Here is a 72,089-nt window from a genome sequence, read left to right as displayed (position 1 = left end):
GTGTGTGCGCATACACTTCGCCGGTACCTCGCTACAAGGTCTCATGCAAAGGAAAAAGAGGTATATGACGGAGATTTGTTTCCACATTTTTTGAAAGTATGCATTCCTGAAGAATTTCCCACGTTTCATTTTCTGCCTTTCCTCATGGTTTTTGCAATTCTCCACTTGTTTTGATTAGTGATTACATATTTGTTTTGTGCCCACAGCTGTCAATTAAATTGGTTTTAATTCATATAAAAAATATGTGAGTGTCCAGATTCCAACCCTTGCTGTGAGCCCTACAAAAAGTTTATCATAATTATCGGCGATGACTGGTGGCTTCTTCAGTATCGTGTGTGTGGTTTTGCAACAATTTCCTAGAAATGTCCACGAGGTGTTAAGCGGTCAAAACAAGCGTGCCGCTTTACCACAGATCATCTCCATTACAGAGTGTTCTGTTCAATTTCACAATTATTTTCTGTGACCTATTAGGTCTATTTTGGGGTCGTGATAAATGTCCCATAGTCACAGTTGTGTGAATTACTACTTAAGTAGTTTCTTTGGTTACCTGTACTTTTTATATTTTTGACTACTTTTACTTCACTACATTCCCCCCAAAAATAATGTACTTTTTACTCCATAGATTTTCCCTGATACCCAAAAGTACTTGTTACATTTTGAATGCTTAACAGGATAGGAAAACGGTCTAATTCACAAACAGTTATGAAGAGAACATCCCTGGTCTAATTCACACGCTTATCAAGAGAACATCCCTGGTCATCCCTTCTGCCTCTGATCTGGTGGACTCACTAAGGACATGCTTGTTGGACTGTCCCTGGCTATCTGTAAATAAAAAATTGAGTGTGGTCTGTTTTGTTTGTTTATTTATACATTTACTTTTGATACTTAAGTATATTTTAAAAGCAAATACGTTTAGACTTAAGTAGTGTTTTATTGTGATAGCACATCAACAATGGAAACGGTACCATAGACTAGTCAAACCGTTGCTTAACATAAACTGGCTGCTGCAACAGCCTAACTCTACAGTATTACATTTCTAGTGGGTTTACTACGCAGCTGGGTGTTGCCATGCTTATGCGATCACAGTCGGTGTTGTCCGTCTTGCATTTGATGCAATCGCAGCTCTTGGCTACGGGTATGAAGAAGGGGTCGACTCCGGATGGACAGCCTTCCAGGTAGACCTTCTCGTAGGACCACTCCTTGAAGTTACACGCCCCCTGGGAGTGCGGCAGCCATGTGCTCTGATAGTTCAGATCCTGCCAACAAAAGCATTCATACCGGTAAATTGAAATCATCTGAACACTGGCCTTGTCCCAGATCTGTTGTAATGTATAGTCAACTCATGGCATGACAATAACCATAGTGCTTGGCAAGACAACTCAAACCAATCTGGGATTCGGCTAATGGAAACCATATTTTTTAAATTATTGCATGATTCATAGTGTTACTCTTCTGCTGCCATTGTGATCTACACAGAAAAATATAAACGCAACATGTAAAGTGTTGGTCTCATGTTTCATGAGCTGAAATAAAAAATTCCCAGAAATGTTCCATATCCACAAAAAGCCTATTTCTCTGAAATGTTATGCACAAATTTGTTTACATCCCTTTTAGTAAGCATTTCTCCTTTGCCAAGATAATCCATCCACCTGAAAGGTGTGGCATGTCAAGAAACTGATTAAAATGAATGATCATTACCACCTTGTGCTGGGCACAATAAAAGGCCAATTTAAAATGTGCAGTTTTGTCACACAACACAATGCCACAGATGTTTTGAAGTAGCGTACAATTGTCATGCTGACTGGAGGAATGTTGCCAGAGAACTGAATGTTAATTTATCTACCATAAACTGCCTCCAAAGTCATTTTAGACTACGTCCAACCGGCCTCACAACCATAGACCATGTGTAACCAGGATCTCCACAACTGACTTCACCTGCGGGATCTTCTGGGGGGGCCCTTTTGTGGGGTAAAACAAATTCTGATTGGCTGGGCCTTGCTCCCCAGTGGGTGGGCCTAAGCCCTGCCCAGGCATGTGAAATCCATAGATTAGGTCCTATTGAATTTATTTCAATTGACTGATTCCCTTATATGAACTGTAACTCAGTAAAATCTTACAAATTGTTGCATGTTGTGTTTATAATTTTGTTCAGTAATATCAAAGGGCTGCTGATGCAACCTGGTGCAACGTCAAATAGTAGAATTAATGATTTAGGTCAATTAGCACATACTCCTAGTCAATTAAATTAAACAGCAGAAAATGTAGCATGGCTGCACTACAATATATTACACAACAGCTCACATGCAACAGAATATATATATTTTGTTATTTATTGAACTAGGCAAGTCAGTTAAGAACAAGTTCTTATTTACAATGACGGCCTACCCCTGCCAAACGACGCTGGGCCAATTGTGCGCCGCCCTATGGGACTCCCAATCACGGCCTGGATTCGAACCAGGGACTGTAGTGATGCCTCTTGCACTGAGATGCCTTAGACCACTGCACCACTTGAGAGCAAAAATATATATAACTCAATGTAATGAAAAACAATTGTACAGGGGTGTGTTCATTAGGGCACTCAACAGAACACTGTGCATCAGAAAATAAAAATGTGTGTTCTATTGGCCAAGTAGGCCCTCCCTGTTTCAATCAGTCTTGTCCAGTTTGGTACCTAATAAACACACAACCCTAAATAAGTACTGTCTATCCCTATTTAGCTACCGTCGTTTCGCACAGGCCGGCGCAGGTGGTGATGGTGATGCTTCCGTGACAGTCCTCTCTCTCCACGGTGATGGTCATGTTGTTTAGTCGGCAGCCATACATGCAGTCTGTCCCCGCTCTCACTGGTGTCACCCACAGCGTTGCCATGACGACCAGCTGCAGCGTCATTAAGTGGGTGCAGTACATAATGCTTCCACAAGGAGAACAGGTCCCTTCAGGAATCTGCTATACAGCAGGGAAACACATGCTGATCAGACCGCTCGTACGCGTGCGTCTTTGTTTGCCATCACGCGCATGTCGATTTTGTACACCAACACCAGACGCGTTCAGGACATGCAGGTTGAAATATCAAATCAAACTCTGAACCAACTATATTAATTTGGGGACTTGTTGAAAAGCATAAAAAATGTATGCCAATTTAGCTAGCTTGTTGTTGCTATCTAATTTGTCATGGGATATAAACATGGGATGTTATTTTACCTGAAATGCACAAGGTCCTCTACTCTAACAATTATTCCACAGATTAATTATCCTCCTTCAGGCTTCTTCTTCTTTGGACTTTATATGACGGTTGGCAACCAACTTTAAGGTACATTACTACCAACAACAAGACTGGAGTGTGGACCTCAGTTCATCTTTCAATCACCCACATGGGTATATGCTCCTAAAAACCAATGAGGAGATGGGAGAGGCGGGACTTGCAGCGTGTCAAGCAGAATAGAACCAATTTCTATTTTAGTACCTGGCTATGCAGACATGCACGAGCAGTGTGGGTGTAATGATTGAATATCATGTATGTGTACATTTGTTTTGCAACGCCCACAAATGCGACGCGAGCGGTGTGGTCAGCATGTTACCAATGAGTAGATGGGAGAGGCAGGACTTGCAGCACATCAATCATCACAAATGGAACAAAGTTCTATTTTAGCACCTGGCTACGCATGACATGCGCAAGCAGTGTGGGTGCAATGATTGAATAACATGTATGTGTATATTTATTTTGTAACGCGAGCTGTGTGGTCAGCATGTTACCAATGTGCCATCTCCTTGGTTTTTAGGAGCATATACCCACGTGGGTGATTGAAAGATGAACTGAGGTCCACACTCCAGTCCCAAGACAAATTAGCTAGCAAAGCACGCTAGCTAGCTACATTTCCATAAATACTTCATGCTTTTCGACATGTCCCCAAATTAATATAGTTGGTTCAGAGTTCGTTTTGATATTTCAACCTGCGTGTCCTGATCGCGTCTGGTGTGGGTGAACAAAATCAACATGCTTGTGATGGTGCATGCGCCAGCGCTCTGGTCAGCATGTTACATTTCGACCACACTGCTCTCAGCACGTGCGCGAGCATTACAAAACAAATTTACACCGATGTTATTCAATCATTGCACACACATACACTGCTCGGGCGCGTCTGCATAGCCAGGCGCTAAAATATAACTTGGTTCTATTTGTGACGCTTGATGCGCTGCAAGTCCCGCCTCTCCTATCTCCTCATTGGTTTTTAGGAGCAAATACCCATGTGGGTAATTGAAAGATGAACTGAGGTCCACACTCCAGTCCAGTTGGTGGTGGTAATGCACCTTAAAGTTGGTTGCTAACCGCCATATAAAGTCCAAAGAAGAAGAAGAAGAAGCCTGAAGGAGGAGTGATTACTAGAAACAAACTTTTACCCTTTTATCTGTGGACTAATTGTCGGAGTAGAGGATCTTGTGCATTTCTGGTAAAATAATAACCCAATGTTTATATTACAGGACAAATTAGCTAGCAACAGCAAGCCAGCTAGCTAAATAGACATACATGTTTAATGCTTTTCGACATGTCCCCAAATTAATATAGTTGGGTCAGAGTTCGTTTTGATATTTAAACCTGCATGTCCTGATTACGTCTGGTGTGGGTGGACAAAATCAACATGCGTGCGATGGAGCACGTAGACACGCGCGATCGATCTGGTCAGCATGTCAGGTCACACTTTAAACAAAGTATATCTTATAAGGCCGTCAGACTCCCTTTATAAGGCCACCCCAAATCATTAAGGAAATGTAATCCTATATGATGGGTGGCATATAGGGTTATGTGTGCCACATTTGCCAAAGCACCAGACAAAGTACCTCACCCGTTGTATCACTTCTATTATATGATACATTTTATTTATTCATTTACAACCTGAATATGATTATGGCCATAATGGATCTTTTCCTTACTGAGATTTTCTCAGACCACATAACGTTCCCTCTTGGTCTCCCAATGGACATTTTATCTACCATTTCAATCAGGGATTCACAACCACTCAGAGGACATTGCTCCCGAATGGCGCAGTGGTCTAAGGCACTGCATCTCAGTGCAAGACGCGTTACTACAGTCCCTGGTTCGTATCCAAGCTGTATCACATCCAGCCGGGATTTGGCCCAGTGTCGTCTGGGTTTAGCCAGAGTAGGCCACCATTGTAAATAAGAATTTGTTCTTAACTGACTTGCCTGGTTAAATAAAGGTTAAATGTATAAAATAAAAATATTTCAATTGCTGTGGATCTGTTAATTAAAGATGTTTGTCAGAGATAATGCTGTCAAAATCTGAGATATACTGAAATCACCTAAAGAATACAGACAAGGTCAGATGAGTCATTTTCTATTTGGTCACGAGCCAAAACCAATAGTAGATTTGGGAGGAAAAAGATAGTATGCCGTTGGAAGCTACTTCGCTCACTGAGAAAGAGAATATATGTTGTTCTACATCAACATAGCCATCTTAGACCTTTGTGGCCAGGATGAATGGAATGAGCTTAAGGCTATTATTGTTACTCTGCCATGGACAAGATAAGATTGTCTATAAAACGTAATTTGATGTAATTTAATGCGGGCATCCAGGGGAGGGAAGAAGGGACGACAAATGTATCACCAAAATGATGTTGAATTAGATTACATTAAATGTTCAGATTAAATCGTCAATTAGTTTATCAAATAATCTGTAACGCCCTAAAATAATGTGCATGACTGAGTCTTTTGAAATGAGGGAAAATGTATTGTTATTATTGTATTATTATGTTATTGCATTAGAAACAGCTACAGCCCAGGTACCAAAGTAAATCAGAAGGTGAAAAGGGGAGACAATTAAGAGATGACATTACATCAGAATCTTAGTTTAAATATCAAATCTCATGAAAGGCTTTCAACTTTTCAACAATAGTAACAATTTAATATTCGCGCAATTTAAAACCATTAGAATTAAAATTAGCATTACAATATCAATTTATCAATGGTAGTTTTCCCATATTTTTCTTCTATTCAGATTAGTCACGTTGAAAAGATCTCAGTAAGTGATGAAAATATTTTCGAACTATTCTAAGTGCATACTGTCTTTGAACCCTTCCAGATCGAGTTATTACTCTCTCCACAAGCTGTGTCATCTATTTTGAGCATGACAAATACAAACATTACAGTCAAACATAAAGATTCAGGGAAAACACGCACGCCATTCAGATATACACTAGGCTACACACACACACACTAAGGAATTACATTTACAGGCAGAGACAGTCAATGAAATCAGCAGTGTACACAAAAGTCTGCAAAGTCAACATGCTCACCTGTTGGGTTATCCCTTTTGATTTAGTGACGAAGAAGGGTTGCCCCAGCTCTTTTATCCTCTCTGCACCTATAAATATTATCATAAGGGTATTGCTCCATCTTTGATTGCTTTCATCTGACAAGGACCTTTCTTAAACCTTGCATGGGGGTGGACTCAAATCTCTTAAGCTCTGTTGCCTTGGAATAGTGAGGTTTTTCCTACCTGTCTGTCTAAGTGTAAATAGAGTGGTTTAGCTCCTTTGGTACGTGGATAGGCTCAGGTCTGTAACTCAAGGTCAATGCACCCACACAAGGGGAGCAAGCTCACGTATTTAGAATATCTGTATCAAAACACAAGGCAGAATGGCTTAAATGGATCAGCAATGTGTGCTCGCATCAGAACCAACATGTAACACTGCCAACGCATGGAAAACCCATATAACGCCTGCATGTTCCATACTGTCGGTGCTTGTCAGCCCCCTCTCAGAAAGGGGACAGCACTCCTAAGGTGTCATTTCAAAGACTCGGACAGTATTGTCTGCACTATAGATATTCCTTGGATACATTCGTATGTAACAGAGATGGTTGTGTGACTACACTTGTAGAAGTCCCGGGTTCTAACTCTGTCGGTCACAAATACAGTAATTGACCAATGCCTCCAATGGTTGACAATAACACTTCTGGTCTATTTGACTATCCCATTCTGTGGTGTATCATCATTATTGCGTTCCCCTCTGAACCATTGGCTCCCTTTATAAGTTCCCAATGCATAAGATGGGTAAATTCGAGGCATATCTCTAAAGAATCTTATTTGTCATAGGTTATTTTTCACGAGAAAATGCAATAATCTGACTAAGCCATTCCTCAGTTTATTATTAATCCTTTGCTAGGGGAATATGCTTAGTGAGTGACTCTAGTCTTTTATCATTTCTGACATCTTCACCAGCCATGCTCACACAAGATAAACCCAGTGGTGGGAAAAGTACCCAGTTGTCATACTTGAGTAAAAGTATGTAAAAGTAAAAGACACCTTAATATAAAATGACTCAAGTAAAAATGAAAGTCACCCAGCAAAATATTACTTGAGTAAAAGTCTAGAAGTATTTGGTTTGAAATATWCTTCAGTATCAAAAGTAAATGAAATTGCTAAAACATACTTAAGTATATTTTCACATCCCTTATATTAAGCAAAGCATTTTCTTATTTTTTTAATTTACGGAGAGCCAGGGCGAGGGGCACACTCCAACACTCAGACATAATTTACAAACAAAGCATTTGTGTTTAGTGAGTCCGCCAGATCAGAGGCAGTAGGGATGACCAGGGATGTTCTCCTTATAAGTCAGTGAGTTGGACCATCTTCCTGTCCTGCTAAGCATTCAAAATGTAATGAGTACTTTTGGGTGTCAGGGAAAATGTATGTAGTAAAACTTACATTATTTTATTTTGGAATGTAGTGAAGTAAAAGTTGTCAAAAATATAAATGAGTAAAGTACAGATACCAGAAATAACAACTTAAGTTGTACTTTTACTAAAGTGCTTTACACCGCTGGATGGGACAAACTAAGAAGGGTGGTGGCTAGTGTCCGTAGGTCTGCTGATGGACAATAACTAAACAATAAGTTAACCATATTGTTAACCAGATTGTCAAATAAATTGTTACAAAAATGTACACTTTGCACTGGTGCAAAGAGATATGGAGCTTATGTTGCCAATGAAGCAATGGTAGGGAAAGTTAGCCGTGTCCCTAGCTGGCCAAGCTGTGCTGCATTCAGTAAAGTCAGTCCTGGAGTAACTGTGTGGGCAGCAGCCATGGTTTGTACAGACAGTTCCTTGGACTTTGTGGTATAGTTTCTGCTCTGACATGCACTGTCAACTATGGGACCTTATATAGACAGGTGTGTTTCTTTCTAAATAATGTCCAAACAATTTAATTACCATAGGTGGAGTCCAATCAAGTTGTAGCGACTGTTATGGAAATTCTACACAGGGACACTCGAAGTCAATCTTAATTTATCCTTGTTTATTAACACTTAACTGGAGAAGTCACAGTCAAACTTAGATGCATAAAGTACTGGTCTGAAGTGACACACAGACAAGTTATATTTGCATGATTTAGCTGATCATAATTCATTCATCCTTAACGTTTGGTTAATTTATGTGACCAACCAATACTGGTTCATGCATGTGACAGACCAATACCTCACGAGGCTTCTTCTCTCCAAGCTGAGATCTTGAAACTGAGATATCCTTTCGTTCTCAAAACAAGATTCTGGGCATACTGCCAAATTGCTGATACCGATAGTGAGGATTCGTTCAATCAGTCACTTGCATGAACACAGAACTTGGTTATTAGAAAAGCACAAAAACGGAACACAGAAATTCGTTATTAGAAAAGCACAAACATAAAATGTTCCATCACATTACCTCCTCTTATCACTCAATCTGTGATAATTATCATTACATTTTAAGGTAAGCATTAGATCATAGCTTCTATCAAAACATTCTATACTTCTATTAAAGTAAGGGAAATCAACACATAAAACTAGACACTTTGTTACGGCAGATTTCCTCCTCTTCATCAGAAGAGGAGGTGTAGGGATCGGACCAAAACGCAGAGTGGAAAGTGTCCATGTTTTATTCACAATAAACTGAACACTACACGAAACAAAATAACAAAAGATAATCTAACYGAACAACAGTCCCGTGTGGCACGAACACTGACACGAAATACAAACACCCACAAACACACACGTGAACCCCGGCTGCCTAAGTATGATTCTCAATCAGGGACAACGATTGACAGCTGCCTCTGATTGAGAATCATACCAGGCCGAACGCACAAAACCCCAACATAGAAAACAACACATAGACAACCCACCCAACTCACGCCCTGATCATACTAAATAAATACAAAACAAGAGAAACCAGGTCAGGAACGTGACACACTTCATAATTCCAAACCCTTCATTCTGGGTTATACAATCTAATTAGTATGGTAATACTATCATCATAATAAAGGATATACTTCTATTAACGGGAGTGAATTCATCAAAAACACACACACATACACAGAATGTTAAATGTTGGCAATTTGGGATCCCCAACTTCCAAACAGGGATCCCAACCAAGTTGCAGGAGTCCACTCTGGTTGTGGGGAATTATTCTTAGCAACGGTGGCAATGTATTCGGCGAAATCAATGATATTAGAAGAGTGATCTGGGACAAAGTATGTTCAGCGCCAATGATTGAACAAGTGCCCCCTTGACCAAAATATAGTCAAGAGCCTCTCTGTTTTGCAGAGTAAAATCTTTTAGCATTACCAATTCTCTCTACGTCTCCAGAGATCTCCAGAATTTGGTCTAGGGCATTTTTGTTAAGTTCACCACTTAACCGGACCCAACTCAGGGCCCAGCAGGGCTCTCCTTCCACGATGACTATCTACTTCTGGGCCTCTACTCCGGGCCGGCATTGGTCCCTTTTGCTCAGGACTCCTTCTACTTTACCAAATACATTTGCCCATAAATGATTCCATCTAACCCATAACACATGAATTGCTCCACTTATATAGTTAGAAACATACAAAAAACTTGCTCAAGTCAATTAGCCAGTTACAAAAAATGTGTCAGTTTCCAACAATCCCTCATCTGGAACAATGATCACTCACATGTTCCACACGACCTAGAAACCATATTGACTTTCACAGGGAAGAGACAGAACATGAGAGAAGACTTTCACACCAACCTTGCTAAGAATGAGATTGGGGCAAGGTTAGCCCAAGCTACAATCTAGTGTCTCTCCTCACATTTGAGGGGCATCACTCTGTCTCTAGAAGCCTCGCCTTTCCAAATCATAATTAGAACTATTGATCAATGATCCAACCCAAATTTAGAATGACAGTCCTTCGTGCTTCATGTTGGTTCTCTCACTCAACTTTTAAGACCCTCAACTTAGCACACACCGATACTGGCAGAATGTACATTTACATTGATGTACAGTATATTCACCTTATATTCATCGTTAACTTTTCGAATCACGGCCCCCATTTGTGGTAATGACAGATCGGTATCTCAATGCGTTCTTAGTCTAAATTACTACACATTTATCAGTGTGCAGACCTCCTTAATCAACCTGATAACCCAAATAAATAATTTTGGACAAGCTTAAATCAATTATGGGCACGGTTGACCACCGCCTTCCTTCACGGCACTCATTCTTCTGCCGTTTCTTCATTTTCTTCTTCAGATAGTGTTTTAGTTCGTCCTCCCAATTGCACATTGTTCAAAGTGGATGGCCCTTGACAATGTCCCGATTTCAAAGCAGACGAATCTCTCACCTGAGCCGCCACCCTCCTTAACAGTCCATTATGTCTTGTCCATTTTCCTACCAGTACACCAGCAGCATGAGAGACGTTTGGACGGGATCTCTCTCCATGCTCACTCCACGTGGACTCATGTCGTACTCCTGAGAGAAAAGACAAGAGAGAAAAGGCAGTTGATAGCTTCTTCCTAAGTATTAGTGTTTACACAGCCCATTTAAAAGTCACCCAATGTCTCTAGTCTTTCTATTTAAAGATACTTCAAACATTCCAAAGATTTTGTGTACCAGGTTTATATTGGGTTTTTCAGTACATTTCAAATCAAGAGAATGTGTGCAACCAAAAACTCATCCATTAGATACTTCAGAACATTTCATTTGTGTGCCCCTTAAGGTGCATCCTTTCTAACCCGTGAAAAACCCACTAAAACCAAAATAAAAAGACCCCACACAATAAATCAGAATTAACACCACTAACAAATACTAATAACAGGTAAAAGCAAAGAAAATGGCCAGGCCTTACTTAATTTGGGAGCTCCCTTAACAACCCGATCCAGGTACTTTTATACTAACTCCCAAGGCACCTGCCTCAGAAAGCATTTTCAAAGGGAAGAGATACAGAATCACTGATAAACATGTAAAAAAATATATATTGGTAGCGGACATTCCATCAGTCCTGGAAGAAAGAAAATAAACATGCATTTACAGTACCAGTCAAAAGTTTGGACACACCAACTAATTTCAGGGTTTTTCTTTATTTTTCTTATTATCTACTTATTTTCTAATAATAGTGAAGACATCAAAACTATGAAATAACACATATGGAATCATGTAGTAACAAAAAAGTGTTCAACAAATCAAAATATATTTTAGATTTTAGATTCTTCAAAGTAGCCACCCTTTGCCTTGATGACAGCTTTGCGCACTCTTGGCATTCTCTCAACCAGCTTCATGAGGTAGTCACCTGGAATGCATTTCAATTAACTGGTGTGCCTTCTTAAAAGTTAATTTGTGGAATTTATTTCCTCAATGAGTTTGAGCCAATCAGTTGTGTTGTGACAAGGTAGGGTTGGCATACAGAAGATAGCCCTATTTGGTAAAAGACCAAGTCCCTATTATGGCAAGAACAGCTCAAATAAGCAAAGAAAAATGACAGTCCCTCATTACTTTAAGACATGAAGGTCAGTCAATCCGGGAAATGTCAAGAACTTTGAACGTGTCTTCAAGTGCAGTCGCAAAGACCATCAAGCGCTATGATGAAACTGGCTCCCATGAGGACCGCCACAGGAAAGGAAGAGCCAGAGTTACCTCTGCTGCAGAGGATAAGTTCATTAGAGTTACAAGATTCAGAAATTGCATCCCAAATAAATGCTTCACAGAGTTCAAGTAACAGACACATCTCAACATCAACTGTTCAGAGGAGACTGTGTGAATCAGGCCTTCATGGTCGAATTGCTGCAAAGAAACCACTACTAAAGGACACCAATAATAAGAAGAGACTTGCTTGGGCCAAGAAACATGAGCAATGGACATTAGACCGGTGGAAATCTGTCTTTTGGTCTGATGAGTCCAAATGTGAGATTTTTGGTTCCAACCGCCGTGTCTTTGTGAGATACAGAGTAGGTGAACGGATGATCTCTGCATGTGTGGTTCTCTTCCGTGAAGCATGGAGGAGGAGGTGTGATTGTGGTCCCGTTGTGTGATTGTGGTCCCTCCCGAGGAGGAAGACTCAACAACGGGGCCATGCAAGCACCGGGGAACATATTGAATAAGTCAACCGGTCAAGAGGATTTATCAACAACTCCAAGGAGTTTTGAGGAACATTTGATCTAATTACTTGTGATCATTATGAACTTCAACAACGGAGCACCAGCATGCTAGCTAGCAAGTGAACTAGCTTTCCAGGTAGTTGATTGGGACAGAAACGTTACAGCTAATAGCGTTAGCAGCTAGCTAAGTAAGTCATCATCACAACTGTTAGCTAGCTAGCTGATTATCTATTTAGTGTTCAGTGTAACCTACATGTTGTTGAATGTTTACCTAGCTTCTATAAACTAAAATCGTATTTTACAACTAAGTTACGTTTACAACGTTCGTGTGATAACTTTGTCTAGTGGTAGCTGGCTAGCTAACTTGTCTCATGTTGCTATGACAACAACTATGTAGCTAGAGAAGTCAACTATCGTCGCTGAATTATTTTGCAAGTTAGTTCTCCATGTTTTTGTTACGTTAAGGCTTAATCATTCAGTCAATTGAGCATTTCTTGCCGTTCTTATATCTCCATTGTGTCAGTTAATGCAAGATATTTAGGCAATGGAGTGAGACATTCAGGGGTATTGGGAGGGTTTTAGTGATAGACACCGCTGCGTTCAGTCACGGTTCTAACATTGAGTGGAGAGGGCAGACTGTTGTGTCCTAACTTGTCATGGAGGGGAGGGACTCTTTGTTTAAATGGTTTTGATACATTTTGCAGGGTTATTGGGGTGGAATGACAATCTGATGGGTTTTGTGATTTTATATATACAGTTGAAGTCGGAGGTTTATATACACCTTAGCCAAATACATTTAAACTCAGTTTTTCACAATTCCTGACATTTAATCCTCGTAAAAATTCCCTGTCTTAGGTCAGTTAGGATCACCACTTTATTTTAAGAATGTGAAATGTTAGAATAATAGTAGAGAATGATTTATTTCAGCTTTTATTTCTTTCATCACATTCCCAGTGGGTCAGAAGTTTACATACACTCAATTAGTATTTGGTAGCATTGCCATTAAATTGTTTAACTTGGGTCAAACATTTCGGGTAGCCTTCCACAAGCTTCCCACAATAAGTTGGGTGAATTTTGGTCCATTCCGCCTGACAGAGCTGGTGTAACTGAGTCCGGTTTGTAGGCCTCCTTGCTCRCACACGCTTTTTCAGTTCTGCCCACACATTTTCTATAGGATTGAGGTCAGGGCTTTGTGATGGCCACTCCAATACCTTGACTTTGTTGTCCTTAAGTCATTTTGCTACAACTTTGGAAGTATGCTTGGGGTCATTGTCTATTTGGAAGACCCATTTGCGACCAACCTTGATCTTCCTGACAGACGTCTTGAGATGTTGCTTCAATATATTCACATAATTTTCATCCCTCATGATGCCATCTATTTTGTGAAGTGCACCAGTCCCTCCTGCAGCAAAGCACCCCCACAACATGATGCTGCCACCCCTGTGCTTCACGGTTGGGATGGTGTTCTTCGGCTTGCAAGCGTCCCCCTTTTTCCTCCAAACATAACGATGGTCATTATGGCCAAACAGTTATATTGTTGTTTCATCAGAGCAGAGGACATTTCTCCAAAAAGTACAATCTTTGTCCCCATGTGCAGTTGCAAACCGTAGTCTGGCTTTTTATGGCGGTTTTGGAGCAGTGGCTTCTCCTTGCTGAGCGGCCTTTCAGGTTTGGTCGATACTGTGGATATAGATATTTTTGTACCTGTTTCCTCCAGCATCTTCACAAGGTCCTTTGCTGTTGTTCTGGGATTGATTTGCACTTTTCGAACCAAAGTACGTTCATCTCTAGGAGACAGAATGCGTCTCCTTCCTGAGCGGTATGACGGCTGCGTGGTCCCATGGTGTTGATACTTGAAGTACTATTGTTTGTACAGATGAACGTGGTACCTTCAGGCGTTTGGAAATTGCTCCCAAGGACGAACCAGACTTGTGGAGGTCAAAACTTTTTTCTCTGAGGTCTTGGCTGGTTTCTTTTGATTTTCCCATGATGTCAAGCAAAGAGGCATTGAGTTTGAAGGTAAGCCTTGAAATACACCCACAGGTACACCTCCAATTAACTCAAATGATGTCAATTAGCCTATCAGAAGCTTCTAAAGCCATTACATAATTTTCAGGAATTTTCAAGCTGTTTAAAGGCACAGTCAACTTAGTGTATGTAAACTTCTGACCCACTGAATTGTGACACAGGGAATTATAAGTGAAATAATCTGTCTGTAAACAATTGTTGGAAAAAATACATGTGTCATGCACAAAGTAGATGTCCTAACCGTCTTGCGAAAACTATAGTTTGTTAACAAGAAATTTGTGGAGTGGTTGAAAAATGAGTTTTAATGACTCCAACCTAAGTGTATGTAAACCTCCGACTTCAACTGTATATTTTGATTTGTTTAACACTTTATTACACTACATGATTCTGTATGTGTTATTTCATACCATTGATATCTTCACTATTATTCTACAATGTAGAAAATAGAAAAAAATAAAGAAAAACCCTGGAATGAGTAGGTGTGTTCAAACTTTTGACTGGTACTGTATATATATAGTGTATTCGGAAAGTATTTAGACCTCTTGACTTTTTCCACATTATGTTAAGTCACAGGTTTATTCTAAAATGGATTAAACCCTTTTTCTTCTCATCAACCTACACACAATAACCCATAATGACAAAGCAAAAACAGGTTTTTAGAAATGTTTGTGAATAAAATAAATAAATAAAATGAAATATCACATTTACATAATTATTCAGACACTTTACTCAGTACTTTGTTGAAGCACCTTTGGCAGCGATTACTGCATTGAGTCTTCTTGGGACTTTCTCCCATTCTTCTCTGCAGATTCTCTCAAGCTCTGTCACGTTGGATGGGGAGCGAGTTCGATCGGGTTCAAGTCCGGGCTCTGGCTAAGCCACTCAAGGACATTCAGAGACTTGCCCCGAAGCCACTCCTGCATTGTCTTGGCTGTGTGCTTAGGGTCGTTGTCCTAAGGTGAACCTTCGGCCCAGTCTGAGTACCTAGGCGCTCTGTAGCAGGTTTTCATCAAGGATCTCTTTGTACTTTGCTCCGTTCATCTTTGCCTTGATCCTGACTAGTCTCCTAATCCCTGCCGCTGAAAAACATCCCCACAGCATGATGCTGTCACCACCATACTTCAATGTAGGGATGTCGCCAGGTTTCCTCCAGACATGACGCTTGGCATTCAGGCCTAATCGTTCAATCTTGGTTTCATCAGACAAGAGAATCTTATTTCTCATGGTCTGAGAGTCTTTAAGTGCCTTTTGGCAAACTCCAAGTGTGCTGTCATGTGCATTTTACTGAGGAGTGGCTTCTGTCTGGACACTCTACCATAAAGGCCTGATTGGTGGAGTTCTGCAGAGATGGTTGTCCTTCTGGAAGTTTCTCTCATTTTCACAGCGGAACTTGAGCTCTGTCAGAGTGCCCATCGGGTTCTTGCTCACCTCCCTGACCAAGGCCCTTCTCCCCTGATTGCTCAGTTTGGCCGGGCAGCCAGATCTAGGAAGAGTCTTGGTGGTTCCAAAATTCTTCCATTTAAGAATGATGGAGGCCACTGTGTTGTTGGGGACCTTCAATGCTGCAGACATTTTTTGGTACCCTTCCCCAGATCTGTGCCTCGACACAATCCTGTCTCGGAACACTACAGACAATTCCTTCGACCTCATGGCTTGGTTTTTGCTCTGACATACACTGTCAACTGTGGGACCTTATATCGACAGATCTGTGCCTTTCCATGTCCAATCAATTGAATTTACCACAGGTGGACTCCAATCAAGTTGTAGAAACATCTCAAGGATGATCAATGGAAACAGGATGCACCTGAGCTCAATTTCGAGTCTCATAGCAAAGGTTCTGAATACTTATGTAAATAAGGTATTTTTGTTTTTAATTTTTTAGAAATATGCAAACATTTCTAAAAACCTGTTTTCGCTTTGTCATTATGGGGTATTGTGTGTAGATTTCTGAGGATTTGCATTATTTAATCAATTTTAGAATAAGGCTATAACGTAACAAAATGTGGAAAAAGTCAATGGGTCTGAATACTTTCCGAAGGCACTGTATATATATAAATAATAGCCATTAGAATATCCGTATACAGTTACCATAACATCAGGTTAACTTTGGCCTCTATACTATTCTATTCGATAATAGAATTCTCTAAATGTAGGCATAAGTTAATTGCAAGTAGTCCGTTAAGTCAATACTTTGAAGACAGGTGAAAATCTGCCTCTTCTTCTATCTGAAGCTGAATAGAGACAGATTTGCTTTCCATTTTATATAATTTGTTATGCCTGTTTTATTAGTTTTTTGCTTTGCATTCGCTTTGAGATGTTATTAGGTGAGGTGCTCATCAGGTGCAGGATGCATGTGCCCCATGTGTCTTTCGATCTGGTTGCATAGTAGACGGTCAAATGATATCAATGGCATTTTGGAGGGTTACCTTTGATAGATGGCAACAGTTGCATTTGATCATCCCAGTGTTAGAAGTGGTGGTGGCTGAGGTGCGTAGTGACCCGCTCTATCCACTGGGGGATGATCGAGCTCTGCCTGCGCTGCGGCACATGCTCGACTTGGACGAGGCACAACTCCTCAATAACACGCACAATGGGAAATTGGGGAGGTAGAGGCAACSGACAGATGTGTGATGCGCTTACTTAACCGTGGGCGATTTCACATATCAACATAAACTTTTATTTGCCCTCTCTCCGACGCAGCTTCTTTGACCAGGCTGAGGTATTGATACTCGCTAGACCTGCGTTTTATATATATTTTTTGCTGCCAGCACCGATGCAGCGGTGGATCTTTTTTTCGGGAATGGGGGTGATACTCAATAGACAGATCCTGTTGAATTGAGACAAGACAACGCCGAGACGCGTCCAAAAAGTGTCATCCCTCGAGTGCAATCGAACACAGATGTATAGGTGACATGTTCGCCGGTTGGATACGTCGAGGGATTTTAATATTCCCAAAACAAGATGCGAAATTGGGCAAACCAAGGAATTGCATCCTCACCTACAGCACATTTTGTAAGGTGCTGAAACGATTTCGTTCGGCCTTTATCAAATGTAAGTAGAATGTCTAAATGAATGAAGGTGGGGTATTTTTTTAACAGGGTGAACACAATTTCGTGCGTAATTGAAGGAATGTTTATGATTAACTACACAGACTAATGTTGCAGTTATCATGCGTTGTCTCCTGTTGCCATGCTAGTTATTATTATTATTACGATTAATGATTCATTCGTGTTATAAATATTGTCATTATAATTATTAGTATTATTAGACTTGTCGTGTTTGCTGGTCTTAAGTTGGTGATGCGTAGGCTTTAGTGCATGCATCGCCCAAACACGGGACATGCATTTGAATACATACATTTGTAGGTTGTCTAATCGAACTGCTCTTTCTCCCTTGCAGCTGCTGAAGACGTCAGCAGAATAAAGTCATTCAGAATAACTGAAGGTGTACAGGATAAAAGGGCCGGTTTTCTCATCACCTAAGATGGCACCCAGGAGGGACCACGAAAATGCAAAAATGCCGTATTTCTGCAAGTACTCACACTGGAGTTAACCACCTGAGGGACACATGAGGTGGTTTTGTGAATATATTGTCCAATATCTGGTGATTTAATAGGCGATACATTCGAAAAGCATTTAAGGCCTACACAATCACAGCCTATATTCACTTGGCTGTAATAATGATGTCATAAAATATGAGTTCGTTTACAAAAATATAGTAATGTGTTTCATGTCAACGACAACGTGAACTGTGTTAAAAAATGGACCTTTAATTACGCATTCTTAACTCACCTACGCCTCACTGAATAACAGGTGCCTGCTATCTGTCAAAGCAGGATCAGCCAACCTGTGCGCCCTTTGCTACAACTTGTTACTTTCCATTGGCCTACACGAGTCGTCGCTCAAGGGATCATATCATTCACCGGGAACTGAATTTACCCCCTCCTCAAAATGGAGTTTGCCATGATAGGTTCAGATAATGGGTGCAAAACTCGACTGCCTTATGGGTATGCTCGCGCACGGGAAAGGGAGCACGAAAGGGAGAGACAGGTACAGCAGGCAACAGCCGCTGCTGAAGGTGCAGCAACTGGAGAGGGAGGGGAGTCCTCTGGCCACCTCCTTAACAACCACCAGCAGCATCAGTCTCGCACCGCCTCCTCATCAAATGCCAACAACAGTAGCGGCAGTACCGCCTCGCGCCCCTCCTCCTCGCAACAGCCACAGCAGCACCACCATGAGTCTGAGCAGCAGGTTCTCAGAGAAAGGAAAAAGCAACGCGGCGTAGGACGTTGGAGAAGGAGTCGCCAGACTCTCGGTGGGGACTTGCGCCACTCGGAGTTGGCGCTACTTGGATCMGAGGAGGATATGATAGAGGAGGACGAGGCGGAAGGMGGAGAAGAGGAGGACRGGGGAAGCAAGAGTTCCAGTTTTCTCTGTAATATGGATGATGAAGAKACTGTCTCACTCACAGAYAGACRTCCCCAATCAGSATACGMAAATGTTTACAGYGAGTATGKGTGCTGCGAAAGAGTTGTTATTAATGTGTCCGGACTAAAGTTTGAAACTCWACTTAAGACTCTCACACAGTTTCCTGACACTCTTTTGGGAGACCCGGACAAACGAATCAGGTACTTCGACCCTCTAAGRAACGAATATTTTTTTGACAGGAACCGACCAAGCTTCGAYGCMATTCTTTATTATTACCAGTCRGGGGGGCGATTGAAGAGACCSCAAAATGTACCKTTTGACATCTTCTCTGAGGAGGTGAAATTCTATGAACTYGGRGAGGAGGCAATRCTGAAGTTTCGGGAGGATGAGGGTTTTGTCAAAGAGGAAGAGAAACCCTTACCAGAGGACGAGTTCAAACGCCAAGTTTGGCTTCTTTTTGAATACCCAGAGAGCTCACAACCTGCGAGRGGGATTGCAGTCGTGTCSGTTTTAGTCATCGTWATATCAATAGTCATTTTCTGTATGGAAACGTTGCCAGAGTTCAGGGACGAAAAAGAATACCTTAAACCACGAGAYAATTCGACAGAACCYCATGGACAGACCCCTTTTAACGACCCWTTTTTCATTGTGGAGACGGTRTGCATTATTTGGTTTTCATTTGAGATTATAGTGCGCTTCTTTGCAAGTCCAAGTAAAACGGATTTCTTTAAAAACATYATGAATACTATAGACATTGTATCSATTTTGCCTTATTTCATCACGCTCGGCACAGATCTTGCTCAACAGCAAGGCAARGGGGACCAGGCAATGAGTTTTGCAATCTTGAGAATAATCCGCCTTGTCAGAGTCTTTCGCATATTTAAACTCTCCAGGCACTCCAAAGGACTGCAGATCCTCGGACATACCCTCCGCGCCAGTATGAGGGAACTAGCGCTTCTGATTTTCTTCCTCGTTATTGGTGTTATTTTGTTCTCAAGTGCAGTGTACTTCGCGGAGGCAGACGAACCCGCGTCTCAATTCACAAGTATTCCCGACGCTTTTTGGTGGGCTGTCGTCACTATGACCACGGTCGGATATGGAGACATGAAACCAATAACTGTCGGTGGGAAGATAGTTGGCTCGCTCTGTGCCATAGCGGGTGTGTTAACCATAGCTCTTCCAGTGCCCGTCATTGTATCCAACTTCAATTACTTCTACCACAGGGAGACTGATAATGAAGCAGACTCGCCACCGGTTGTTGAAACCCCACCACCTGCCTGCCCATATTTCCCCAACTTTCTCAAAAAATTTAAAGGTTCCCCCTCAGGCTCTTCGCTGGGTGATAAAGCGGAGTACATGGAGATGGAAGAGGGGGTAACGGAGTCGCTGTGTGGGGTGGATACAAGCCTGAGTAAAGGAAACGGGACAGACATTGGCAGGAAAAACAGTACAAGTTCAAAGTCACAACAGACTGACGTGTGATGACAAAAAAAAATCTTATTCTCGTGAAGAAAGATATGCTGTCAAATCACACACACATAGGTGGTCAGACTCACACAAGTGCGYACTTGCGCGCACACACACACACACACGCACACACAGACAGACAGACGCACACAGACAGACGCACACATACTTTATATTTAGCTATATTTTGGGAAGCTCAAATATGGGGTTTTATTTTGCCATGTGGCTGCTTAGGGGAATATAGGCCTACGGGAAAATATACGCCCAAATCAAAAGCTTTATAACTATTATGACCAATGTAATCCGATGATATCAGATATAGGCTACCTATCTGGGCCTCGTAAACCTACAAATGAAATCGAAAATATTTAAGGGACAGGCTATGCATATGCACTTTATGAGTTTCATTTGTCAATAATGGAAGGGGAGACATAGTTATTGTTTTGCTGTTATGCGATAAAGTCAAAGTTTATAGTAGGCCTAGTTTGCACTATTGTAAAAGCTTGTTTGAGACGCTGACTTTCAAGAATGATAGACTAGGAAGTAATATTGAGAGACAGAAACTGTAGGACATATGGCAACCTAGACACCCTTCGTCTGGCATAATGAGTATTGAGATGTTTTTATTCTGAACAAGAATCAATTCTTATTGCGTTTCAGTGTAGGTCTAACCCCTCTGTGTACACAATAAAATAATCATTCAATATCGATCGGAAACATTGAAATAGCTAAATCATTTGTGAGATTCTTGAGTAAATGAGCATGATGCCTATTTTGGCAGCACACTGAGGTCAACAAGTGAGACGCTTGGCAAGCAACATTCTTTGCAACGATTAGGGCAAAATAAAGCCTTGTATTGACCGACCACCGAGGCGAAGCACAGGAATTACCACACCGGCTATCATGAGAGGTCCTGCACGGATATCTTGCGCGACTACAACTCCGTCCCTTTAAAACCACCTCAAACTAACTGACAATATCCCTTTACACGGACGTTGACTGAAACTTATTTGGGGGAAAAAATTACTGTCATCATGGAAACTTTGGGTTTGTGAACTTAATCTCTTGTTCGCTGGACCTAGGGCACATTTCTCTAAAATGAGAAAGGAAGGTCTGTTGGTCATCCCAGAAAGCACCAAGATCTCCAGCAGGCGGTTGTTTTCCAAGGTATGTTCACCTTTTAAATACAATCACCATGTGATGTGGTTTTATGTATATGAGCTTGGCACACACACACACTGATGTCACCGTACACATGTGACGCACTCTGGAACCATTTGGAGACATTCCAAATGAATTGATGAAAGACTTAGTTGCTTGCTGCATGTTTTTGAATCAGGTCAGGTACTGCCATACTACACCCACATTTTTAGAAGGATATACATACATTTCGAACTATATTCAATGATGCAACAATCCAAAAAGTAAGATATGCGCGTGCGTAAAGGGAGTTGACGCACTTTTTTCATTGACGGTAGTGATGCCATTAAATATGAATAGACTAGGCCAACTGTATCAAAACAAAGGATAGTGTGCTGCACAGGCCACTACTAGCCTGCTGATAGCATTAATTTAATTTGTCACCCGAAACTACTTGGTTGTACAGCCCCAATACACACACTCTTGATGTTGACAGCATTTATACTTTTGGGGCCCTGACATTCTGCCTAATATAATAATAAAATATTTAAAACCGAGTTGTACAAAGCAATATTTGTATATTCTCTGCACTCAGAGCTCTGTGTCTTTATCCAGAAAACCTGTCATCGCCTGTCAGACGAATACATTCACTGGTATTCATTGTTCTTTTGAAACGGTACATCCAGACACACAAAACCGGCTGGCTTAATGTGTTTTGTTACTGCGCCAATACACTGTAATTAGTTATGTTAAAAAGTTGCTGTGTAGCAAATCCTCATCAAAAAGGTTACTCAGCATCTGCTTGCCATTTCCCCAGCATGGCATCAATGCCTTCGATTTAAATTTGTTTTACTTGACACATGGAGTCATAATGGTTACGCTACCCGACTTATGACAACGAAATGGTAAGCCTGTGTCGGCTACGGATACTGCTTGCCATCAAGCTTGGTTAAAAAGAGTTTGGGACATCACATGGCAATGTTAAGTCAGATGTCAAACGTTTACATTATTATGAGTTTGTTTGACCTCTGATGTCATGTGCAAGACAGTCTTTGCAGTGTCAATTGTTACCATACACTAACCACATATGATGAGTAGGATACATGAGTGTAAGATTTTCCGATTTTCATGGGGTTTCCTCATCTCCAGGCATCAATTCAAAGGATTCAGTGTTCATTTGGATGGCTGTTGCCATATGCGATCTTTGGGGACCCTGGCAAGTCCCCAAAGGTCGCATTCGCGTTTATCGTTTATTTGGTTTAGTGAATTTCCCCAYTGAGGCTGTATGTACAACCAGTTTGACTGAATCTACGTACTGTTTGTGTGGAATACTCTGTGAACCTACAGAGTGGGTCAGATCTGATCAACAAGATAAATACACTTCACTTAGCACAAAGTTATCTCTCCCTTTTATGTTTTATTCCATTGGGAATAATAGGTACAAACTTTGCTCTGATTCAAAAACATAGTAAATGTATGTTTGGGCCTTCTCTAGTACAGTTTATGTTATACAGTATAATACAATATAAACTCAGCAAAAAAAGAAATGTCCTCTCACTGTCAACTGTGTTTATTTTCAGCAAACTTAACATGTGTAAATATTTGTATGAACATTACAAGATTCAACAACTGAGATATAAACTGAACAAGTTCCACAGAGATGTGACTAACAGAAATGGAATAATGTGTCCCTGAACAAAGGTGGGGGGGGNGAGATGTGACTAACAGAAATGGAATAATGTGTCCCTGAACAAAGGTGGGGGGGGGGGTCAAAATCAAAAGTAACAGTCAGTATCTGGTGTGGCCACCAGCTGCATTAAGTACTGCAGTGCACTGTAACGCACAGCGTTGAGATTGCCTGCAATGAGAACAAGCTCAGTCCGATGATGCTATGACACACTGCCCCAGACCATGATGGACCCTCCACCTCCAAATTGATCCCGCTCCAGAGTACAGGCCTCGGTGTAGCGCTCATTCCTTCGACGATAAACGCGAATCCGACCATCACCCCTGGTGAGACAAAACCGCGACAAAAGCACTTTTTGCCAGTCCTGACTGGTCCAGCGACGGTGGGTTTGTGCCCATTGTTTCCTGGTGATGTCTGGTGAGGAACTGCCTTACAACAGGCCTACAAGCTCTCAGTCCAGCCTCTCAGCCTATTGCGGACAGTCTGAGCACTGATGGAGGGATTGTGCGTTCCTGGTGTAACTCGGGCAGTTGTTGTTGCCATCCTGTACCTGTCCCACAGGTGTGATGTTCGGATGTACCGATCCTGTGCAGCTGTTGTTACACGTGGTCTGCCACTGCGAGGATGATCAGCTGTCCGCCCTGTCTCCCTATGCGCTGTCTTAGGCGTCTCACAGTATGGACATTGCAATTTATTGCCCTGGCCACATCTGCAGTCCCTATGCCTCCTTGCAGCATGTCTAAGGCACGTTCACGCAGATGAGCAGGGATCYTGGGCATCTTTCTTTTGGTGTTTTTCAGAGTCAGTAGAAAAGCCTCTTTAGTGTCCTAAGTTTTCATAACTGTGACCTTAATTGCCTACCGTTTGTAAGCTGTTAGTGTCTTAACGACCATTCCACAGGTGCATGTTCATTAATTGTTTATGGTTCATTGAACAAGCATGGGAAACAGTGTTTAAACCCTTTACAATGAAGATCTATGAAGTTATTTGGATTTTTACGAATGATCTTTGAAAGACAAGGTCCTGAAAAAGGGAAGTTTATTTTCTTGCTGAGTTTAATATATGCCATTTAGCAGATGCTTTTATCCAAAGCAACGTACAATGCCTTGCAAAAGTATTCAGACCCCTTGGATTTCATTGTGTTACAAAGTGGGATTAAAATGGACTTAATAAAAAATTATTGTTTACAATCTACACAAAATACTCTGGAATGTCAAAGTGGAAGAACAATCATAACTTTATTTAAGATGAATGAAAAATGTATAAATACAATATAGTCATTGCATAAGTATTCAGCTCCCTGAGTCCATACTGTACATGTTAGAAACACCTTTGGTAGCAATTACAACTGTAAGTCTTCTTGGGTAAGTCTTTAAGAGTTTTACACACCTAGATTGTGCAATATTGGCCTATTATTCTTTWAAAAATTCTCCAAGCACTGTCAAATTGTTGGGGATTGTTACGTCCGTCGTTAGATGAATGAGACCAAAGCGCAGCGTGGAAAGTGTTCATGATTTTTAATACTGAACTCCGACAAAACAACAAAATACAAAACCGAACTTAACGTTCTGCAGGGCTAAACAGCAACTATGCAAAAACAAGATCCCACAAACTAAGGTGGAAAACAGGCTGCCTAAGTATGATCCCCCATCAAAGACAACGATAGACAGCTGCATCTGATTGGGAACCATACCCGGCCAACAAAGAAATAGAACACATAGATTGCCCACCCAAATCACACCCCGACCTAACCAAATAGAGAAATAAAAAGGCTCTCTAAGGTCAGGGCGTGACAGGGATCATGGCTAGACAGCCATTTTCAAGTCTTGCCATAGTATTTCAAGCAGATTTAGGTCAAAATTGTAACTTGGCCACTGAGGAACATTCACTGTCTTCTTGGTAAGCAACTTCAGTTTAGATTTGGCCTTGTGTTGTGGGTTGCTCCCCAGCATTTGCCGATGTCAAGCATAACCATACCATGATCCAACCACCACCATGCTTGAAAATAAGGAAGCAGTTACTCAGTGATGTGTTGGATTTGCCCCAAACATAGGGCTTTTCATTTAACCTTTATTTAACTAGGCAAGTCAGTTAAGAACAAATTCTTAGTTACAATGACGGCCTACCCCAGCCAAACCCTAAAGACGCTGGGCCAATTGTGCGCCGCCCTATGGGACTCCCAATCACGGCCGGTTGTGATACAGACCAGGATCAAACCAGGGTCTGTAGTGACATCTCTAGCACTGAGATGCAGTGCCTTAGGCCGCTGCGCCACTCGGGAGCCCAGTGTTTTCCTTTGACTTTTTCAGTATTGTTTATGGCCTTGTTGCAAAGATACATGTTTTGGAATTTTTATTTGGTATTTTTGTGTTCTTCTTTTCACTCTGTTGATCCATCCTCAGTTTTCTCCCATCGCAGCCATTGAACTCTGTAGCTGTTTTAAAATCACAAATGGCCTCATGATAACATCCCTGACAAGTTTCATTCCTGTCCTGCAGCTCAGTTGGTGTTGCCTGGTGTTGCAAGCATGGTGTTGCAAGCATCATGCTCAACCAGTTGAGCTACAGAGAACTCTTTGGACATGTGCAGTATGTCTGGGCCTCCGTCTGACATATTTATAGACTATGCTATGCCGTATTGCATTGCAATTCCAAGTTACACAAATATTGCGTGCGCATGGAAAATGAAAGGCTAATCTGTATGGAAACAATCCTACTGTTGTTCTCAATTGCGGAAGAGATTGACTAATGTACACGTGGGAGCTTTAGGAGACTAACCTCTGTGTAAATGGAACCCACCCTTGGGGTTTCAATGTTGAAGTCACATAATATGCCTCCATTGAAAGATAGCAACCTGAGTCTTTGTTAACAACACAAAATCTCACAGCGGATCTTTCCAATGAGCTCAATTAATCTGACAGTGCGCGCAGGAGTCGATTATGTTACCTCATTCTAGACGTGTAGATAATTGTGCTAGTTACACATATGCTTTAGTGTAGGGTTTCACGGTTTCCTGACTCACACGTATGGAGATAACGGTTGTCGCCGTGGTTACACTCTTATTACAGAGTGACGTAAAATGCTACCAAGTCTTTGTAGACTACGAGTCTTTGTCTTTATGAGTCTTTGTAGTCTTCATGAGCGGAGCTAGGAAGTGTGTATATAGTCCACAGAATTGACTCAAGTTTGGAGTCACACATGTAACTGGGGCAGGAGGAAATTAAATCCTGGCACACCGCTGGACAGGTAAGCACTTCCCAGAGATGTCACATGGAGTCTTACTCGGACTTGGTTGTCCCTCGGGGTGCAAGCGAAGGGCCTGCAGAGATGCAGTGGTAGTGTATTAACAAGCTCGAGATTTAATGCAACGCAACAGCTGCTCAACCGTGGGACTTTTTCTTCCTGACAGACGCGGGCTGGTGACTGGAAGGATAGAGGCCTGCTGGTAAACTTTAGTGGCTCCAGATGTGTCATCAGCTGTGGGAGTCTTGAACGGAGCGTTGAGATAAGTCATGAATGAGTAAGCAGGGTCTCGCTGGTTGTCGTAAACACCTAACGAACGACGTCATATGAGCTGTACAGTGTAAACTATTCATGTAGTGTTCAAATGCAAGCTTGATTGCGCAGGGTCGAACAATCTGGTAAAGTAACAAGGCAAAAAGGTCAAGTAGATGGAGTTTTGAATAGTAGTTGATATAATGAAGGCCTATAGATAATGCAACAAGTTTTTTTTGTGTAATCCAACCACGAAATGACAAAATATGTGAAGAAGGTAAACCACTTAATTAATTTGGTTTTTTCCATGATCCGATCCTAAGTAAAATCATGGTTTACAATTCGATTAAAAGCACACGTTGTGCATTGGATACCATATGTAATGAAATGTAATGAGCAACGTGATCATGTTCCTAGTCAGGGATATATGTAAATCAAGCACACAAATTTTTCACTCATGACTAATCAAGGCCACCCCCAGTGGACGTTGAAACCCTCAATCCTGGATGAGCCGGGATACGTGATCAGAGCCTCCCTCTGTATTGATCAGCTTATGTAAACGTAAGACTGCATTCCCAAAATCAAAGCAGTGGCATCTTTAGTCCAGGTGGAGCCAAAATGGCTGCCATAAATGAAGACCCCGTAGACCTAGTCTCCCACTCCCCCTCTGTGCTCTCCTGCTTTGGAGTGACTGGAAGCTTTTATGTGGAGTGATTAATGCTAGCTCTCCAGGGCCCTGGGTGTATCGGTGCATGTGTGCGTGCGTGTGTGAGTGCATGCGAGTGTGCTGTACACAAGGAGCCAGCCTACAGGGGCCTCCACTCACTGTTGGTGACTCAGAAGGCAGCCCGGAGGACTACAAAGACCAAGATCCCCCGCATAAAGTGCATGGGAGTTGCTGTTCAGTAAAAAATGATGAACATTCTGATGAATGAAGGAGTACCCTTATTTTTATAGTGCTTGACATGCCACGTGGTTTTGTTCAAATATATGGTTAGGTCAAGGGAAGCAAGCAGAATCATATTTTCTCAAAGTCAAATGATTCAAACCAGGTAACACTTTACATCATCAAGGTATGCCTTGTAAAGGGTTTGGAAGTGGTTTATAGACTATGTATTATAGGTGGTTTAAAATAAATAGCTATACTCATTCATTGAAATTGTGATTGACAAATTGTGAGACGAATATTAGTTATAACTGCTTATTATTATCTATAGATTAATAATGAACAGTCCATAAGATACTTATAATCCCTTTATAAACCCTTTATTAAGTATGCTTAAATGTAGTGTTCCCCAAAATCGATTGGCCGTTTTAAAGAAGAAGTTGAAACTCATGGTTGTAATTGGTCTAGTACAGAGTCAAAGGGAGCTATTTTTAAACCAACCGAGGTACGTATTTACAGAAATACTGCTGAGGGGTGGAGAACGCTGTTGTTTACTTTCTATTGCTGACGTCATAACATCTATAATTGAATGATTTATTTACTTCTTGAGTCTCTCATGGCTTCGTCTGATAACATAGACATGTTGTTACCCCAACCATAAATGTTTGGGATATATTTCCCTAAGGAGCCGTTGTGGAACGTTTGCTTTACTATTATCCTTGTCTTTGATTTTATAAAAACTAATGTTACAAAAATGTACCAGTAAGCCCTTGAATGGTCAAATATCATTGGTTTTGGATTCCTCACAGAGGTTTTGATGGTGACTTGCAGATATGCCCCCTGGCAAAAACATGCTACTTCTCTTTAAAAGTAACAGTCAGTGCTCAAGGGCTTTGTACGTCTTTTAATTTTATTTGGACCAGATCCACAGAATTCTTTTGGGAAGGCTTTCACTTTTTTTGGTGGATTACGCAGGAAACAACAAAGTTCTCTTTTAGGATTTTGTTTTACTTCTCAAACAGTAAGTCCTTTCTCCCTCAAGCCACGTCTTGGTTTTTATACAGTCATGGTTTTCTGCTCTTTCGTCAGCTGGCACGTTAAAACACTGCTCGGCAGTGATGGAAAATTCCCTCTCCATTTTTATAAATAACAAATGGTTTATTTATTTTCTTCTGTAATCCTTTTTACCCATACTTGAGAAACAACTCTGCTGCACCTGCAGGTGGTAAGATAATGATTAAAGATAGATCTCTAGTGTAAATGATTATACAGCAATTACATTTATCTAGCAATGATGCGAGACAAAGCATTATTTGTTTCTTCTTTATTGTTGCTTTATAAAGGGATCTTCAATCCTTAATTCCAGATAACGTAGCAGTTTTTTTTATTGTATACTTGGTAGCTGGTTGTACTGTAGTTAGTTGAAGTGTATTGATGTTAAGGGTTTTATCAATACGTTCAAACCATTTGACATCGATTAACTGATCACATAGCCAGTCCACTGTACTTTTCACTGCATGTCAAGAAATACTGAAGATGCACAGAGTACTCTTTGGGTTGGTTTCCTGGACACAGATTTTTAGTCCAGAACTAAGCTTAATCTGTGTTAGGGAAACTGTCCCTCTATGTCCTATGTAGAATTAGGCTCTTTCAATGTTCCAAAAGTTACAAAACAACTGCAATTAACAGCATTACTGAGCTGTAAAGAAATGATCAAATGTGCAATATCCTGAACAACGTGGCTTAAGTGCTGTTCATTAACAATTATCCCACTCTAGGTCACCAAAGGATTCTCCATTCTCCACTTAAAAACGGTCAAATTTCCTCCCCGCAGCCTATTACGCTTAGTCTACTAAACAACGATAATGTGTTGTCTACTGCTATTGTCTAGGAGATTAAAAATAGTATGGCCAAATACCTTTGTTGTACGGCACATCTGCAAGGCGGTGATATTGGCAGCCTTCTGAGATAAAATAAAATATTCTAGCATCTGCCTTATCATTAGTAATCTCACTGTTTGCCTTGGTAGGTTTCCGGTGAGTTAATTGGGGTTTTGTGCCCTCCCTTGAGTGCCGGCTCAAAAACTGCACGTTTGAGGCTATAAATAGCTGATAGCATTTCCTGCTGTACTGGGGAGAGATTTTGTATTTTGAAAATAACCTGTATTGATGCCATTTGTTGTTGCATTGCCTATCTTTATTCTGTATAGACACACCAAGAGGTGTCATGACAGAGAACAGAGAGAACCTTGTGGCACGAGATAACCTTTGTCTTAATGTAAGTTCAAAAGAGGAGGATAAAGATCTTTAATACACTGTAAGAGCTCCTATTCAATTCAATGAGAGTTCTGGTTTTCTCTCAGTATATATGCCAACAAAATTACCTTTTCATGCTTTCATCATTGAGTATTACGTCGTTTTCCAAATTTCTTATTGAAATAATTGGGAATATTAACATCTGGAAGGTTTAACTGTATACCAGGCTCTCCGGTGTAGCTTTGGAACCCAGATTGGGAAATCAGAGTTGATCAATCAGTTGAGGCTTATGCGTTTTCCACTGTTGCTTTCCCAGGCATGAAGTTAAAAACACTTTTCCCAAGGGTGCCGGGGGCCACGATAAGCTGCAGATGAGAATGTTTGTGGTAAATGAAAGCATTGTCATAGCAACCGTGCCTGAAATTTTCTGATGTATAGTGTGTCGGAGTAAAGTGTGTGTGTTTGTGTGTGTGTAYGCTCATCTGTATATGTGTATTTTTAAGTGTTTGAGAGACTGTTTTTCCAACTCTCACCCTCTGTTTGGAAAATATGTGTCAGGGAAGTACACAGTGCAGTTTTCCCCTAAACAAACCACTGGCAGACTACAACGCTTAAAATACGAGAGATTTATTTTGCGACTCCATCTGGCATTTACAGCACCTGTGGGTTGGAGGCTGAAATCCAACTGCAAGTCAGCAATAGCGGGGAAACTCGTCATATCACTTCTCTGGTCCTTTTTGATGTGCTACATGCTGTGCCCTTAAGTGGTTTCTGTCCTCTGACTGGGGAGCGTGGTTTAACTCTCAGTGTGARGTTGCATTATTCATCACACTTTCCCAGTTGCAACGCCACGTGTTAAAATGTGACACTGTGCTCTCATTTCAATGTGGCGCAACAGCATTTCACACAGTTATGGACGCAAAGGAAGTGTGTGTTTGTTCTTGTTTGGGTGTGCACCTGCATTTCTTTGTGTTTGTTTTTCATTTTGACATGCATGACAACTTTTGTGAATTGGAAGGTTAGAGTAACGGTGTAATAACAGTGGAATAATAACCATATTCCCGAGGCCGAGGGACACAGTATATCAGTGTAGTGGGTTTTGCACTCTGGGTGATGGAACTATCCTATTCAAAACTATCCTAAAAGCTCCTGAACATGGCACTGTCAACACCTCCTTACACATCGCTGTCTGTATTTCTGAGCTCCTAATTGGAATATCATGAATACTATTATCGCCCACATTGACATTTGTATTGGTTTTCAAAACGTCTTCGTTCACTCCTTTATCGACTTTCCTTACTGCCCATCAATCAAGTAATGCTGCTCAGATTGGTTCCTTGGAAATAGGATAGCCACTGGAGACCTGTGGTTCTGACAAAACAGGATCACTTCGAGGAAGTTCTAGAGTATTACAGCAAAAGCTGTAATACTTACAAAGGGCTACTATTGAGGGAAGGGTACTTATTCTGCAGCGGATTCACTTTACATTTTAGTCCTTTGGCAGACGCCCTAAGCGACTTACAATTAGTGCATTCATCTGCCGAGAGTTAGGTGAGACCACATCATTCACACAGAAAATTCAAGAAAGTTCCTGTGTGAACAGTCATCGTGTAATCAATCACACTGGCTAGTCACGCTCACCCGCTCCCAGTCCGTTTGCATTTATCCCAAACTAGCTAATCAATGGAATAAGACAAGAAACAGATTAAATCAACTGTTTATGTGTTTTTCTCAGCTGCTCGCATTCTCAGCACCCCCTTTTTCACCCCCCTACCACATCCACCTTCTCCCTCTCATTAATGAAGTCCAAATGTTTCAGTCAGATCCAGAAGCCTGGGCAGCGTTCCCTGGCTTTCTGGATTCCTTGGCCCAAGATAATTATGTGATGCGATTTTTCACTATTCGTGCCAAATGGAGTGTACAAAGCACTTTTCATTTCCATTTGACTTTATTTATGTGTGTCATGTCCTATGAGTTTCTTGCTTGACCCAAACTATTTACTTAATGTGTGTAGGTGGGTCATCCATACATTTTTTGAAGAGACATCCATGCTTTATTTACTGTAAGTTATGCTTAATGTACAGTGTGGCCAACTGGGATCACTAACTCAAATGGTTGTTAATTGCATTGGCCTTCTGTGGTAGGCGATTGTGGTAAGGAAAGAGGACTAAGTTGTTCTCGGGTGTTATGGTAAGATTAGGCAAAGGAGCTTCAGCAGTGCCGTGCAGTCAGGAAAGGCACTTGTGGCCAATGGCGTTACAAAGAAAGCTGTGTCTAGTGACCCCAGCGTAATATGATCCAATAGGCAGACAGAGTTGTGGTAATGAAGAGGAATGGAAAAGCAATAACGATCATGCCACTCGTGTGAGCCAAGATTCAGTCTTGCGACTTCAGTAAGGACATGGCCTAATTGGTTATCTAACATTCACGTAAAATACCACAGCCATCCATCCCACTTCTGACACCAGTCTAGCATATTTGGGGGGTTTGCTACCTAACTGTAACTGGGATAAAACCAGGAACCTACTGCATGCTAACTCAATACTTTACTGACACAACACTTTCACAACACTTTCACCCAGTTGTCCTCTGAATCATTCAGATGTTCATTGGCAAACTTCAGACGGGCATGTATATGTGCTTTCTTGAGCAGGGGGACCTTGCGGGCGCTGCAGGATTTCAGTCCTTCACGGCGTAGTGTGTTACCAATTGTTTTCTTGGTGACTATGGTCCCAGCTGCCTTGAGATCATTGACAAGATCCTCCCGTGTAGTTCTGGGCTGATTCCTCACCGTTCTCATGATCATTGCAACTCCACGAGGTGAGATCTTGCATGGAGCCCCAGGCCGAGGGAGATTGACAGTTCTCTTGTGTTTCTTCCATTTGCGAATAATCGCACCAACTGTTGTCACCTACTCACCAAACTGCTTGGCGATGGTCTTGTAGCCCATTCCAGCCTTGTGTAGGTCTACAATCTTGTCCCTGACATTCTTGGAGAGCTCTTTGGTCTTGGCCATGGTGGAGAGTTTGGAATCTGATTGATTGATTGCTTCTGTGGACAGGTGTCTTTTATACAGGTAACAAACTGAGATTAGGAGCACTCCCTTTAAGAGTGTGCTCCTAAYCTCAGCTCGTTACCTGTATAAAAGACACCTGGGAGCCAGAAATCTTTCTGATTGAGAGGGGGTCAAATACTTATTTCCCTCATTAAAATGCWAATCAATTTATAACATTTTTGACATGCGTTTTTCTGGATWTTTTTGTTGTTATTCTGTCTCTCACTGTTCAAATAARCCTACCATTAAAATTATAGACTGATCATTTCTTTGTCAGTGGGCAAACGTACAAAATCAGCAGGGGATCAAATACTTTTTTCCCTCACTGTATACACACACACATAAACAACGGCATTCACGGACAGATCATTTGCATGAGCTGCAATCCATTGGAAACAAATGGCTTTATCGTTCTCGTATGGATGAAGGTCATTGACAGTATGAATTCCTTCGGAGAGGAGGGATGGAAGTCTGGGTAGAGATGACAGCTGATATCACTTTTTGTTTCAGAAGCATCTGTGTGATTTATTATGTGGGAAGTGAGGCTATAAATCAACCGCTCTGGCATTTCTCCTCTGCTAGGGAGTCACAGAAACGTTACCGTTCCTGCTTTTGGCTGTAGAGGCTTGAAAATCAGACATGCTAGCTGGACTTTCCCATTTCGGCTGTGGTTTCACACGATGCAGGGTTGTCCTGCTAGTGCATTCGCAATCTTCTACCCTCACATTTTGATGTTTTGTTTCTAGTTTTTAGGGAGGTGTTTTAACCCCAACTGAGAAAATCGGTGTAAACTTTGTACTTGGTTGTCAACACTTTATAAATATGTCCCTTTATAGTAGTATATCCTTCCTAAGCTTACAAGTTAGACATGCAAAGTAATTCTACTCTTTGCCCTTGCGAGTTGGTGCACAAATAATGATTAGTTATTCATGGTTGAACCTCTCACTCTGTGGCAGTAATGATGCCCTGGTCCTTTAAAAAGTTGTCTGTGGACTTGTGGCAAAATCCCACATGTATAACTGTGTATACCTGTCATTATTTGTGATTATTTCAATATCTTCTGCATATATTTGCTATGGACTTCTATTATACCAGCGATGATCTCCCTACATCCCATGAACACGGTGCATTTGAAGGCGTTTCTCACTGCCTAGCAACCTGTCACAACTGTAGCCAGGCTTGCTTTCCACTTGTAAGCCAGTAGGATAGGGTCTAAACATAGGTTCTTCAACCTCACAGCAATGTCCCAAGAAAAAAAGCTTTTGCGGGACCGAAGTGATTTGAGTTGCGGATGTATCAGCTCCCTCAGTCGGCTTGTAGTGAATTCACTCGTACACACTGTATTTCGTAGATCTGCTCTTGCCAGTCCTGCCATCCATGTGCACAGAGCTCGTATAGAGGGGACGAGGRCGTCTTTGCATTAATGATGTTTTCTGACCACCGCCAACCCTGCCAGCGCCATGCCTTTAATTTGCTGTGATGTTCTGTCATGGTGTAATATGACTCACAGTGCATTGCACATGTGCTTTCTGAGTGGAGCCCCCCTTTGTCGCTTTGAATCAACTTGAGGCCCACAACCGTCACATACGCCACGCTTGCTTGCATGGGCTGCCTTGGCCAGCCCAGCTGACCAGCACAGCACAGCCAATGAGAAAAAGAAACAACAGTGTCTGTGTGGGCACTCAACCGTGCCAGCAAAAAGTACATTGCTGATAAATCTACATAGATGAATCGTAGAAAAACGACGTATGAATATTTCCAGCTGACAATTGGTGGCTGTGGGCTTAAGATGAGCTTGAGAATGGTGAACCGAATGTTGATTATTTGTGTGTGCGTGTGTGGCCTGCATATTTATAGTCTGCTTTGTGTGACTGTGAATGTCAGGACTGATCTGAGAGCAGTGCCTGCAGGGGAATGAGGCAAGAATCCCCCAGCCTTTGGATTAGTGTCAGTGTGCAGGAAGCGAAGGCTGCACTTCCCCCCCCCTGAGCTACGTGTGTCTGTTGGGTCTCTAAAGCTGTCTGTTTGAATTCTCTCCATACTACAGTACACAGCGTTCCATTATAGTCTCTCGATTGTCTTGAAGCCCTTCATGACAGCCAGTATCCTCTCCATTAGTTCAGGTTTTCAAACCTSTCCATATCGGTCTGTAGCTACTTGAAATGCATGCCATTTGAACATCAATAGAGATCTAATTCAAAGAATCTTAGTGCGGCTGTTGAGAATTATTATTCACATTTTTTTTAAAGGTGTAGATCAGCTTTAATATCGCAGATAAATTGTAACTTCCATCAATGTACGTGTCTGCATAATTTCCAATCCCCATATATTTTTGGGCAAATATATATATGTCACTTCCGGCCATGATTGGGAGTCCCATAGGGCGGCGCACAATTGGCCCAGCATTGGCCGGGTTTGGCCGGGGTAAGCCATCACTGTAAGGAAGAATTTGTTCTTAAGAGAATTGCCATTTTTTTAATAACAATAATATATATATATATATATATATATTTGGACACACCTACTCATTCAAGGGTTTTCTTTATTTTGTTTTATTTTATTTTGACATTGTAGAATAATAGTGAAGACATCAAAACTATGAAATAACACATTTGGAATTTTACATTTAAGTCATTTAGCAGACGCTCTTATCCAGAGCGACTTACAAATTGGAAAGTTCATACATATTGATCCTGGTCCCCCCGTGGGGAATGAACCCACAACCCTGGCGTTGCAAGCGCCATGCTCTACCAACTGAGCCACACGGGAATCATGTAGTAACCAAAAAAGTGTTAAACAAATTAAAATATATTTTATATTTGAGATTCTTCAAAGTAGCCACCCTTTGCCTTGATGACAGCTTTGCACACGCTTGGCATTCTCTCAACCAGCTTCACCTGGGATGCTTTTCCAACAGTCTTGAAGGAGTTCCCACATATGCTGAGCACTTGTTGGCTGCTTTTCCTTCACTCTGCGGTCCAACTCATCCCACTCATCCCATGCTCAGTCCCGTCCTGTACTCCCTGTTCACTCATGACTGCATGGCCAGGCCCGACTCCAACACCATCATTAAGTTTTCAGATGACACATCAGTGGTAGGCCTGATCACCAACAACGATGAGACAGCCTATAGGGAGGAGGTCAGAGACCTRRCCGTGTGRTGCMAGGACAACAACCTCTCMCTCAACGTGAACAAGACAAAAGGAGATGATTGTAGACTACAGGAAAAGGAAGACCGAGCACTCCCCCATTCTCATCTATGGGGCTGTAGTGGAGCAGGTTAGGAGCTTCAAGTTCCTTGGCGTCCACATCACCAACAAACTAACATGGTCCAAGCACACCAAGACAGTCGTGAAGAGGACACGACAAAACCTATTCCCCTTCAGGAGACTGAAAAGATTTGGCATGGGTCCTCAGATCCTGAAAAGGTTCTACAGCTGCACCATCGAGAGCATCCTGACGGGTTGCATCACTGCCTGGTATGGCAATTGCGGCCCAGTATATCACTGGGGTCAAGCTTCCTGCCATCCAGGACCTCTATGTWTTTTTCTTAAAACTGCATTGTTAGTTAAGGGCTTGTAAGTAAGCATTTCATTGTATGTTCTACGACCTGTTGTAGTCGGTGCATGTGACAAATACAATTTGATTTGATTTGATAATTTGGTTGGAATCCAGAGAGGTTAGGAAAATGATCTAGATCCTCTATGAGGCTGTAGAGGGATCCAAATTGTGGATCTAAAAGAAAACATGAATCATCAGCGTACAATGACACTTTTGTTTTTAAGCCCTGGATTTCTAATCCCTTAATATTATTGTTGGATCTGATTTTAAAAGCTAACATTTCAATGACAATAATAAATAGATATGCCGATAGTGGACACCTTGTTTTACTCCTCTTGACAGTTTAAAACATTCTGARAAGTAGCCATTATTTACTATTTTACACCTAAGGTTACTATACATGATTTTAACCCATTTTATAAGAGATTCTCCAAAAGTGAAATATTCCAGTTGATAATTCTACATTTCATCATTCAGTCTATGTGTCACTGGCTCAAGGGATTTGGTCCCTACGTTTGTCTATCAAAATATATCTGGGAAAGATGTGCCTTGGTGTTGGTCATTCTTAAATTTCGCCTATGAGGTAGTTGTATCTATGAGTATTGGTACCAAAAAATCTGAATTTTTAAGGCAGGGTAGGCAGTTTCTTCACAGGTAATTTAGATCAGTAAGGTTATGGTGAAACACACTGTATAGGCCCACCTTTTGTTCGCTGCTTGGATATGCCTGTACTTGRCAAGGCTAAGGCCTAGATTCAATCAGATCAAGCGTTAACCGGCGATAGCAGACACCTGCATAGCTGATGTTCAAGTTCAAGTTTTTACTGATATCCACATGGCAGTCAAAAATACTGAAATACATGGTTATTACAATACACACCCAATAACACATTCAAGTTGAAATCACAATTAMAATTCATGACAATATGTACATTAAGGAGACTCACAGGGTCCATATTTGCGAACGTTAGAAAAAGTTTAAGCTCAACCTGGACCTCAAAATGCGCTTCAGCCAATTCAAATCGTTGAAGTAGTTGCACATGATCAAATGCTACATGTTAGCTGTTCCAATTACACAACCTAGCACATTTAGCCCTATGCTAACCTGAGCAGGTGGCAGTGATTATTTCCTGTGATAAATTCTGCATCAGCCTATCAAATATCTTAGACTTTATATCCACCAACCAATAGCATTTCTTAAAATAGGTCAACTTGGCCACCAGAGGGATATGTTACACCTCCAAATTCAAGGTTTAGTTTTGTTCCACTTGGTCAGTCTCAAGTGCAGAGTGACAATATTGCATGATGCATCCTTGACTAGGYTTCTAGCTACTAACTTTAGACAAAATTTGCTATTGCACATTTGCTATTTAAYGCAACAGTTTTTGTGACAAAACTAACGGTAGAGTTGAAAATGCAACATAAATACATTGAAGTTTTATTCGGTACATTAAAACTTAAGAGAAAAAGTACATTTTGTGTGCACCACGTCATCACACACAGTTTTTTTTATCCGCAACAAGTCAGTTTGGTGCAAACACCACTGGTGGGAAAATGTGCATATTTCCTTTATGCGGATTTTAGAATATTCACATGAAAATATTTCGCCAATTAGATGGAAACGTACAGTTTATGACAAATAATACCCAATTTTTGCTAATCCATTTCACACACATCCAYGTGCTTTAATGGAAAAAAGATAGAAGTCTATTACAACATTGAAGTTTATCATACATCCTAAAAACTTTTTTGAAGAGCATTATGGACTTGTCAAATAGCTGTAATTTACCGACTTCATCACTGCATTCTGGTAGCACACACTGCTAAAGTGGTTCCCTCGCATCAAGCATTTTTGTTGAGGAAAACACGGTCCACTGCTGGTCCTCGATGCTTGATTCAAATAACGCATATGGGACAAAGTGGATGATTATAAAATATAAAGTAATATAGCCTATAGTAGCAACGATTATCTATGGAGCTGTCACGTTCCTGACCTTATTTCCTTTGTTTAGTATGTGTTTAGTTGGTCAGGACGTGAGCTGGGTGGGCATTCTATGTTTTGTGTTTCTATGTTGGGTTTATTGTTTGGCCTAATATGGTTCTCAATCAGAGGCAGGTGTTTGTCATTGTCTCTGATTGGGAACCATATTAAGGTAGCCTGTGTTCACTGTTTGTTTGGGGGTGATTGTTCCTGTACGTGTGTTCGTCTGTTCTGTGTTCCCATGTTCAGGACTGTAGCGTCTTCGGTTCCTTCTGTCAGTTTGTTGTTTTTGTTCGTCGTTTAAATATCCTATTAAATTATGGATTATCACCAAGCTGCATCTTGGTCCTCCTCTCTTTCACCCGAAGACAGCTGTTACAGTAGCAGTGCCAGTAGCCTATGTGACGTCTGCAAGAGGTATTCCACCTAGAAGCTCCTCCTTAAACGTATTCGTATTCTTCATTTATAAGGTTTTACTGCCCTTTTCTTCTCAACACTAACACAATAAATGTAATTCTATATTTTCAAAGGGGGAAAAAACGAATGTGAAATCAAACCCTTGGCACAATCTGCGACAATTACATGGTGTTAGGTACTCCACAGAGAGAGCTATTTGACCAGTCAGTCAAACACATGATATATTGTAGTTGCTTTGATTATCAGAATGTGCTGTTGAACTTCTTTTAAGGACGCTTCATAAACAGGTGTTGGATCACATCCAACTAGGTCAACGATTTTAATTGGCTGATACGGAATTTGAACCGGATATAATCACAGCCATCTGTCTGCCAGGTTATCTGATGGTAATAGCTAACATATAGCATGTGATCACACATGCAACTACGTCAAGGACTTTAATTGGCTGATACGCATTTTGAGATGGATAAAAGGTTTAAACTTAAACTATTTCTAATGTTCGCAAATATGGCCCCAAAGAGTATTGTTGATTAATTTGATGCAATGGCGGTGTTGAAGGTGTAACTACATTGGAACTGTTAAATCGGTGAGCAGCTGCTCTTGTGATCATTATCACAAAGCCACACCCGTCCCACTCGCATTAGAAGTTCAGAACGAGAAAGTGTAGGTTATATAGAAATAATGATGCTCAAATTGGGTTGGTTCCCACCGTTCAGAGTTAGCTAGCTGAACTGTTGAGTGTCCTATCTAGATAGATAGCGAACGGCACCACACGTGACAAAGCTAGCAACCTTTCGTGCTTTGTTTGGCTAACAAGAGCGGGGCTGTTTCTTCAAAGTTGTTACCCCACCATTGAATCACCATCCCCCTTTTGAATCCCTTGTAAAAGATAAGCCTAGCAGTGCATTTTACCTCAAGTTACTTGGTTTAAGCACAGTCTGCACAATGGTATTAACACGCACTGGCTTGGCTAGCTAACTATGGTGGTGGTTATAGCCAGCTAATGAGGTAGCATCACTYTTAGAGCTACTTTCACTAACCTGAAAGTATATAGAATGACTTTATTTCCCACTCCCCTGGTGAATAAAGCTCTCTTTTTCTCCTTACCTGACTTCCAGCTAATGTTACCTCGTCCAACTTACCTGTTGAATAGCAGCTTGTGGTGCGGGTATCCATCGCTCCCCCCGGTCGAAACGATGATGGCGACAGGTTTAACGACCAAGTCATCAGGGAAGGGAGAGAAAGTAACGCAGGCTTGTCCTGGTAATTGCAGCAATTACATGGCCCATTCTGATTCCCCATCAGTTATGAGCTGCGCTGCCTCGGTGTGAACCACGCTAGATGTGCACATTGCGCCCAGCTGGGCCCAGGTGTCCTTAAACGTAGAGCAAGGTACATGGAAAGGGAAACCTTCTACTTGGGAAGTGCCGACTTCATCCTGAAGTTGTCGAGGAGGTGTGGGGACATTACGGCAGATCTGTAGGCATGGCAGGACAATGCACATGCGCTTGTTCTTCGCGATGAGAGATCACTGCGCTCCTCTACAGTGCTTCTGTGCACCGTTTTTAAAAATGTATTTTATTTAACCTTTATTTAACTAGGCAAGTCAGTTTAAGAACAAATTCTTATTTACAATGACGGCCTACCCCGGCCAAACCCAACCCGGGACTCCAATCACAGCCGGTTGTGATAACACCCAGGATCGAACCAGGGTCTGGAGTGATGCCGTCTAGCACTGAGATGCAGTGCCTTAGACCGCTGCGCCAATAGCCTTTCCTCCCGTGGCCTGACTCCCCCCCAGGATACACCCCTGGTTCGTTGTTTTATTTAAAGGTATCCGTCCGGTCTCCAAGCCATTTGCCGCTGGTTTTGAACCCCTCAAGACAATTTTTCACATTTTCAATTTTCGCTTAAAGTGATATACCCAACTTTAGCTGCCTGTAGTCCAGGCCCTGAAGCAAGGATATGCATATTCTTGATACCATTTATAAGGAAACACTTTGGAGTTTGTGGAAATGTGAAATGAATGTAGGAGAATATAACACAATAGACCTGGTAAAAGATAATAAAATAAAAAACACAACCGTTCAAAAATAAAAGATTCGTATTTTTTTTGTACCATCATCTTTGAAATGCAAGAGAAAGGCCATAATGTATTATTCCAGCACAGGTGCAATTTAGATTCTGGCCACTAGATGGCAGCAGTGTATGTGCAAAGTTTTAGACTGATCCAATGAACCATTGTATTTCTGTAAAAAAAAAAAGTCAAGACTGCCAAATTGCCTAATTTGTAATTATTGTGCACTCTCCTCAAACAATAGCATGCTATTCTTTCACTGTAATAGCTACTGTAAATTGGACAGTGCAGTTAGATTAACAAGAATTTAAGCTTTCTGCCAATCAGATATGTCTATGTCCTGGGAAATGCTCTTGTTGCTTACAACCTCGTGCTAATCGCACTAGCCTACATTAGCTCAACCGTATTGTGTAAGGGACACTGATCCCGAAGAAGTTTTAAGACTCTATCTTATAAGATGGCACTGTTGTTCACCGTGGCCACTGAGCACGTTAGGACCTTAATGTCTCAGTTCATCTTACGCTATCTTATAAGATGGCACTGTTGTTCACCGTGGCCTGAGCCGTTAGCGACCTTCATGTGCTCAGTTCATCCTTCACGCGCTCAGTTTGCCCCCAACTACTCCAAGATTACAATATGCCTAAATGACATATAGTAGTCAAGCCATTAATCTATTTTCCTTCCATCCGCCGCCATTCTCTTCCCCAGAGCAGCGGCGCCTGTACACATTGTGTCCACTGTAAGCCTGCACATCTACATGGACAGGACGAGGCCATTCTGGGTTGTGACCAACGGTTAGTTTGCTTTACCAAACTTGCTTGGGATAAGGCTTTGTCCAAACAACGCCTTTCCCACTGGGTAGTGGAGGCTATCACCAAGGCCTACAGTTGTCGGGGACTGCAGTCTCCTCTGGGTGTCAAGGCGCTTTCCACTAGAGAAATTGCTACGTCATGGCCACTGTTCAGGGGTATCTCCGTCTCTGAGAATTTGTTTGGCGGCTAGTTGGGCTTCCCATCACACCTTTGGGAGGTTCTATCATTGGATGCACTGCGCCCTTCCTGGCACACACAGACTCGGCGCTGGACTGAGTAGGATGGATCAGGTACATTACTACAGTTGAAGTCAGAGGTTGGAGTCTTAAAACTAGTTTTTCAACCACTCCTCAAATTTCTTGTTAACAAACTATAGTTTTGGCAAGTCGGTTAGGACATCTACTTTGTGCATGAAACAAGTAATTTTTCCAACAATTGCTTACAGACAGATTATTTAACTTATAATTCACTGTATCACAATTCCAGTGGGTCAGAAGTTTACATATACTAAGTTGGCTGTGCCTTTAAACAGCTTGGAAAATTCCAGAAAATTATGTCATGGCTTTAGAAGCTTCTGATAGGCTAATTGACATCATTTGAGTCAATTGGAAGTGTACCTGTGGATGTATTTCACGGCCTACCTTTAAACTCAGTGCCTCTTTGCTTGACATCATGGGAAATCAAAATAAATCAGCCAAGACCTCAGAAAATTTTTTAAGACATCCACAAGTCTGGTTCGTCCTTGGGAGCAATTTCCAAACGCCTGAAGGTACCACGTTCATCTGTACAAACAATATTACGCAAGTATAAACACCATGGGACCACACAGCCATCATACCGCTCAGGAAGGAGACGCGTTCTGTCTCCTAGAGATGAACGTACTTGGTGCGAAAAGTGCAAATCAATCCCAGAACAACAGCAAAGGACCTTTGTGAAGATGCTGGAGGAAACAGGTACAAAAGTATCTATATCCACAGTAAAACGAGTCTATGTCGACATAACCTGAAAGGCCGCTCAGCAAGGAAGAAGCAACTGCTCCAAAACCGCCATTAAGAAAGCCAGACTATAGTTGCACATGGGGACAAAGATCATACTTTTTGGAGAAATGTCCTCTGGTCTGATGAAACAAAAATAGAACAGTTTGGCCATAATGACCATGTTTATGTTTGGAGGAAAAAGGGGAGGCTTGCAAGCTGAACAACACCATCCCAACCGTGAAGCACAGGGTGGGGCAGCATCATGTTGTGTGGGGTGCTTGCTGCAGGAGGGACTGGTGCACTTTACAAAATAGATGGCATCATGAGGGAGGAAAGTATGTGGATATATTGAAGCAACATATCAAGACATCAGTCAGGAAGTTAAAGCTTGGTCGCAAATGGGTCTTCCAAATGGACAATGACCCAAGCATACTTCCAAAGTTGTGGCAAAGGCTTAAGGACAACAAAGTCAAGGTATTGGAGTGGCCATCACAAAGCCCTAACCTCAACCGTTATAGAGAATTTGGGTACGAACTGAAGGCGTGTGTGAGCAAGGATGCCTACAAACCTGACTTAAGGAATCAAAATTAGTTACACCAGCTCTGTCAGGAGGAATGGGCCAAAATTCACCCAACTTATTGTGGGAAGCTTGTGGAAGGCTACCCGAAACGTTTGACTCAGGATCAACAATTTAAAGGCAATRCTACCAAATACTAATTGAGTGTATGAAAACTTCTGACCCACTGACCTAAGACAGGGAATATTTACTAGGATTAAATGTCAGGAATTGTGAAAAASTGAGTTTAAATATATTTGGCCAAGGTGTATGTAAACTTCCGACTTTAACTGTATGTACCACCACACAGGCGTCTAAGGAAATGKGCTATTGGCAATCGGGGYGTTTTTCAAGTGTGTCATAGTGAGATGTCGAACCAAGTCGATTGAAAGCACTTAKGGTTACGGTTTTACCTCTGGTTCTCGGAAGGAGATGAGGGAGACATTTAACCAGATTGCCCCTCTTGCACATCTCGTGTAAGAGGTAGTTCTTAGAAGGAGGAAACCAGAGCAGTTATATAGGCAAAGCTCTGATTAGCCTGTTAGGTGTGATGGAATAGGCTTCAGCGAGTGACACACATGAGTGCGTGTCCCATACTGAGGGGTCTCACTCATTTCTYTCAGGGAACTGGGGTTACAACCGTAATCCAATGATTTCACAGCTCTAATGCAGTTCCACACCCCCAAACAACCGATATGCGGGTGTTGGCTATCACCGATCTGATAGAATCTAGCCCTAACTCACAATGCTTGGGCAGAACTTGGTTCACCAAAGGTCTGCTTTTCTTACATTCTCCATTCATGCACTTTACAAGCTTTTTTCTTTGTTTGTTAGTAAAAAGATGGCGAGCGTTTCATTAATTCATTAACTTACCTTTGGAGCCAGAATTGTTATTGGGCCACTGTAGACTACATTTAGCATTCTAAAATGTTTCACAGTCCACTGGAAAGCACATGAGAGTTTTGTCTAAGTTGTGATGTGTCATGCGGGGCCTCTCCAATCTATTAACCCCCCCAAACCCCTCCTTACTTCCTGATTCACATTCCATTTCTATGACAACTAGCCTACTTCAAGCCCATTCCATAAAATCTAACAAACAATCAGCATTCATCACACTTTCGACTCAGGTGAAACATCCGAGAAGAATGCTGTCGGTAATTGCAGATTCCCGAAAGTAGGAAGTAATGTTGTGATAAAATGTCACAGGGAAAACATTCTATTAAGCTATTATTTGATTTTCCTCTGGCCAGGAAATGTTTTTTTCCTTTTTTATTATTGTTACTWGGAGCAGTTTGTGTGAATCTGCTGCAGCTCGACGAGAGCCCAAGCATGGTCTTTTCCACAGCTATTTAAAAAGGAGCTGCTACAGTGTTACTGCGGTTACATCGTTCCTTGGAAAGCTATGTTTGGGAGTTGGCTTGCATCATAAAACACATGCCAATAGTTTAAAATGTCTCATATTTGAAGTTGTAACTTCTGAAATTATTACTCCAATACCAGGCTGGTATTTAATGTGGTTTATTATGAGATGATTATAATAGATTTAAGTGGGGTCATTCATGCTCATGATAACTGCATATTTTTTTGTGAGCAATTATCTTGTATTATATTAAGTATAAGGTAACGTAGAAGCAGTACAGACAAGCAGTACACAGGGGAGAAACATCAGAATAWAAAAAAACGAAGAATAAATAAAGTGAAGAATTAAAAAGAGAACACAAAACAAAGTGTCACAGTTCATGTGTATTCTGTGGTGAATGATGATAACTGCATCATAATGCAGTAAACTGTTACCAAAGTGGAATTTGTGGTATTGTGCTTAAGGATATATTTATGGCATCAGCGTTGGTTCTGAAGTCGTTGGGCACACCGATCCACCCCTCTTTGCATGCTGATAGGCTCCTGTTTGACCTTGTGCCCTTGGCAAAATATGAATATCAATCTCTGTCAGAGTAAAGGGACTGACGATAGGTATTTTAGCCCTGCATTTCCCTCGTTAGTCACCTTCAGTCCTGTACTTACTGCAAATAAAGAGTTCCTTTTCAACAAAATGTAAATGRAACCATTAAAGGGGAAGTCCAGTCAGAGATATATGTTGCTCCTCACATTTATTGGTATATTTGATATAATTTATTATGTATGTTTCAAATCAAATCAAATTGTATTTGTCAGATGCTTTGTAAAATAAAATGCTTACTTACAGGCACTACCCAACAATGCAGGGAGAGAGAAAAATAGACAAATATTAACACGAGGAATAAATACACAATGAGTAACGATAACTTGGCTATATACACAGGGTACCAGTACCGAGTCAATGTGCAGGGGTACGAGGTAATTGAGGTAGATATGTACATACATATATGGGTAAAGTGACTAGGCAAGAGGATAGATAATAAACAGTAACAGCGCATATGATGAGTCAAAATAGTTAGTCCAAAAAGGGTCAATGCAGATAGTTAAAGAGTTAACCATTAGCTACCCGGACTATTTAGTAATTATATGGCTTGGAGGTAGAAGCTGTTCAGGGTCCTGTTGGTTCCAGACTTGTTGTATTGGTGCCGCTGGCCGTGCGGTAGCAGAGAGATCGGTCTATGACTTGGGTGGCTGAAGTCTTTGACAATTTTTAGGGCCTTCCTCTGACACCACCTGGTATACAGGTCCTGGATGGCAGGGAGCTCGGCCCCAGTGATGTACTGTGCTTTCCGTACTACCTTCTGTAGCGCCTTGCGGTCRGATGCCAAGCAGTTGCCACAACAACCGGTGATGCAAACAGTCAAAATGCTCTCAAAGGTGCAGCCAAAGAACATTTTAAGGATCTGAGGGCCCATGCCAAATATTTTCAGCCTCCTGAAGGGGAAAAGGCATGGTTGTGCCTTCTTCACAACTGTGTTGGTGTGTGTGGACCATGATAATTTCTTAGTGATGTGAATGCCAAGGAATTTGAAGCTCTCAACCTGCTCGACTACAGCCTGTCGATGTGGATAGGGGTGTGCTTGCCCCTCYGTTTCCTGTAATCCACGATCAGCCCCTTTGTCTTGCTGACGGTGCGGGAAAGGTTGTTGTCCTGGCACCACACTGCCAGGTCTCTGACCTCCTCCCTGTAGGCTGTCTTATCATCGTCGGTGATCAGACTTACCACAGTCGTGTCCTTTGCAAACTTAATGATGGTGTTGGAGTCGTGCGCGGCCACGCAGTTGTGAGTGAACAGGGAGTATAGGAGAGGACTAAGCACGCACCCCTGAGGGGCCCCCGTGTTGAGGGTCAGTATGGTGGATGTGTTGTTGTCTACCCTCACCGTCTGGGGGTCAACCCGTCAGGAAGTCCAGGATCCAGTTGCAAAGGAGGTCCTTAGCTTAGTGGGGAGCTTGGAGGGYGCTATGGTGTTGAACGCTGAGATGTAGTCAATGAACAGCATTCTCATGTCGGTGTTCCTTTTGTCCAGGTGGGAAAGGGCAGTGTGGAGTGCACAGAGATTGTATTATCGTTGGATCTGTTGGGGCGGTATGTGAATTGGAGTGGGTCCAGGGTGTCTGGGATGATGGTGTTGATGTGAGCCGTTATCAGCCTTTCAAAGCATTTCATGGCTACAGATGTGAGTGCTACTCTGCGATAGTCMTTTAGACAGGTTACCTTGGTGTTCTTGGGCACAGGGACTATGGTGRTCTGCTTGAAACATGTAGGTATTACAGACTGGGTCAGGGAGAGGTTAAGAATGTAACTGAAGACACTAGCCAGCTGGCCAGTATATGCTCTGAGTACGCGTCTTGGTAATCCGTCTGGCCTTGTGAATGTTAACCTTTTTAAAGATCTTTCTCACATCAGCTATGGAGAGGGTGTTCACACATTCGTCTGGAACAGCTGGTGTCCTCATGCATGATTCAGTGTTGCTAGCCTCGAAGCGAGCATAGAATCCTTTTAGCTCATTGGTAGGCTTGCGTCAATGGACAGCTCACAGCTGGGTTTCTATTTGTAATCTGTGGTCATTTGCAAGCCCTGCCACATCCGACGAGCTTCAGAGCCGTTGTAGTTGGATACGATCTTGTTCCCGAATTGATGGCTTGGGGGTAGAAGCTGGCCTGTTTGATGGTTCGTCGGAGGGCATAGCAGGATATCTTACAAGCGTCCGGATTAGTGTCCCACTCCTTGAAAGCGGCAGCTCTAGCCTTTAGCTCAGTGTGGATGTTGCCTGTAATCCATGGCTTCTGGTTGGGATATGTACGTACTGTCACTGTGGGGACTACGTCGTATGACTGATGTGGTAAACTCCTCAATGCTATCGGATGAATCCCGGAACATATTCCAGTCTGTGCTRGCGAAACCGTSCTGTTGCTTAGCATCCGCTTCATCGTACCACTTCTGTATTGAGCACGTCACTGGTACTTCCTGTTTGAGATTTTACTTTCATGCAGGAATCAGGAGGATAGAGTTATGGTCAGATTTGCCAAAGGGAGGGAGAGCCTTGCTTTTCTGTGTGTGTGGAGTAAAGGTGATCTAGAGTATTGTCGCCTCTAGTTGCACAGGTGACATGCTGGTAAACATTTGGTGAAACTCATTTTAGTTTCCCTGCATTAAAATCACCGGCTACGAGAAGCGTCGTCTCTGGATGTGCATTTTCTTGTTTGCTTTAGKCCATATGCAGCTCACTGAGTGCGGCGTTAGTGCCAGCATCGGTTTGTCACATACAACACTTAAGGAACACAGAGAAAAATACAAAGTAGTCTGTGATGTCAGAGGTTTTAAGTGTTGTCATCAACAATGATGGTATATCATGGCAGGGGATGCAGTAGCTGTATGATAGTATTGTGGACGCACAATTAGCTCAATTGAGACTGGGATTTCCACTTTTAATTTACGCTAACTCCTGTGGCAGTATTGAAGATTTGAGACACAAACAATAGTGAATACATTCATAAAACTCRTGAAAATCCTTATAATGGCATGTTTAACCATTGTATACATTTGAAAGTAGCGCCTTCTTAGGTATAGACAGGGGAGATACTGTATAATCCATTGTATAATTTACACTAGCTTAGTGTGCAACCTGTGAAAAGCTAGCCCTTTTGCTACTCATATGTTCCTATGTTCTGTTCTACTCCTAGAGCCAGTTTGCGCAGTTCTATGAAGGGAGTAGTACACAGCGTTGTACCAGATCTTCATTCTTGGCAATTTCTCGCATGGAATACCCTTAATTTCTCAGAACAAGAATAGACTGACGAGTTTCAAAAGAAAGTACTTTGTTTCTGGCCATTTTGAGCCTGTAATCGAACMCACAAATGCTGATGCTCCAGATACTCAACTAGTCCAAAGAAGGACAGATTTTTGCTTCTTTAATCAGCACAGTTTTCAGCTGTGCTAACATAATTGCAAAAGGGTTTTCTGMTGATCAATTAGTCTTTTAAAATGATCAACTTGGATTAGCTAACACAATGTGCCATTGGAACACAGGMRTGATGGTTGCTTATAATGGGCCTCTACGCCTATGTATATATTCCATAAAAAATCTGCCKTTTCCAGCTACAATAGTCATTTACAACATTAACAATGTCTACACTGTATTTCYGATCAATTTGATGTTATTTTAATGGACAAAAGATGTGCTTTTCTTTTTAAAATTAGGACATTTCTAAGTGACCCCAAATTTTGTTGAACAGTACTGTAAGTGCCATAAAGTAGTCATAWAATAGCCGTGAAGTCATCAGAAGAAACTCTCTACAACACTCTCTATAGCTTACTGTATGTTTCACTTATTWAAAGCTAACGAATGTTGATTGTTGACACCTGAATTCAACAAAATGCAGCAGGAGAATGTGAAGGAGTTTCATGTATTGTCAATATGGGAACCTATTTCGTGGTCCTGGCTTCAGTGTTGTAAAATGAGACAGCAGGACACGTCACATAGATGCCATGCTAATTCAGTTTTTTCGGAGAGCAGCCTAAGGACAGACATGACTGTCCTTGAACCTGACCGTTCACAACACAACCACTCAGTAAGTTAGTTGTAGTTGTCTAGTCTCTGGCATAGCTTGGAGTTAACACAGAACGTCTGGGTCTAGGCCTAGATAGTGTGAGGAATCTGGGAATCCTGCAATTACTGATATACTGAAACACCAGCTATATCGTTCAAAGAAGAGGGCTGTCTTGAATTGATCATGTCTTTACTATTAAATAAATACACMTGAAATGAGGTACATTTACATTACACAGAAAAGGAAGAGAAATGCTATGGAATTGTACTGCTAATTCATTCAATGTCTCATACATAGATATTATGAGACATGTCCATTTTCACAATATGCTCTGGGCAATAAAAAATATATTTAATACATTTAATCTATCCAAATGTTTAAATCTGGGTTTATTTCCCCAAAGAGGCCCTAGCCTCAGAGGRAGCATGCAGTTCAACAGTAGTGGAAGGATGTCACGACGCACCCCTCCGTGTTGGCCTCCAGTTCCCACCCCTGGCACTGGCAGTCCAGGTTAATGTTTTGGAACTACATGAGGTGTTTGGCCCCGAGCTGAACGGCGTGCAAAAGCGTGTCAGGGACCCAATAACTCAGACTTAATGGCTGAGCTCGGGCGATTGTTATCTGTTATGGTATGCTGTAGATATTCCACTGGACCTTAATAAAGAAGAGACTGCAGTGTATTGGTACCCATGAGACTATAATATGTTAATGGTTTCATGTTCATAAACGCTGACACCAGTTGCTAACCTGATAGATATTGTATATACTGTATTGATAACCTGGAATGATAAGCTGGTATTTGTAGATAACATGGAATGATAACCTGGTATTAGATACCYTGTAATGATAACCTGGTACCCATAAATAACCTGCAATGATAACCTTAATGATAACTTGGTCTTTATAGATAACTGGAATGATAACCTGGTATTTATAGATAACCTGGAATGGTCTTTGATAACCTGGTATTTGTAGAAAACTTTGAATGATAACCTGGTATTCATAAATAACCTGGAATGGTCTCTGATAACCTGGTATCTGTAGATAACCTTGAACGATAACTTGGTACGATAACCTGGCATTTGTAGATAACCCGGAATGATAACCTGGTATTCATGTCCTGTTTATCTTTTGTTACAGTGCTGTCAGTTGATGGCTTAGGAGAGGATGTGCTGGCTGGTACTCTTGGAATTGTCAGAGAAAGAGCAAATATTATGACTGGTCATCTGGGGTGAGACAACGGACATCGATGACCACAGATCTACTGCAAGAGTGAACCCAGCGATCRSACATGGGAAGTTTGAACGGACAAATTAGACACTGGGACACTATACGGAGTGCACAAGGAACGAGAATCTTTCCTAGTAAACCTGGAGGCAGGGAAATGAGTAAGTCATGGCCCAAATGATTGCCTTAATTATTACATATATACCTATATATGAAGTGATGAMACTAGAGACTTATCCGAGTTCAAATATGTTTTTCTTTATGTGTGAAACAGTGTCTTGTAAGGAACAGATGTGAATATTTTATTAATAAGATAGAGAAAAATAGTTTGGTTGTAATGTCGACAATGTCTTAGTTGGGTCTGCTTTGTAGGTGTCATTGATAACCAAATGGTGGAGTTTTTCTCTGCTTACTTGCAGCCAGCAGAATGAGTTGATCTATTTTTATCTCGTTTCGTATTGTCAACCAAAATGAGGCTGGCTTGAAGCGGAGCTGCTCGCTCAGCTACCGGCTCCAATGTCTTTCAATTCACGACATCATGTTATGACAACTATATTCCAATTCAGAAAGGAGTAGGGAGTTCAAAAATGAGACAAAATGACTCTACAATATACATGAAACATATCTGATTATTTTTCTCCTCTTTTTTCACATACTGTAAGCATCTGTTCACGCACTCTCAAACACAAAAGATGTCAGGACACACACACACACACACACACACACACACACACACACACACACACACACACACACACACACACACACACACACACACACACACACACACACACACACACACACACAACACACACCACACACACACACACACACACACACACACACAATGATCTACCGAAGTGACACAAAGGGTTTTCCCTAAGATGCAAATTGTATTATGTTAGTGAAAGAATCGACCAGCTGCTTGGTTGACGCAAACCTCGATCCATTTAAAGTTAACTGTATGCAAAGTAACATGGAAGTGTGTTATATATTTTTGTAAACCTAGCCTTGACTATATTACTTAACCAAAGTTTAAACCCTGATTTTTTTGGTACGTGGTGGACACTTCCTCTGGAGATGTTGTGAAAATAGATGCACATTGAATAGAACATATATATGCTGATGTTTAWATTTATGTGTCCTACAATGTGTCGCAAATCATGACATTCGAGACACTTCTATTTAGTTTGACTGTTAACGATGTTCAGAAGTCATGTTCCATTTTTATTTACATGAAGATTGAACATTTTGTGGATGCTGCTCCAACAAGATCCATGATTTCCCCCTTCAATTTCGTTTTTTTGACAAGTGGGCTATTTCTTTTTTGTGCTGTTCTCATATAACTGCTCGTAGAAAACCTGCCCACTCTCTTTTTGGCCTGCTTTCAAAGACCGATTTGTATGCACTGCTTGCTTGTTGCAGCTTTGTCAGACAAATCAAGTGTTTGCTTTTTTAAAACATAAATGCCATCGTATGTTTAACCCCATCCTTCTTACGTTCAGTCAACAGCCAAGAACTTAGTAATGCTCGCTCCTGGGCGTACTGTCTATAATTGTGAGGTCGGCCCATGATGRCTGTGCTTYAGAGCATCACCTACACAGAGTTCTTTATTATTTTATGTTATTGAAAGGGGTGGAACCTAATATTTGATACTGTATTATTTGCATAGGCAATGTACTGCATTTCTACTCTCTTCCATAAAAAGAAAACTAACATATTTCATTGTACTGTCTGAAAAGACATAGATCACTTGAATCTGGAGATGGAAATTGCCCTTATATCAGTGTCTGTTTACATCTAAATCCCTCAGCAATTAATGGTATCATTTAGTGTGCCTAGCAAGAAGTTGCAGTGTCTTGCCATAGTTAAGCTAAAATACTCTGGATTCCCAAATTGTAGTTGAATAAGCAGTAACTTAAGGGAAAACAAAGAGAAAGATGTATCTTTCAAAATCAAGTGTTTCTAGTATATTACGATGTTACTATACTGTTAGATACTGTATACTGTTAGCAAAGATGACCTTCTTCCTAGTTAACTACACAATCCGTAGTACAACTCCGAAGTGGTGGCTTCTTTTGAAAATATCAGTCAGTGTTATGTCCCGGCCYAAAGCACTTTGCATAATGATGAAAATGTAAAAAWAAWWAAAAATCACTATAAGTAATTGGTATAGCCTGAGTACCCAACAATGATATTTGACTACATTATGGTAGAATATTATGGTAATGGCCTAATTGTGATTGGACTGATCTGAAAAGACAGAGTCAAAGAAAAGGCGTTTTACAATGCCCTAATGTCAAAGATGGGGCTTAGCCCTGTCTACAGTATCTATACGTATCCTTAGTATAGATAWGAGGCCTGCTTCAAGGTGTGACTAGTTACAGTGAAAAGGTCCAGAAAATGTACAACTAGCTGGTCTGTCTTTGAACACCAACCTGGGCCCGTACTCACACAAAGTGTCTCAGAGTGCTGATCTAGGATCAGTTCCCCTGTCCAGGTTATCTTATTCATTGTAATATAAAAGGCAAAACTGATCCTTTATCAGCACTCCTACTCTGACACGCTTGATACGTACAGCCCCAAATATGACAAATATATACAAATCAAATCAAGTTCATGACTTCAAAATCATTATAAAAGACATGTTTAACCATTGTATACATTTGAAAGTAGTGCCTTTCTCAAGTATAGACTGGGGAGCTGTTAAGGGTCCATTGTGTATATAAATATAACAAACATATACAAATCAAATCAAGTTTTATTTTTCAAACGCTTCATAGACAACAGGTGTAGACTAACAGTGAAATGCTTATTTCCAACAATGCCGAGTTAAAGATAAAACATGTAATACGACATTTAAATAGTGACACAAGGAATTAATACACAGTGAATAACAAATACAAATARATAGTAAAAGTAACATATATACAGGGAGTACCAGTAACGAGTCGATGTGCAGAGGTACGATGTAATTGAGGTAGCTATGTGCTGTACATATAGGTAGGGGCAAATTGACTAGGCAACAGGATAGATAACACACAGTAGCAGCATGCATATGTGGTGAGTGTGAAAGTGTGTGTGTGTGTGTGTGTGTGTGTGTGTGTTGCGTCAGTATGCATATGTGTGCATGTTATGTGAGTGTGGGCGTATGTAGGGTGTGTGTGTGTGTGTTTGTTACAGTGATATGTTTCAGCCATGGAATCATTGTACCATCACTAAGTACGTTTACCGTGAACATCCACATGGAAATGACATGGGTTATTCTTCTGTTACATTGTAACTCGATGTTAATGCAGTCCGCGTATGTGTGTGTGTTTGAACCATTCGTTTTCATGAACACTGGAGGGTCATTAAGGGAGCGAAATCAAATTAGAACTGACTCTTAAAGTTTATATTAAAACAACTCCGTAGAAGTGTATTTGAGGATGTTATAATATTTCTACAGTCCAAATGTGATAAAGTGCCCATGTTTTGGTCAGCCGTGCTTTTTTTCTGCATGATGCTTTGTTTTTGAAAAGTGCATCCTCATCTGAGATGTTTGTATTCTTTTCTTGCGGTTACTTCTTCTCTGTGTACTATCTTTGGAGCTCSTTCATTTCCTACCTATGTTTTTTATTTTTTTTATTTAGGTAAATCTTCAGACTTTTTGATTTTCTACATTAATATCATTTTTGTAGGCAGCAATATGAGATGTGATCAAACGGAGTATGTGCAATGTTGAATAAAGAAAAATATAATATATKAAATAAAAACAACTGCGAGAGTGACTTGAAGGTATTGCAACAACTTGATCTATGAGTGGTATTCATATGTCACCTCATAATTTACTGGTTATGTCCTTATGCAAGAACATGTTTTGCATTATTTTCTCTCCTATAGAYGTTGATATATAGTGTTTGGCAGGATTCCAAATCCAAAAGACGCATATGGCAATTACAATAAATAAGGACTTGATGAATTCAATTCGGAATAAGATGTTTCCCTAAAAATGTTTATTGCTGCCATAGGCATTCTGTGACTCATCCTAGTTCTTCCAAATTTGGAAACAGACAGTGTCACCCAGGGTCTTTTAGAATGTTCCAAGCTTTCTTACATCTGTCACCCAGTTGCCTCGAAGGCTTCCCAATAACCAGAAATATTCTGTATAAACCACTCWTGACAATTTTCTTTTACTCTTATCTCATCATTTGAAAGATATTTTTGATAAGACCTTGTACACCATTTCTAAAACGTGTTAGTCCACAACAATGTCCTCAGAAAATCTTAGAGCTGCATGGATTTCTCGAGACTATAACCAGTGTAGCCTCGTCGCGAACCAGGCTTCCCGAAAACAAGTTCCATGGCAGAAMTGAGCTAAAGGGGGGTCAAACCACGTCAAACCACTCAAATGCCTTGCTTGGGCAGAGCTCCAAAGGTGCTCACCAGATTAGTGCTGYGAGGACAAAAGATGTCTACAATACACGCACTGGTGACAAAACATTTTAGAACGTTTGAAGCACGCTGGTTTTCACGGCATTTCTATTTTATGTTGAGATGAGCTGAAGCTGCAGCACGGGAGAAATGGTCTACAATGCTGACCATATCAATAATAACAAAAAATATGTTTCTGGAGTGATATTTGGCTGTGCAGGCAAGCATGAGGGACAGGAAGTAGCTAGCCACAATGAGGTTCATTTTGAGAAAAGTCTAACCTTGTACCGTTAGCTACTAGCTAGTTCAATTTCTGTCACGATTAGAAAGCCATTTAAAAATACATATATAAAGAATGTTATTGACCTAAAAGGTTAGCCGTGAGCCCAGTATCTAGCTTATCCAGGGTCAGTGATGGGCCTACATAGACAGTACATGGTTGCTCTATCTCCCTCAAACCTCAAAGCCTTTTTTTTTTCTTTGTTCCCCTGTAATCACAGACTGATTTAGACCTGGGACACCAGGTGGATGCAATTCGTTATCAAGTAGAACAGAAAACCAGCAGGCTCTGGACCTTGTAGGGTAAGAGTTGAATACCCCTGGTCTATCTACTATGGGAACAACCGCAATCATTTTGCAACCAACACTGCTAAAATGAATTCAATTAAATTAAACCTCATATGTTACCTGTAATGCTAATCTCCTGTAGCCAAATTGTCATCTCCTTATTTTCATATTGTACCTAAATTACAAGGGTTGGATTTGCACTAAACATATTTATATGTCAGCACTTAAAAGCCATGTACAAAATCTGGTGTATGGTTTGCCTCATATACACTGTCTGCTGGTATCATTTTAAATTGAGAACATATAGCTCAACATGTAAAATRTAGCTATTCTCTGTTTCAGATGACAGATCCCCATAAGGCCAGTAATGCCACCATACTGTAGGCCTATGGTTGCATTGGCGATGCAGGCCATATGATAAGCTGCTAAATGGATTCAGATAGCTGATATACTGAGACAGATTGGAGATCTTACAACTAGATAAAAAGGAMATGTACATTTGAGAATATAACACAGAAACACAGGCAGTAAAATGTTCTCCACCAACAAGAGGGGTGTGAACAGTGCTTGTGCCCATTGAAATAGACGTGGYGCGGGATGTTCCCCAATGCTAGAAGGTGGGCCCCGGGTGAAAACGTTTGGGAACCCCTGGTCTACAAAACAACAGATCATTGAGTAGTAACAAGTAGGCTATTATTACTAAAGCATCATTTCAGGTGAACAAAAAAAACACGATACCAGCGGTGGCCAACCTTGCTCCACTGATCCCTGATCTACTGGGTGTTCCGGCCCAGCAGTAGCACACTTGATTATCAACTCATTAGGTTGGATAAGTTTAATCAGGTGTGTTATTGCTGGGCTGAAACATAACCCTGCACACCCAGCAGACCTCCAGCAGGATTGGCCTGCTCCAATTGTCATAGGTTTATACATTATGTATGATGTTTAACTGTATTTGTGTATACAACATGTGCTTACATTATGTAGGAATACACATATAACCCATGACATATACACTCAGTGTCCAGTTTATTAGGTACACCCATCTAGTACCGGGTCGGAACCCCCTTTGCCTCCAGAACAGCCTGAATTTTCCAGGGCATGGAAACATTGATCAATTGGTATCAAGGTACCTAACGTGTGCCAGGAAAACATTCCCCACACCATTACACCACCACCACCAGCCTGTACTGTTGACACCAGGCAGGATGGGGCCGTGGACTCATGCTGTTTACGCCAAATCCGGACTCTGCCATAGACATGACGCAACAGAAACCGGGATTTGCCGGACCAGGCGATGTTCTCAATTGTCCAGTGTTGGTGATCGCGTACTGGAGCCGCTTCTTCTTGTTTCTAGGTGATAGGAGTGGAACCCGGTGTGGTCGTCTGCTGCAATAGTCCATCAGTGGCAAGGACCGATGAGTTCTGCCTTCCGAGATGCCGTTCTGCACACCACTGTTGTACTGTGCCGTTATTTTCCTCTTTGTGGCCTGCCCGTTAGCTTTCACGATTCTTGCCATTCTTCTTCGACCTCTCATCAACAAACTGGATGTTTTTTGTTTGTCCCACCTTTCTCGGTAAACCCTAGACACTGTCGTGCTTGAAAAGCCTAGGAGGTCGGCCGTTTCTGAGATACTGCATCTGGTGCGCCTTGCACTGACGATCATACCACGCTCAAAGTCGCTTAGGTCACTCGTTTTGCCCATTCTAACATTCATTCAAACAGTAACTGAATGCCCTGTCTGCCTGCTTTATATAGCAAGCCACGGCTACATGGAGCAAATCATTTTTGTGAACGGGGTGGTGTAGCAAATAAACTGGTAGACCTACATATGTTAGCAAATGTTGTATACAAAAATACCGCTGGTATGCACAGTTGCTTTGTGTGAAAGTTCACAGTTAGCCATTGTTATGTACAGTCGTATGAACAAGTTTGGGCACCCCTCTGAGGCTGCATAATAATTGACTCTGTCGTCACAGAAAATGATCACAGTGGCATGCCATTCATTTTCTAATAAAATCTGAGTACTGGGTTATTGTCCAGACAAAGATTTTTAGTGTAGCAATATTAAGTTGTATGAAATTAAATCAGATGTGAAAAATAGGCTATGCAAAAATGTGGGCACCCTTGTCATTCTGTTGATTTGAATACCTGTAACTACTTAGCACTGATTAATTGGAACACACAATTGGTTTGGTGAGCTCATTAAGCCTTGAACTTCATAGACAAGTGCATCCAATCATGAGAAAAGGTATTTAAGGTGGCCAATTGCAAGTTGTTGTTCTCTTTGACTCTCCTCTGAAGAGTGGCAACATGGGGGCCTCAAAACAACTCTCAAATGACCTGAAAACAAAGATTGTTCAACATTATGGTTTAGAGGAAGGTTACAAAAAGCTATCGCAGAGATTTAAGCTCTCAGTGTTCACCGTGAAGAACATAGTGAGGAAATGGAAGACCACAGGCACAGTTCTTGTTAAGGCCAAAAGTGGCAGGCCGAGTAAAATATCGGAGAGGCAAAGGCGAAGGATGGTGAGAACGGTCMAAAACAGCCCACAGACCACCTCCAAAGACCTACAACATCATCTTGCTCCATATGGTGTCACTGTGCATCGTTCAACAATTCAGCGCACTTTGCACAAGGAGAAGCTGTATGGGAGAGTGACAGCGTTCCAAGAAAAACACTTGCTACCCACAGTCAAATTTGGTGGGGGTTCCATCATGCTTTGGGGCTGTGTGGCCAGTGCCGGTACAGGGAATCTTGTTAAAGTTGAGGGTCGCATGGATTCCACTCAATATCAGCAGATTCTTGGGAATAATGTTGAAGAATCAGTCACAAAGTTGAAGTTACGCCGGCGCTGGATATTTCAACAAGACAACGACCCAAAACACTGCTCAAAATCTACCCGGGCATTTATGCAGAGGAACAAGTACAATGTTCTGGAATGGCCATCCCAGTCCCCAGACCTGAATATCATTGAGAATCTGTGGGATGATTTGAAGCGGGCTGTCCATGCTCGGCAACCATCAAAACTAACTGAACTGGAGATGTTTTGTAAGGAGGAATGGTCCAAAATACCTTCATCCAGAATCCAGACACTCATTAGAGGCTATGGGAAGCRTCTAGAGGCTGTTATTTTAGCAAAAGGAGGCTCTACTAACTATTGATGTGATTTTTCTATTGGGGTGCCCAAATTTATGCACCTGTCTAATTTTGTTTTGATGCATATTGCACATTTTCTGTTAATTCAATKAACCTAATTTCACTACTGAAATATTACTGTGTCCATCAGTTATTTGATAGATCAAAATGAAATTGCTGATCCAAACACCCAATTATTTATAAATGGAAATCATGGAAATCGTCAGGGGTGCCCAAACTTTTTCATACGACTGTATGTAATTCACTTAGCTAAACAGTGTGTAAAGTTAGTTAGCTAGCAGCTTAGTTGAGTTAGCCTACAAAGTGGCCTATTACTAGTACTGTAATTGTAACGTCCTGACCAGAGTTCTTATGTGTTTTGCTTGTTTAGTGTTGGTCAGGACGTGAGCTGGGTGGGAATTCTATGTTGTGTGTCTAGTTTGTCTGTTTCTGTGTCCAGCCTAATATGGTTCTCAATCAGAGGCAGCTGTCAATCGTTGTCCCTGATTGAGAATCATATATAGGAGGCTTGTTTTGTGTTGGGATTTTGTGGGTGATTGTTTCCTGTCTCTGTGTTTGTGTTCTGCACCAGATAGGTCTGTATCGGTTTTTTGTTATTTTGTTTGTTATTTTGTTTGTTATTTTGTTATTTTGTATTTTGTATAGTGTCCACGTATTCGTCTCTTTGTTTATTAAATATGTTGAACACTAGCCGCGCTGCATTTTGGTCCTCTCCTTCACCAATGGAAGAAAACCGTTACAGTAATACATCGTTCAACATTTTCAAAATGTATTTACTTACTTGAATAGGTTCTCCCACTGCCTCTGTTTTTTGGATGCTTAAAAAAACAAAATAATAATCTTCAAGATTTTTTCCAGTGATAGCAAAGTGCAGCCAGCAGCCATATGGATGAATGGAATTGTCACCAGAGCGGTTTAGAATGTGTTGTGATGTTTGACTTTACCAGCATAATCCACTTTCAGTTTCTAGAAATATAAATCACAGACTATCGGCCACACTTGAGAACTTCAAAGTGAGCACTTGAAACTAGCAACTCCTCTCTACAAAATGTGTCCTACTGGATGGAAAACAGTGATGCACATAACACACAGCACCCCTTCTATGGGCGTGTGGGGGGAGGGTTCTTGAAACGTAACATCAACATTCAACATTCTAACTGTTTTTGAGATACAAAATTCTCCAGACGTCCAAGGGAGGCGTGACAACGATGTGATTTTGAAGGTATGGCAACGCGAGACTATAACCAGTGTAATCTCTTAAACTCACATCTAAATATGATATCATGTTTTTCAAAATCGTCAACTACTTCAGCAAGTAAGCCATCAACTGTTGCTGGTTGGAATGAATGTGAACTGTCCCTTTGGTTACCTAATGATTTGTTTATTATAAAAGCAGAATGCTAATGTCATGGAACATTTGACGCCAACATGGAAACAGTGGCTCAGCTGGCTCGTCGTCGCTCCCTCAGTTACTGTTCAGTTAGATAAAAGGATCCAGCATGTTTTTTATGACTGGCCCCTTTTGTCTCTCTCTCAATGTCAGCTCACCTCCGTCACTAGAGATTGAGGATCACAACAATAACAGGACGTTTTCTTCCAAAGGCGTCTTTAGGTTGTTGTTTTTGAAAGCTGATGCTMGAGTCATTCATGTTCGGCACGGTTTAAATATTTTAAATGGGTCTGTCGTGCTGCAATTACTTGACTGTTGGACAAGCGCCAGCCGCGTCAGTCAAGCCCTCGACAAAGGCATTGAACTGTACCTGCTCTCTGTGCTTCTCACAATTAGCTCCACAGGGACACGTCCACAGCAGCAGCCACTGTTCGCAGCAGCCAAACCACAAGCGTCACCACAGGGACATTTAACCCAGCTGTTTTTAGACAAATACCACTGAAGCCAAAAATCTTACAAATACCTAAAGTATTTGAAAATGTTGAAGGAAACATGAAATAAGTGATAAGTGCATATTGCTTCGTAACGTTTTTTTAAAGGGGTCACAACATTTGAAATACACCTGAAGCAAGGGTAACAAAATAATTGTCCCCTTGATGATTCTGGATTCTTATCATAATGATCATCAAGGAGACACACTTATTTTGTTGCCCTTGCTTCAGGTGTATTTGAAATGTCCTCTCCCCTTTAAGAAAGGGAATGAGATAATAATGCACTTGTCATTGTGTGTGATAGTGTTCTCTCTCAAAGGTCAATGTGTGACAATGGGGCAAGACCACGGGTGCGTAAATTAGACCTATGTGGAGTTATATATAGCCGGGCGCCCATCACAGCTGTCCTCTGAAACTCGGTGAACCTGCAGAGGGGGATACAAAAGGTTCTGGCCACGTACACTTGCTGCGCACACAAACACATGCCGGGACACATACAGAAACACCCCCAGACCGCATATAGAGTAATGTTTGTTGTTGGTTCCATCGCTTTTGTTAGAACCTGCCACTGTCTTCCAGGAATAGGCTCCATCACTCAAAGGCGTAACACAAGACTTGACAGGGAACAATATCCCTGCACATGGCAGGCCCAGCGCTACGTTCCCATGCCAGCAAATGTGACGTTCATCTTTGCTGCCGCCTTCCACTCGGAGCACTGGGAAACAAAATGCCTCTGTACGGTACCGGCCCCTGAAATGGGACACCCCAAATCCCCAACGGTACCTATCTACTGCTCTACACACCGCTGTTCCTTCCTATCCCTCCCTCCTACGAGCTATCTTACCATTTGCAATAGTGGTCTGTACAATTGGACAGCAGGTTGTCAAAGACATGAAGATAACGTATGTATATGTCCTACAGAATCACCCCTCATGTCAACAGGTGACAAAAAACATGTCATGTTGATGGATAAGGCTGACGGATGAGATGTTCTTGTACTTTTTTGGAAACGATAATAGTCAAAGACAACCGTGCTATGACTCAAGCACCAACCTTCCCTACGGGTGTGTTTAAAAAGCATTGCAGACAGCGTGACTGGCCCTGACCTTGGACGTGCAATAGCATTTTTCTTGCTCTCTCAACTCATCAAATGTAGTGATTTAATACATGTATAACAGCTAAGGTGAGCACATTAAAGGCCTTCATCTGAATCATGTAAACAAGAGGTTTTGAGATGCAGTAGTGTTTGCGGTGAGGTGTTCTTTCTGCAAAGACTAAATATAAGTTTGTTTAGCTAACCTAAGGGTGAATTTAATCACACCTGCTTTAGCAATGTTCATGCATTATCTTTGTTGACATGACTGCTAACCCTGCACATGTCTAATTCTGAGAACGGGAAGCATTTCCCCATGTTTACGTACAGTACTGTGAATACGGAAATGCAAACTTGAGAGAAGATGAGAAGTGTCACAAAATGTAATAGAAGACTTGAATTTGAGTGGGGGGAAAAAAATCTATGAAAATACAAAAAGGCTTTTTCAGTCATTGTTCAGTTGTCAACTGGCCGTCATCTCACAAAACAAATACAATCTAAATGTAAGCAGAAATTGCTTTATTTTGGGACTGCCTAACTTGGTAGAGGTGGTACCCAAGATAACAGGAAATAATGTGCTCATGCAAAAAATCATGCATTTACAGGGTAGTTATATAAACCAGTACATTGTAATTACATTGTAACTATACATTGTTAATTGGTATTTTGCTAGTACTTACAAATTGTGATCCTTCATATAAAGTTGGAACAAACTGGTACTATGGGGTGAACAGGCAGACAGTTAAGCCCAGTAATGTACAATATGTACAATATCTGTGGTTGAACCCCTGACAGTGAATTCATAACATCTGTAATCAACTCACAACGGTACATTCATCATGGCACCTCTGTGTGTTTGGGATTAGGTGGTCACAGGTCAACATGCCAAAGGGAGGTCAAGTTCCAATGATGAGGTCTTGACCTATTGCTTTGGAGCGTGTTGTTATGTCTTTACTGTTCTATAATCCCACCAGATCCAAGATAACCACAAGGTTGTGGAGAATTATGTTCTTGGATGGATTAAAAACATGTTTTGTTAGGTAATATGAGGAGTGCTTATGATGAGGTAGCATTAACCCTGTCTACCATTGCAAAAGAAAAGAGGGAGTAAAAAAGGATGCTTGGGAAGATCTATATATTTTTTAATGGCGGCTTGAATAAGGCAAATAAATGAACTTATATACCAGACTTTTTACGAAAGCAAATCATTAAAGATCTATGTTAAAGACAAGCATATTCAATACACACATCATGATACATTACACTCTGGTCACCTTGCTGAGCTAGTTATATGTTTAGCAGTTACCTACAGAATGAGCCTGTGTATGATCTAATGTAGTTGATCCAAATGTTTAGCCATTCATGTGTGCACTTTCCCATGACTATGTACTATTCTGGGCTCGTCCTAGCCTATCAATGAAATGGCTGCAAATAAGACATCAGTTTGATAGTAGGCGTTATGTAACACGTGATGTTTGGCTCCAGTTGTCTGCAGGAGCTCTGTCTGAGCTTATCCCCTTGTCTCTTGAGGACGCTGCCAGGAGTGAAAGGGTTTGTGCGTAGAGAGAGGGCGCTGTGTTGCTCTGGCAGCGAAATGCATATGGGTGACGTGTGAAGGGAAAATTCTGTTTGTTGTCATGGTAACTGCTGGTATGGTTTGTCTGGAGCAAAAAACATACCCTGGCAAGGGTCTAGTCTGAATCCAGCACTGTTTCAGAGGAGAGCTCTCCTCCATTTTGAAAGAGACGTTCATCTTAATGAAAAGGCTAAACGTTTTATTGTGCACAGAACTTGAAGAACTAAAGGCTAAGACCCTGTTCAGTCAAAACATGGAACTGGATTTTCAGGTAAAGTGCAGCAAACAGGGGATTTCCTGAGGACATGCAGTGACGTTCCCATTAGGTCCCTTAAAGGTTTCGCCTGACATTCTAAGAACCTTGCGTGATGGTCCCAAGGGAACGTTCTCTGGCGGACCTTTGTCTACTTCCCTGAAAGTTCCCAGGACGTCACTGAGGACCATGTCAGGACGTTCATTTTTACTAGTCCTGAGGACGTTGTGGGATGCTCCTATGGGAACATTCTCTGGGGGACGTTTGTCTAGTTCCCTGTAAGTTCCAACGTCCTAAGGACTAGTAAAATTAACATCCTGATAACGTCCTGATTCCAGCACTCTGGTGGACATTTTCTGGGTGACCTTTGTCTAGTTCCCTGTAAGTTCCCTGGACGTCACTGAGGACCATGCCAGGCCCTTTTTAGGATATTCTTAGGACGTTCATTTTACTAGTCCTTAGGACGTCGCATGATGGTCCCAAGGGAACGTTCTCTGGGGGACCTTTGTCTAGTTCCCTGTAAGTTCCAAGGGAACATCACTGAGGACCATGTCAGGACCTTTATATAACGTTCTCAGGAGGTTCATTTGACTAGTCTTTAGGGCATCGTGTGACGATCACAAGGGAACGTTCTCTGGGGGACATTTTTCTAGTTCCCGGTTTGTTCTTGGGGATGTCCCCAAGAACAAACCGGGAACTAGACAAGACCTCTACTGGACCATGACATAATGCCCCAAGAACGTCCTAAAAACATCCTCGGGACAAACCGGGAACAAGAAAAAACCTCAAGGGGAACATGACACAACTTCCCAAGAATGTCTTAAAAACTTCCTCGGGACCAACCGGGAACTAGACAAAACCTCCACGGGTTCATAACACAACGTCCTGATGACTTTAGGCGACCATTTCGCAACGTCCTAACGACTCATTATTGTTAGCAGGGCAACAATAAAAATCATCCTGTGTAGCAAGTTGTCACCGTCTATGGCAGGGTTCCCCGACTGACAGCCCACAGGTGATTTTGTTTGACCCCCCAAGTTCTGACATAAAGGACTGTAAAAACACCAGAAAATCAGATCCAAATTATTTACATTTTGGAAATCTGTTCCAGAGTATTTCTTCGCATAATAGAGAGATGCTGTATATGTGATCGAATACAAATGTAAGCAAGGTTTGAAATGATTAGGTTTTAGTCAAATGTTATATCTGTTTGGGCTTCTTGCAGTCAATTTGCAGTCTACAAATTATTTATAATTATGTTCCGGCCCCTGACCATCCGCTCAAGAAGAAAAAAATCAGCCCACGGCTGAATCTAGTTGGTGATCCTTGGTGACAAATAACACTTTTAAACTGCCATAAATGGTAAATAACTGCATGTTTTGAATGATGGGAATACAATATGTGCCCTTGCAATTATGTCAGAGCATATCACCTCACCATTCTAGTGGTATGCTCTTTGGTTTGCACAATGCATTAAGCCTTTTGAAGGTGTCTCTCAGTCCATGGCATGAGCCCGACAAAAGAGAAGTATCTGGACATTGATCACCTGCTAATTCCCTTTACAGGGGAACAGGACAGTAAAATAACCATCAGGAAAGTCCTTCTAAATAGATTCCACATTATCTGTGGAAAATGACCATGGAAAAGCAACATATGGTCCAAAATTATTCACAAAAATATATCAATAAATATATGTCATTAATGTGGATAACTTGGAAATTGTAATTGGCAATCTGTCAAAAAGAGAGAGTTGAATGGCCGTTGAGTGGCACACTGGCTGAACACATGAAAGTGATAGCAGCCTGCGCTAGTCTTGGCTTGACACAGTTGTTTGCGGTCACTGCTTGTTTTGAGATACATTTCAGTCTAACATCGTCCCGAATTCACTGGCGAGGAGAAGCGGGGGAGAGAAAGAGAAGAGAGGGATGCTAACAGCTCCTGCAGAATCAGAGCACTTCTTCAAGTCACACGCACTAGAGGAATATAAATGCATTCGTCAAAGACCTCACACACACACACACAACTGAGGCATGCAGCATGTGCAGATGTAACGTTCGCCTCATTCACTCATACTCGACTAATCCGCTGCATAGCTTTAACATGATTGAGGTCTGCTTTGATTGTTTGCACGAGTGTGAACCGAAAGTCATACGCATTCCTCCTCCAAGAACCCATACTAAAATTAACATGACCTTTTTAAATCTTGTTTTTCTCACAGACCAAAATAGAAACGAAATGGCTCGAAGGGAAACAAAAAGGATCCTTTGGTTCTGAGAAATTTCTGAGCGCAGACTTTACATAAAATGAGCATTGATAAATTTAGCGTGGACTTACGTAACCACGCTCGATTTCAAACATACTGAAGAAGCAGAAACAAATGTGAAACGTATTTAATTTCTCAGAGTTGCTCGGCTAGTGAATTTGCAGTAAAGCTGCAGACGTGACACACGGCGTTGACAGCGACGTGCTTGACAGGGAGCTGGCATTGTGGAGCAGCTAAGCTGATAGACTCATGCTGTTATGGTAATATTGCCTTCGACGTTGTTGGCCTTCTCAGCATCTGTTCTGAAAGTTCCTAAATCCGGGGAGAAGGTACCAAAACAGGTACATACGCACGTAGCACTGTGATAGGATCTACGTTTGCGCACCTGTACCTAACTTTGACCAAAGTAAGTTACCAGTCAGATCCAGCGCAGTTTCTGAGGACAGATTTTTTTCTCCATCTTTACATCCAGAGGCTATATAGGCTCCAAATCATTGATGCATGATGGGAAAGTGACATGCATCCAAGACCAAATTATCCCGGGGGGCCCAGAAACTGTCTTCAGCAACTCAGTTTTTCATCCCAAATACGATGTCCAAATCTTCATCTTAACCTTTAACAGAGGTTTGATGATTAATACAGACATAGACATTCTATTTTTGTAGACCCGTCATTCAGGGCAGAGTGTAACGATGTGCGCTGAGAGTCGGGAAGCAAGTTCAGGGAGTGAGTGTTTTAATAAAATAAACAGAMCATAATACAAAACAAGAACCTCGAACAACGCACAGACAGGAAACAGAAGAAAAAAAAAGATGCCTGGGGAAGGAACCAAAGGGAGTGACATATATAAGGCAGGTAATCAAGGATGTTATGGAGTCCAGGTGCGTCTGTAGACGCGCAGCTGCACGTAACGATGGTGACAGGTGTGCGCCATAACGAGCAGCCAGTAGAGGCCGGAGAGGGAGTATACATGACACAGAGCCACCTGTTTAAAATAAATACAAGTTGGCCTGTTTTGCATGTAATTCTGTCATTAATTTGTGTCACATAATAGAAAACAATGTAAAGAAAGAAATCCTTGAGTTAATAAAGCAGTATACAAACTTGGTCTCTTTAGCCCCCAGCACCTCTCTGATTCAGAGGGGTTGGGTTAAAGTAGGCGTTGTTGATCTTCTCTGGTTGCGCTGTGATTGGCTCATGGTTCTGTCACTCATGGGGACACTACATCACCGCAGAATCTACGGGAGAGCTAGGCAGTTCACGACCCCTTTGGGTGCTGCCATAGATTTACAGTAGAAGTGCCCATCCAAGAAAGCTCAAGGTCATTGGCCACAGATAAAATGACGCCAAATCACGCTGTATCTCCTTGTAGCTTTGGCTAAACGGATCATGTCAACATCATACTTTCTAAATCTTAGCTAGCAAGCTAGCTAGCTAGTTAAGCAGTCATCATCATGAATCTTGTCAACAATCTACTAGCAAATCATTTTTGATCCTTGTAATATGAAGAGAAATTAAAGATCGGCCATTGGACATGAACATTACACAACAAGTCGGATATTTGTAAATCAACATTGAGTGGTTTGGAAGGAAGCAGTGCGAGCGTCGCAAAGCAATCACCATTTTGCTTCCCCTGCCTTCTATTCAGTGGAGAGGGTGTGTGATCCAAGTGGGTTAAGGATTTAAAACGTGTCTGAAAGGGTCTCAAAACATGAGAATTGTGCATCACATGTAGACAACGCTGTTAAACTTAGATTACTGGGGAAATCAAACATTGACCTTCACAACCAAGACTGGAGGATAATAGGTACATGCTTGCCAGAATTATAACATGCATTAAATTGTGTGGCAATTGTGAGACAGCACTGCGGGGCAATGACGAGTCGGCCAATACCTGCCCAGGCATTTTCAGGTGATTTTTTTAGACCATTCATGAAGGTGATTACAGGCTACAAAGGCATTATGATGACCCACCCCTTTAAAAACATTCACACGCAACACCATAGGCCAGAAAAGGTTAAATGTATTGGCCATGCTGTCAAACTAGCATGACTTCACCCAGAGAATGCCAGATTTTGATGACAAAGTAATTGAGAAGTTTGCCCACAAGAAGGACTGTCGCACCACCTTCTTGTTCAAGCACAGCACAACAACAGAAATATGTCTTGAAATATGTSTTGTATGCTGCTGCTGCAGAAGTGATGTAATATGCCAGGGAGATACATGAGTATAGTGTAGCTAAGAAAGTAACACTAAGTGTAAGGTGCATTCGGAAAGTATTCAGACCGCTTGACTTTTTCCACATTGTTACTTTACTGCCTTATTCTAAAATATATTAAATCGTTTTTTCCCCTCATCAATCTACACACAATACCCCATAATGACAAAGCAAAAWAAKATATTAAAACATTTACTGAAATATTACATTTAAATAAGTATTCAGACCCTTTACTCAGTACTTTGTTGAAGCACCTTTGRMAGCGATTACAGCCTCGAATCGTCATTGGTATGACGCTACAAGCATGGCACAMCTGTATTTTGGGAGTTTCTCCCATTCTTCTCTGTAGATCCTCTCAAGCTCTGTGYCAGGTTGTATGGYGAGCTTCACTGCATAGCTATTTTCAGGTCTCTCCAGAGATGTTCGATAGGGTTCAAGTCCAAGCTTTGTGTGGGCCACTCAGGGACATTCATAGACTTGTCCCAAAGCCACTCCTGCGTTGTCTTGGCTGTGTGCTTAGGGTCGTGAACCTTCGCCCCAGTCTGAGGTCCTGAGCAGGTTTTCATCAAGGATCTCTCTGCACTTTTCTCCGTTCATCTTTCCCTCAATCCTGACCAGTCTCCCAGTACCCTGCCACTGAAAAACATTCCCGCAGCATGATGGTGTCACCACCATGCTTTACCGTAGGGATGATATTGGCAGAGGTGATGAGTGGTGCCTGGTTTCCGCCAGACGTGACACTTGTCATTCAGGCCAAATAGGTCAATCTTGGTATCATCAGACCAGAGAATGTTGTTTCTCATGGTCTGACAGTATGTTAGGTGCCTTTTGGCAAACTCCAAGCAGGCTGTCATGTGCTTTTTACTGAGGAGTGGCTTCTGTCTGGACACTCTACCATAAAGGCCTGATAGATGGAGTGCTGCAGAGATGGTTGTCCTTCTAGAAGGTTCTCCCATCTCCACAGAGGAACTTGAGCTCTGTCAGAGTGACCATCGGGTTCTTTGTCATCTCCCTGACTAAGGTCGTTCTCCCCCCCAGATCTCTGCCTTGACACAATCCTGTCTCGGAGCTCTACAGACAATTCCTTCGACCTCCTGGCTTGGTTTTTGCTCTGACATGCACTGTCAACTGTGGGACCATATATAGACAGGTGTTTGCCTCTCCAAATCATGTCCAATCAATTGAATTTACCACAGGTGGACGCCAATCACGTTGTAGAAACATCTCAAGGATGATCAATGGAAACAGGATGCACCTGATCTCAATTTCAAGTCTCATAGCAAAGGGTCTGAATACTTATGTAAATAAGGTATTTCTGTTTTTTATTTGTTTCTAAAAACCTAAAAACATTTCTAAAAACCTGTTTTCGCTTTGTCATTATGTGGTATTGTGTGTAGATTGATAAGGAACTTTTTTTATTTAATCCATTGTAGAATAAGGCTGTAACGTAACAAAATGTGGAAAAAGTGAAGAGGTCTGAATACTTTCCGAATGTTGTGTAGTAAGCTGTGTCTCACCCAAAGACTTTGGTCCCTCTCCCCCTCAGAACTATTGTTTTGACTTGGTGGTGCACATGTAGCCTTTAGCCTGTTTTAGAGAAATCCAACCATCAAATATTGTAAGAGATTTCATTGTCTGCTTATGTGTACCCGTTATTTAGCCTACTGCTCTGACTTGGTGTACAGGGAGAATACTTTAAGAACGGCCCATGTTCAGAATTCTCCCGCTATCCATTTCAAAATTGCTGAACGAATAGTCATATAGGCTATATCCGTCTCAGCTAACTCATATCTTAATCGAAGTTACAGCTTGACTCTTATCCGCTCATCGTTCCCTTATGCCATAGTTTGTACATCTCCATTGTTATATTGCGTATATACACTGGATGTACAAAACATTAGGAATACCTGCACTTTCAATGACCTAGATTGACCAGGTGAATCCAGGAGAAAGCTATGATCTCTAATTGATATCACCTGTTAAATCCACTTCAATCAGTGTAGATGAAAGGGTTAAATACTTATTTTTAAGCTTTGAGGGCAACTGAGACATGGATGCCATTCAGAGGGTGAATGGGCAAGACAAAAGATTTAAGTGCCTTTGAACAGGGTATGGTACTAGGTGCCAGGCGCACTGGTTTGAGTGTCAAGAACTGCAACGCTGCTGGGTTTTTCTCGCTCAACATGGGCCAGCATCCCTGTGGAACGCTTTCGATACCTTGAAGAGTCCATGCCCCTTACTTTGTGTATTATAATTAGCTCATGTGCTTTTCTTTCACGAGGAGGGGATACTATATAATGGTAGGTTAACCACTGATTCCGCGTCTCTCTCTCTCTCGTCGCAGCTCTTTTGCTTGTAGTTGCTTATAAATTAGAGTTGTGTTAATGATATAAGAACAAACATCATGCATTTTCTGAACATACATGTAATAATGTTTGTGTATGGTTCAAAACAAGTCAAAACTCATGTCAGCATTCGTTATTGAAGGAGAATGCGGTTCTTATCGAGTTACGCAAATCCACAAGAAGTCAGTAGAAAGCAGATTTATTTCCACAAGTCAGCCATATCAGCTATGATTTTTTTTAAAGGCAGGAAATCAGGCTGAATGAACTGTTTCATTGCCAGATGAGGCTCCGCTGATAGCCAGGTGAGGTGGTGGTAATGATTCACTCCATGATGGTGAAAGGAAAGCACAGCTGTCAGAACAGCTTTATGTAGGCCCTAACAGTTTGTGGACACCGTTTGTCACCGTTCTACTGCATTTAATGTAGTGTTAAGTGTTGTGTTGTGTAGTGGCTACGCTGGCATGCATCTACAAAAAAATAGGTTGAGTTCGCCCCTCCAAAATATACATGCTGAAGTCGCAACTGCCTATTAGAACAAAGGAAGAATGAAGACAATGTCAATAGAAGAGCGGACAGTTGCTTTGTGTCTGTGCTTGCTGGAAAAAGGACCAGAAGGTTTGAAACAGAATGGGCGCCAAGTAAATGTCAGCCTTCCTCATTATCACCCAGGATCCAATAAACATATTCAAATGACCTCTCGCTCACATGTCACCTTGCTGTTCAACTGATCCTCCCTAGCATCCCCATCTTGACTAAGAAACATGCAGTAGGTTCTTCCAATGTTCCCCTGGCAAAATGACCACCCCCCTTATCAAATCTGGACCGGAGAATGGGGAGGAGGAATGCGTAGAGAAGAAGTTAAATGAGTTGTGGATTATACAGGGCTACTTATGAGGCAGGAACTTTCAAAATATATACACTGCTCAAAAAAATAAAGGGAACACTAAAATAACACATCCTAGATCTGAATGAATGAAATATTCTTATTAAATACTTTTTTCTTTACATAGTTGAATGTGCTGACAACAAAATCACACAAAAATTATCAATGGAAATCAAATTTATCAACCCATGGAGTTCTGGATTTGGAGTCACACTCAAAATTAAAGTGGAAAACCACACTACAGGCTGATCCAACTTTGATGTAATGTCCTTAAAACAAGTCAAAATGAGGCTCAGTAGTGTGTGTGGCCTCCACGTGCCTGTATGACCTCCCTACAACGCCTGGGCATGCTCCTGATGAGGTGGCGGATGGTCTCCTGAGGGATCTCCTCCCAGACCTGGACTAAAGCATCCGCCAACTCCTGGACAGTCTGTGGTGCAACGTGGCGTTGGTGGATGGAGCGAGACATGATGTCCCAGATGTGCTCAATAGGATTCAGGTCTGGGGAACGGGCGGGCCAGTCCATAGCATCAATGCCTTCCTCTTGCGGAACTGCTGACACACTCCAGCCACATGAGGTCTAGCATTGTCTTGCATTAGGAGGAACCCAGGCAACCGCACCAGCATATGGTCTCACAAGGGGTCTGAGGACTCATCTCGGTACCTAATGGCAGTCAGGCTACCTCTGGCGACACATGGAGGCTGTGCGGCTCCCCAAAGAAATACCACCCACACCATGACTGACCCACCGCCAAACCGGTCATGCTGGAGGATGTTGCAGGCAGCAGAACGTTCTCCACGGCGTCTCCAGATTCTGTCACGTCTGTCACATGTGCTCAGTGTGAACCTGCTTTCATCTGTGAAGAGCACAGGGTGCCAGTGGCGAATTTGCCAATCATGGTGTTCTCTGGCAAATGCCAAACGTCCTGCACGGTGTTGGGTTGTGTCGGAGGAAACACCGTACACCTGGCGATCGTGTCAGCGTGCATTGCGCCCGGCCCGCCACAGGAGTCGCTAGAGCGCGATGGGACAAGGATTGTCCTCCGC

General features: G+C 41.7%; 3 protein-coding genes across 3 annotated transcripts in view; 2 read left to right on the top strand and 1 right to left on the bottom strand.

Annotated features, from left to right (window-relative positions):
• The window catches only part of arl14ep (ADP-ribosylation factor-like 14 effector protein), a 2,198-nt gene extending 1,955 nt beyond the window's left edge, over positions 1-243 (top strand). The window contains exon 5 of the mRNA XM_023995148.2: positions 1-243. This exon is cut by the window's left edge and continues 481 nt beyond it. The gene's annotated coding sequence lies outside the window, so the exon portion shown is untranslated.
• A 603-nt stretch (positions 244-846) lies between these two features.
• fshb (follicle stimulating hormone subunit beta) lies at positions 847-2,907 on the bottom strand. Its single transcript, XM_023995149.3, has 2 exons — positions 2,722-2,907; positions 847-1,256 (listed from the first exon to the last, which is right to left on the bottom strand). The coding sequence occupies exons 1-2, from the start codon at positions 2,905-2,907 to the stop codon at positions 1,029-1,031; spliced, it is 414 nt and encodes a 137-aa protein (XP_023850917.1). The 3' UTR covers positions 847-1,028.
• Positions 2,908-17,807: 14,900 nt separating this feature from the next.
• LOC111969199 (potassium voltage-gated channel subfamily A member 1-like) lies at positions 17,808-51,083 on the top strand. Its single transcript, XM_023995147.2, has 2 exons — positions 17,808-21,463; positions 50,303-51,083. The coding sequence occupies exon 1, from the start codon at positions 18,353-18,355 to the stop codon at positions 20,309-20,311; it is 1,959 nt and encodes a 652-aa protein (XP_023850915.1). The 5' UTR covers positions 17,808-18,352; the 3' UTR covers positions 20,312-21,463; positions 50,303-51,083.
• The last annotated feature ends 21,006 nt before the right edge of the window (positions 51,084-72,089 follow it).

The sequence above is a fragment of the Salvelinus sp. IW2-2015 genome, linkage group LG10 (genome assembly GCF_002910315.2).
Source record: "Salvelinus sp. IW2-2015 linkage group LG10, ASM291031v2, whole genome shotgun sequence".
NCBI classification, from domain to species: Eukaryota; Metazoa; Chordata; class Actinopteri; order Salmoniformes; family Salmonidae; genus Salvelinus; species Salvelinus sp. IW2-2015.
This window is presented reverse-complemented; position numbering and strand designations above follow the sequence as displayed.

Bases quoted from the DNA above. Each gene is read 5' to 3' on its own strand.
- fshb (XM_023995149.3), bottom strand. From the start codon at position 2,907: ATGTACTGCACCCACTTAATGACGCTGCAGCTGGTCGTCATGGCAACG. The intron at 1,257-2,721 runs GTAGCTAAATAG...TTTTGTTGGCAG, and splicing joins CCGGCCTGTGCGAAACGACG to GATCTGAACTATCAGAGCAC.